Genomic DNA, 72,089 nt, shown 5'->3' with positions numbered 1-72,089 from the left:
AAGACTTTTGGATATCAAATTGCGCACAAAAAATAGATACGTTTGAATCCAAAAAGTTTGCTGTGACCAGAAAGTCTCTGTAAGAATTTTTCTCACATCTTCAGTCTTAGAGCAGAGCTGAGTTTCTTATTACTAATTTGATTGGATGCCAGTTGAGAGTTCTTTCTATTCCCGCTGTTGGAGTAATGCTCATATAGCTGGTTACACATATTCCTGCGATCTTTTGTATGCTCTCTAATCTTTCAACCATCCACCATAATAGTAAACCATAGAGGACTATTGGTCCAATGTGTGAGTAGAGGCATGTGTGCAAGGCATTAGAGGTCTTTTTTGCTATTTTTTCCGTATTTAATTTCCATGACAGGCTGCTATTCACAACAATGCCTACTTTTTGGTGTCAACTTCACTCTTGCCTCGGATGTGAACCATCAAGCACTCACCGTATTCGCCTGATCTGGCTCTCTGTGACTTCTACTTATTCGGAAAATTACATTTGCCCATGAAAGGAAAACGTATTGCGTCCGTAGAGGCCATCCGAAAGGGTTTTACCGACATTCTGAAGGACATTCCGGCCGATGACCTGAAACACTCTTTCGAAAAGTTTGAAGATCACGCAAAACAGTGTATCGCGGCCAGAGGGGGCTATTTTGAATAAATAAAACTTTTAAAGTTTCTATTTTAGTTCAGTCTTGTGTATTTTGGACTTCACTTTGTACTTCCTGTTTTATCTGCATTTACTTCTAGTCCTATCAATTCCGTCCACTTGTAAATCTCTCTAAGCGTCCTTGTGAGTATGCTATTCATCGTTTATGGACACCTATCTGAGATGATAACAGCCAAGTCGTTAGCATATCACTCCCTGTAAAATTCCCTGTCATGTTCTTCTGTTTGCCTTTTTTGAATTTTACTGGACCCTCTTGCGGCCATCACTATCCGACAGTTGAATAGGCTGCGGATCCAGTGCTGAATTAGCATGTTCCTCACTAGCTAAATCCAGGCCCTCTACCAAAGCCTCCGTATATACATTGCTTAAGGCTCCAGATATGTCAAAGAAGACTCCCGTCGCAAATTTTCCTCAGCTTATTCTAAAACATTGTGCAAAAATTCTAAAAAATTAAGCCAATTTTCATCTTTAAATCTTAAGAGATTTGAATTTTTTAACAACATTTGTTGAATTTCCTATAATTTTATACAAAAGTTTGAAACTTTGAATTACAGTAGACTCTCTCCTAACGGACACTTCTCATAAGCAGACACTTTTTTAAGTACAAACTACAAATCCTTAAGAATTTTTAAAAAATTTTAAAAGTTTCTTTTCCTTGAGCGGTCAACCTTTCCATATTGATTATTAATTTTTTTATACTCTTCACATAATTGGGCAAGTGCTTCAGTTCCTTAGGTGTCCGCTTGAGAGAGAGTGCACTTTATATGGTGTTTGTCGTAATTTCAACTATATTTTTATAAAAAATAAAATAAATAAATAGTAAATATATATATAGTATGCACTCTTTTATGTGTCACAGATCAATATGCAGTCCCATAAAAAATGCGAGTCCTCAGCAAACGCTCTAGACACTGATGGAAATTTTAATGCCAGCGTAGCCACGCTCACTTCTTTAAGAGCTGATTTATTTATTTTTATGTTAACGAGAATTTGTAGTTACTTTGTTATTACATTAGTATATGTGAGTGCTGTCCCCAGCAGTTGAGCTAAAAAGCGAGTGGTGCAACTCCTTTCACCTGCATGTGTTTGTGCACGTGTGCATGTGTCTCGTAAATTTACACTCACCAACTCACTGATTCAATGTAACCGACGCTTATATCAACAGCCAACGTCAACGCGCTGGCGACAGCAGAATTGCCAACATTTCATTGAATGTATTTTGTTGTAGCTTGTCATCACCGTTTTACGCACCGATTGACTCCATGCTTTATTGTTGATGTTGTTGCTGTCATTGAGTAAAGGGATTTATGTGCATAATTTATTGGTATCATGGGCCATATTAAATTGTTTCTTTTTTATGTTTTGTTTTTGTAATATACTTTCGCGGCCTCACATTTTTGTATGCACTCAACACACCTTTGAATGTAAATATACGTACGCTCATAAACAAAAAACGCACGCGTATATGTGTGCGTGTGTGTGTTTGCAAAGTATGCTGTACATAAATTCAATTTTATAAACGATTTTTATGTCGTAATGGCTGTGGTCGGGACAATGACTGTTGGACCAGCCAGCCAACCAATTTGCTTTTGAGTGTTTATAAACATATTTTACTACTGCCTTGTTGTTGTTGCTGTCATTGTTGTTATTTGTCCCATTTTGTCAACATCGATTTATTTATATTTGCTAACGCCATTAATGCAGTACAAACATTGAGAAAACAACGGAATAATAAATATGCGTAAAGATTAAACTTGATTGGTTTTGCTGTCAAGGTTGAGGGCCAGTGAAAGCTAACAAATTTTTTGCACAGCTCTGCTTGTATGTATAGGGTGGAAAAATAATTTAACATGTTATATAAATATAGCAAATTGCAAAACACTGTCATACCACTCTTGGTCTAAGCGTACACCACTGCGTATGATGAATGTTGATACAGTTTGCATGTAAATATTTACGTCTAAGCTATATGAATTGCTTTTGTTTGACTTTATCAATCTGTAGGTCATGAGTTCTATGTAACATTTGGTGTGTGGTACAATGAAATTGTCATCGAAATCTACACTGGCGGTTCTAAGATGAACTGTGGTGTGAGAGGTGGCTTCTATTTGGAGCCGCTCAAATTATTCAAATCAATTCGATTTCCTGACTATGCCAGCGTGTTCCAAGCAGAACTATTAGCAATCAGAGGAGCATGCAAATCACTAAAATACTACAAAGAAACTGGTGCAATAGTAGCTATCTTTTCAGACAGTCAAGCAGATATCGAAGCCTAAGATTCCAATTCCATTTCTTCCGTCATCTAGTTTTACAGTATAGAGAGGAACTTGAATTGCTTGGTCATTAGCTTCAAATTACTCTTATATGGATTCCCGGTCATAGAACTATAGAGGATGATGAGATAGCAGATGAGCTAGGAAGAAAAAGTGCGGCACTAAACATAACAGAGGCGGTGGCAGTGGCTACCCCATTCAATACAATTCAAAACATCTATTGCTTCATTTTACCTTCGATAGAAGGTGGAAGCAATTAACTGCATGCACTATAACAAAAAAAATTGGCCATCGCACAACATCCAGAGGATGAATTACTTGTTAGTATGCTTTCGCCCAAGCATATCACGCATCACTGCAACCCTCACAGGGCACTAGAAGATAGGGGATCATGCAGCCAGACTTAACCTTCTTTTCGATCCCATTTTCAGAAGTTGCCAGGCAGAAGGTGGGAAAGAAAACATTTCCCATTATTTATGCGAATGTCCACGCCTTCGCTTTTTCGGTAAGCCTTTCTTCCAGCAGGTTAATGAAATCTCAAACATAGAGATACAAAGTTTGCTACTATACTTGGATCTCACGAATGGATCAAAGACAAACAAACAAAAACAAAGAAGATATCACACGAGAGCAGTGGTAGTAAAACGGCGCTGGTCACCTATTAGAAGTATTTCAACAGAAATACTAAACCCCTTCAAAACCAAAAACAACAACATGGTACAAAATGTGTTATAATGCAGGTAGAGGTTGCTTTAATTGGCGAGTGCTCATCAGCAGACAATGATACACTAGCTAGTATAAATATTTATGTGTTGTTTAATTTCCTAATAAAAGCTACTCTCTTCATGGCTTTCCTGGTCCTAAGAACGTTTTTAAATGAAATCTTGCATGAGTTTATTGCCTTTATTGCCGCTTGAGTGTGAACATTGATATTTATGTTGGAGTTGCTGTTGTTGTTGTTGTTGTTCTTGTAGCTGAAGTGACAGTCCTTGGCCGAATATAAATCCGGGTCGTTCCGGTTAGGTAGAACCGACTCTCGTGGGAACGTGTTGGAGTTGCTCGATGTTCTTTCTAGTGCTATTTATGCAGCCTTTCTTACTGCAAAGACTTCTGCTTGAAAAATACTGCATTAGTCAGGGAGCTTAATTGGCCGCCTGATGTCTAGCTTTACGCAATGAATCCCTGCACCTACTCCGCCATCATTATCGAGCCGTCAGTGAATATATTAAGCGTATTGGGGCTAAGTTTCATAGCTCTTTTCCACACCTCTTCTTCTATTGTTGTTCGGAATCTCTTCACCCAATTGTATTTCGGAGTCATATAGTCCGTTTGGACCCTATAACTAATGCCTATCGAGCTAATATATGTCAGCATATTTTACAGGTAAATTCTCCTGATGCATTAAGTCTTGCGGCAGATCTAGCTGCTAGACCTTCTGTCCCAATGTCAATCGGTGGTAGTAAATAGTAAAGAGCATTGCAACTATTCCTGATAACAGATATAGTTTGTGGCTTTTTAAAGTAGTAGAAAGACATATGGGTATAACGAGTGCACGAAGTTTTTTTTGTGTGAAAAATGGAAAACATCGTGAGCTGAAAATATTATGAAAAATCAATGAAAAATTCGAGCCACATTAAACTCGCCGTTTATTAAAGTAGAAATTAATGGGCTGTAAAACTGCGAACTTGAATTAGAAAAAAATTATGTTTAAATTTCTAAAGTTGTATGATGATTTTTATAAATAGAGTAGAATGGAGTAAGATAGGTATGGGGGCACAATAGGTAGGTGGGGTTTTCGTCGCACTGTTTTTGCAGAGGTCACTCGTCTTATGTGAATTGAATACGTGGTGGGGAACAACGTTCGCGACTGTCATTTCACCAGTCACCATTGATTAGTTATCCTAGTTCTGGCGTCGTTTAGTTTTTTGTGAGCTTTTCTGTATGTAAATATTTGTCAGGTGAGTTTTATTTTACGTAGAAAATAATGCTGAACACGAATAATGTATTAGTTTTTTGATAGTTTTGTTTTTAAAAAAAATATCGACACCAACATAAAACATATGCTTGGGGGCACTATAGGTTAGCCGTCTGGGGGCATTATAGGTCACTACTTTTAATTGAATAAAATAAATTTTAATTGTTTTTGCAGCAAAATGGTGCGTAATTATGTGCGAAAAACGCCGAAACGAAGTGAAGAGGACGTAAAAAACGCAATCGCGGCAGTCTGAAATGGCGCTAGTGATCGATCAGCCTCCAAACAATTTAAAATTCCGTTCGAAACATTACGTGCTCGCGTGATGAATTAAAGAAAAATTCCTAACTTTTATAACATGTGCAGTGTTCATACTCTATAAATAAAAGTTAAAACGTTAATTTCCAAGTCATGTACATTGTTCTTTTCCCCTCACATATAGTGACCTATCGTGCCCCCCGATTTTGAAAATATCGAAAAAAGTACCTTTGTCTTATTGAATGCAGCTTCCAAAATATTTAGCCAAACATAAGTCAGTAGAACCAAAATGTTAGCAGATAAATAACCTTTCAAAATCTTGCTTATTTTTCAAAATCAATGTAAAAACACCGTAGCAAGAACTGCCAAAAAAAAACAAAAATGACCTATCTTACCCCATTCTACTCTATTGTACAAAATTTGACACATAGATTACTGTGGTATCTTATAATGGACTATATTTTTATAAAAAATTGATTGAAATTCAAATATATATAAGTAAGTAGCCAAAATTTGTCAACAAGTTTGGCCCTTATAATAATTTCGGTGGTTTATTATGTATTGGTTGTTCAATAAATTTTGCGGTTCGATACGTGAGGTTACTAGCCAACATTCTTTTGTTACGCTGGTGCGCTGCTCTTCATATGAACGTAAGTGAAGTTTCATTTCAATCTGTTAATTCATTCTTTGCTTACAACGCATTTTATATCGACGTGTCGTAGCATTTTTTATAATAGAAAAAATTAGGTATCCCGCAGTGATTGAATTTTTACTTTTGGAAGGTTCAAAAGCAACTGAAATTTAGGAACGAATGTTGAAAGTGTACTAGGACATTTCACCATCGCTGAGTTTAAACGATGTTCAAAAATAGCAATAACACCAGAAGTCGCAGGAAAAGTACTGGATATCGTATTGGAAAGTCGTCGAGTGACTTAAAGATATTTAGTAAAAGCCTTAGGCACCTCATGTCACAGTGTAAGCAATATTATGGCTAAAGTATTGGGTTTCAGAAAGCTGTGTGCACAAAGGAACAAACAAATGGAACAAAAACACATTCGAATGCGACTTTCTCAGTAAAATTTAGAGCGTCTTCGAAAGGATGAAGTAAATTTTGTACGCCGAATCATCACTATAAATAGGAATTGAATATAGAGTGACGTGAACCTGGTTCTTTGGCTTCAAAACGAGTTCGAGTCCAAAAAATGGCCAAGAGGTTATTAGAATAGGTTTTTGTGATGCGAAAGGAATTTGGTTTGGGCATTACCTGCAAACTGGTAAAAAAATAAATTCGAAATATTATTGTAATAATTTGGATCAGCTGAAGGAAAAATTCGTGAAAAAGGGCACAGTTGGTAGAAAAAAAATCTTTTTCATTAGGACAATGCACCGTATCACAAGACCACTTTGACATTGGCTCAGATCCAAGAATGAAAGTTCGAATTGTTGGAGTATTTACCAGAGTTTCCACCAGATTTGGCTCCTTGCGGCTTCCATCTACTTTCAGACCTAAACAAACTCATGCGTGAAAAGCGTTTGTTATCAAATAATGAAATCATAACAGCTGTGAAAGCGTATTTTGCAGCCCTTCCTGATTCTCACTTCAGGGATGGAGTTTTTAAATTGAAACCTTCTTCGAAGAAAAGAGTTCATGTTCATGGAGACTACACTGACTAATAAAGTGTATTTGAAACCACAGAATTGTGTTTTTCTTATCGAACCACCAAACTTATTGCACAACCTAGTATGTGTGATAAATGGAACGCCGTAAAACATTCGCGGCTACAGTCGTGATGAGGCTCAACCACATTTACTGGGAGAGGAAAGCCCAAACCCAGAGCAGCAGTTGCAATTTCAGCAGTACCAACAACGGCAGCAGCAATAGAATCAGCTTGGCAGTGTAGGTGAACTGTTTTAGACCGACCGACGACAGATACAGAGGCTTGGGTCAATCACTCACTACAGTTTCAAACAGAAGGCAATACAAAACGGTACATTTTAAGTACCGGACAAGGGCAAATTTTTCGTTGCTTCATTTCCTCCAGAACCACTTACGATGCGTACGATGGGAGCAGTGGATGCTATCGATGGCGTACAGTCTCCATATGTCTACTTGAGTGCAACCTGGACGCAGGAGCTTGTTGTGTCAATAGATATAAACTCGGCTCCACCTTGAAGAAATGCTAAAGCAGTTGCAGGGAGGAAATCAGCCAAGTAGCAAGAATGCGATGGTGTTAGTGTGAGACTGCTCTACACATTCCGGTCGTTTGGAAATGTTTGTTATAAAGGGTGGTTAAATTTGAAGGGTCGATGTCGAATGTAAACCACACCTAAACGTCAAGCTTTTTTCTGTATTTCATTTGACATTTTTCAATTTCAGACTAATTCAATCTGAACCATGGAAAGATACACAATCAAGCAATGCATTCAAGTTATTCAGGCTTATTATGAAAACGGGCGTTCAAATCAAAATGCATATCGCGCACTTCGTAAAGAAAATCATCTTCTATGATCAGGCACATTTTCACCTCAGTCGATTCGTCAATAAGCAGAATTTCGGCATTTGGGCGAATGATAATCCAAGAGTGATTGCCAAAAAACCAATGCACCTACAAAGAATGACTGTTTGGTGCGGTTTATGGGCCGTATTTTTTGCAAAATGAGGCCGGTCAGGCAGTTACGGTAATTAGTGTTCACTATCGTGAGATCATAACGAACTTTTTATGGCTCGAATTGGAAGATATGGATATGGACGAGACGTGGTTTCAACAGGATGGTACCACTTGTCACACAGCTAACGAAACAATGGCTCTTTTGCGCGAAAAATTTGATGACCGAATAATCTCACATCACGGCGATGTCAATTGGCCGCCAAGATCATGTGATTTGACACCGTTGGATTTCTTTCTTTGGAGTAATTTGGAAAAAAAGGTGTATGTCGATAAGCCAGCAACCATTCAAGAGCTAAAGGATGAGATAATTCGGTACATTAATGGCATAGAACCTCAATTATGCCTCAGCGTTATCGAAAATTCGGACAATCGGATGGAGATGTGCCGCCGAGGCCGCGGCGGCCATTTGGCCAAAATATTGTTGCATACGTAATTAAGCCATATTAATATTATTATAGTAAGGAGAAATGACAATAATTTTCTAAAAAAGTTGTATTTGTTCAAAATCAACACCGGCCCTTAAAACTTAACCACCCTTTATTTTGATATCAAAGGCTTTACCAAAAAAAGGAAACAAAAAATAAGTAAAATAAAACGCTTTGGTTTTTATAATTTTTGAATTTGAGAAAGTTAGTGGCCAGGTTGAGTAAATATTTTTAATTCGAAGCAATTCCTTAAAGAAATCCCATTGATAATTCTGTATATTCGTAGCGATATCTGCCTCTGAATTGCAGGCGTACTCGAAACTCAAGCGTGCAGCGCAGTTACTTGAAAATTGTTTGAATTCATTAAACTATATTAGTAGACAACGAAGCACTTAAATCATTATTTTTCTTTGTAGAAATTTACAAATTAATTACCTTTGTCTTTCTACTTTCAACTTTATTATTGCAAAATTCATTTAACCCACAACAACAGAGGCAGTTTTCTACGAGGCGGCTCTGCAATCGGTAAGTACTTTGTGTTTTGTGCTTGGTGGAAATTAAATTGAAAGCACAAAGTGTAATCACAAATAATGGCAATTGGAAAATTCATTTAGTAAGATCAATTACAGCTAACTTTATTGAATATTTTGTCATTTGCTCCATTTTCACAGCTGCTGTTGTCAATTTCGCTGCTAATGAAATGAGGAAAAGTGAGGTGAATTATTGACAGCAAAATGGAGCGATATATTGACATGCAATACGGCACATTAGCAAGCGCATTTGAGTTATGAAAGCAAACATACATTTGCGAAAGTGTACGCTAGTGTGTTTGAGTGTGTGTGCGCGCTAGTAAAGTAACTCAATTAAATGTTCAAATTTGCACTTTACCCTAATTTTATTACGGGTAGAAGACGCTCTGCCTTCATTAACTTTTCAAATACATATGAACTCATACGCACACGTGTGCATACATACGCACACATATGCATGAAGAGCACAAATACACGAACTTCTTTTGATGAGCGCGAAAATTTCATTAGGATAATTGAATTGCACTTTTGAGTGATTTTTGATGTAATTTCAATTTGAGCTGCACTTCACTTTTGCTAATCACTACTATTGTTGTAATGTACAGCTACGCACACTATGAACAATCAGTTTGTTAATTATTTAAAAAATGCAGAGAAGCAATCGAAGGATGGCACTAAATTAATTATTAAAAATATTTTTATTACCTGTAATATTTCGGCGGTGGTGTTTTAATAACTAATTAGCAGGTTCCATAAGCATTTTTACCCCATCAAAGAGCATTAACTGAATTTGCGTACATCAGTAAGCTGATGAAGATACTTTTCTTTATATATTTGAATATTATAAGAATGTTGCTCGACAACAATTCTGTTTATTCAACTCAAAATGAAAAAATTCTATGGATTCAAAAGAAGCGTAGAAAGGTCGACAAGAAAATTTTGTTTTTTTTTTTTCAAAAATATTGTCCAGACATATGAAATTCTTTAGTTTGATGGCTGCGCACTGCACTTTTTGGCGCTATTTGGTTCTAATGAAAATATGAAAACTTTTAAAAGCACTGTTGCTATCAAAAAGTGGCTTTGGTCTCGTAATTTATGGACATTGTGCTACAACACACCTCGCGCTACTTCAAGCACCTTACCACACAGCTGCAAGAACATGTATTCGCGCCTTTCCTACATCTCCAATTAAAACAGTGCTTTTTGCCTCACAAACAGGAGAGAACTATATAATATGCAGCGATAGTAAGTCGACAATTGACGAATTATTGAACACAAACAATAATACGGAGTTGACCAATCGTATAAAGGAAATTTTACACATGTCTTAGAAACACAATCAAAACCATGTGGATCCTTGGTCATGCTAGTATAAAAGGCAATGAATTGGCAGATGCACGCGCTAAAGCAGCAGGAACGGAACCAAAACTACTACATCCGCACTTTACTAAAACAGACACACGCAATTTAGTTAAAAAACTGTTAACTCATCGAGTGCTGGAGAGTGGACAAATCACAATCACTACAAAGATCAAAATCCCACTGGTATGAAGCCAAATTACCCACCAGTTTGCTGTAGTCAAAACCTTAACAAGTTCGTGTGCCTTAGAATAGGCCACACCTTAAGAACACACTCCCACCTCCTGAAAAATTCCGACGAACCAAGCTGTGCACATTGTAATTCAGCCAACCTGTCCGTCATTCATATACTGGACGAATGCCCGGTTTTACACCTAAACAGGGAAGTCACATTTGGTAACGTGAAGTCGACCAACCTACTGAAGACACCGAACATTGCTAACATCAGTGCTATTAACAAATTCTTAAAACTGCGTAATATTTTAGACATATAAATACTACTATGCAGATGTAAGATAGTTTGTAATAACACTTTATATATGTATCTTTAAATTTGTAGTAACATGAGCCAAAGGCCCTAGTAGCCAGCGCTTTTCTCTAGTGGATTCATTATTTATAATTAGTTCTCATGTAAATAATAATAATAAATAAAAATGAAAACTTAGCCCTAAAATTGAGTCGCCTATACTTTCTCAGCACTGGAACTATGGTTGCCACACTACAGCAAATCAACTACTATGGCCATCTACCATAATGTGTATATATTATATAAAGGATGGTTAAGTTTTAAGGCCGGTGTTGACTTTAAATAAAACACAATTTCTTTAAGAAATTATTGTCATTTCCCTTCATTATGATAATACTGGTATGGCTCGATTGTGTATGAAACAAAATATTGGCCAAATGGCCGTCGCAGCCTCGGCGGCACACCGCTGAGGCATAATTGAGGTTCTATGCCGTTAGAGTGCCAAATTATCTCATCCTTTAGCTCTTGAATTGTTGCTGGCTTATCGACGGTGTCGTTGACCTTTAGGTGTGGTTCACATTCAACATCGGCCCTTGAAATTTAACCACCCTTTATATATACATCCGTTTTCTAGGTGTTGGTCAAGTTTCTGCTCCTATTTGTGGCGTTCCTGTTGATGTTGTTCTACGAATGGGAAACCTGCATAATACGCACTAAAAATTATTGCAAGTACACCACAGATTGACAAATTTTGACTACTCACTTATAAATAAATTTAATTTTAATTACTTTTTTATAAAAATTTAGTTAATGTTATAAGAAATACTACATATAATATTTCATACTATGCATCAGATTTATGAAAATTCGACATACGTTGTTCAAGAAGTTTTGCAGTTCGATAAGAGAACCACAATTTTATGGTTTATGGTTCACAAATTCCATTCCTGAATTGAGAATCAGAAAGGGCATCAAAAAACGCTTCCACAGCTGTTATGACCTCATCATTTGATGAAGAACGCTTTCCGCGCATGAGTTATTTAAGGTCTAAAAACCGATAGAAGTCGCTAAGAGCCAAATTTGGTGATAACTCTGGTGGATGCTCCAACAATTTGAACATTCATTCATGGCTAATACCATTGTCAAAATGCTTTTGTAACAGGGTGCATTGTCCTGATGAAAAATATTTTTTTCTTTTGCAAACTGGGTCTTTTTTCATGAATTTTTTGCTTCTGTTGCTCTAAAATCTTACAATAGTATCCAGAATTTATTCTTTTACCAGTTTGCAGATAATCCACAAAAAAAATTCCTTTCGCATCGCAAAAAAACTGATGCTAACAACCTCTTGGCTGATTTCTGGACACGAACTCGTTTCGAAGTTGAAGAACCAACCTCCTTAGGCTCTTGTTTTGATTTGAGTACGTGGTAGTAGACCCATTACTCTTTCATAGTGATGATACGACGCACTTAGTCCACTTTATGCTTTCGAAAATGCTCTAAATGTAGGACGAGCACATATTCAAAGTTTTGTTTTATATCCTTGTTAATTCCGCTCGAGAGCATAGGGCCTCGACAAGTCTTTTTCATCGTACACGGTTCTGTGCTCTTGTTTTTGCGTCGTCCCATGTGATGTCGGTAGTTAGATCGCGCAGCATGTCGGTAGTTAGATCGCGCAGCATCGACTTTTGCCAAGTGATCTTTGGCCGACCGTGACCTCTGCCCCCTTAAGCCTTTAGTCCAGTGCCATTCTCTTGAGTATTCCCGTAATGGCAATAGGTCGTACTTATATTGGCCTTTTGATGGTTTAGTGTGAGTTTTCTCAAAAGATTTTACTCTAAATCTTTTCCTGAATTAAACTTGAGGAAAGACTATCTCGGGGCTCATCTCAATGAATCCTTGTATTTGCGGTATTCAGAAAATCTCCAGAATCCTGGTATCATCACATCCATTGCTTGCCATCCCTAGTTTCCAGAGTGTATCCATAGTAGGTAGCGGTTTGCTATACCAATAATCCATATTTTTAGCAACCTGCGCCTACAGCACTGCGGTTTACAGTTATGCCCGGCGGCAGGTTGCATCTCCCCTCGGGTGTACTTCTGAAAAATTTGTTTTTATTTTCAAAAGTTGTTTTTGCCGCTTTTAACATTGGTTTTGTTCTGTTTATGTTTTTACTAATTTTTTGTTATTTAAGTACCCCGCGATCAGCCGATTTTTCACTATTTTTTCCATAATCCTATTTTCCGTGTGTTTGGTTTTTACCAGTCATTGTTTGTGTTGTTAGTGTATTAGGCACTAACATACATATACTGGCTACTTCACCAGCACAACGTAAGCGTGCATATTTGTGTGTCGTCACTGATCTACAGCAGAAGTAGACTTCTGTTTATATTTAAAATTGTCTCTGCGTCTGCTAAAAATTCCATTAACTCCTTCTAACAAAACTAATTAATGCAAAATATTCAATAAAATTTTAACTTCGTATTTACGCCTGAATAAATCAAAGCGAAAGACTAATTTGATTGAGTGCGACAACCTATTCGAAAACAAAAAAACAACAACAATCTAAATAATAGCAATAATAAAATCAATAGTAAGGAACTGAATTCGAATTGCAAATTGATTGTAGGCTACAAAACTGCAATACAACACCAGTACATATACATGGAAATACAAAACACAACATAAGCGCAGACACCAACAATCAAACTCAAATAACTAAGCGTTGACCGATAACGGTAATAAAGCATAACCAAGATTGTAAGTTGATGGCAATAAATATTTTATTGCCGGTTTTATTGTTGGCTCACTTCGAGCTGCAACGCGCACAATCACAACCACATTGACACACATACACGCACACACACACAAGCACGTTGCACTCTTACTATCCACATAGTAAGCAATCTGATTGCAAGTGTATGTGTGCATGTATGCATGTATCCCTCTGCATTGGCAAACATGCAAATAAATACTTGCAACATCAAAATAATATTGTAATAATAGCAAAAACCGGTAATAATGATCGTAATGATTGCCTCAATGGCAATAATAATAATTTTTGCCATGATGATGGTGTTGTTGGGTGTGTAATGAGTGTGTGGGCTTCGGTTGAGTACAAAAGCCAGCTGTTTTCAATGCTCGACCTGATTGGGTTCATTGCTCAGCTCACTCTTTGACAGACGTCGCACAATAATCGTTTTGCTTTTTGGTGCAATTTCACTTTTCATTGCACTGCTCCAATGGGAGTTCCCTCTGTGCGCGCACACACACACACACACAGCCTCAAAGGGTCAGACATTTCTACAAAAGCCGGGAATATATACAGATACATACACGCCATATATACAGTGTGCATTCACTTTATTGCCATTTCATTGAATATTCACAAAAGAAAGCAAAAGGGAATGGTAGAAATGCAATAAAGGATATACTGGCATTCTCGATATTATTCGACTGTATTGCATACTCGCACACACCAGCTACCAGTTAATGCGTAAATATGTACAGTTAAGACAGCAGGGTTTTACTTTATGAGATTGTTTCTGCTGTCCAGTCGATAATCGAGAATTCCGTTTTATACTTCACAGCTTCTGTTCACAACTTTTCTGTGGAGGCCACTTTCCCTGTTGAGATGTCAAGAAATGCCAGAGATTGCTTTATGCAACGAGGGGTGATAAATATTTTCTCTTGCAAGTGCATTGGACAAATACCAACGATTTCATGCAAAGAACAAAAAAAAAAAAATTATAAAAATAAAAATTAAAATATTAGCTCAAGAGCAAGACGATTTATTTTAGTAATTACACAGTACAATAAATTTCGACAAATTTGGACAAATACCAACTATTTCATGCAAAGAACAAAAAAAAATAATAATAAAAATTAAAATGTTAGCTCAAGAGCAAGACGACTTATTTTATTAATTACACAGTTACAATAAATTTCGACTTGTTGATTGGAACAGAAGAGCAACCATAAAAGTCAGACTTCTTACATTTTATTTAATTTTTATTTTTAGCTTCATTTTATTTTATTTTAAGTTCTGTTTTCATTTTGTTTTCAGTTTCCGTTTTATTTTTATTTCAGTTTTTTTTGTCTACTTTTTGTTTTATTTTTATTTTCATTCTTATTTTATTTTAATTTCAATTTTAATTTTATTTTACTTTTAATTTTATGTTTAGTGTGACTTTTATTTGTATTTTTATTTTTATTTTTATTTTTCTTTTAATTTCTTTATTTCTCTTTAACTTTTATTTTATTTTTTATTTTGATTTTTACTTTCAGTTTTATTTTTATTTTATTTTAAGTTTTTTTTTATTTTATTTTAATCTTTATTTTTTTATATTCATTTTACTTCAAATTAAAGTTTTGTTTTTATTTTTTTATTTAAAAAATGTTTTTTGGATTAATTTTAATTTTTATTGTATTTTTAGTTCCTCTTTACTTTTAGTTTCATTTTTAGTTTTATCATTATTTTAATGTGTTCTGTATTTTACTTGTAGTTATTGTAAATTTTTATTTATATTTTTATTTTGTGTTCAGTTTTATTTTTATTTTATTTTTTATTTTTATTTTTATTTTTTTAGTTTTGTTTTCATTTTCATTTTCCTTTTACCTTTACTTTTACTTTTCCTTTTACTTTTACTTTTACTTTTCCTTTTACTTTTACTTTTACTTTTACTTTTACTTTTACTTTTACTTTTACTTTTACTTTTACTTTTACTTTTACTTTTACTTTTACTTTTACTTTTACTTTTACTTTTACTTTTACTTTTACTTTTACTTTTACTTTTACTTTTACTTTTACTTTTACTTTTACTTTTACTTTTACTTTTACTTTTACTTTTACTTTTACTTTTACTTTTACTTTTACTTTTACTTTTACTTTTACTTTTACTTTTACTTTTACTTTTACTTTTACTTTTACTTTTACTTTTACTTTTACTTTTACTTTTACTTTTACTTTTACTTTTACTTTTACTTTTACTTTTACTTTTACTTTTACTTTTACTTTTACTTTTACTTTTACTTTTACTTTTACTTTTACTTTTACTTTTACTTTTACTTTTACTTTTACTTTTACTTTTACTTTTACTTTTACTTTTACTTTTACTTTTACTTTTACTTTTACTTTTACTTTTACTTTTACTTTTACTTTTACTTTTACTTTTACTTTTACTTTTACTTTTACTTTTACTTTTACTTTTACTTTTACTTTTACTTTTACTTTTACTTTTACTTTTACTTTTACTTTTACTTTTACTTTTACTTTTACTTTTACTTTTACTTTTACTTTTACTTTTACTTTTACTTTTACTTTTACTTTTACTTTTACTTTTACTTTTACTTTTACTTTTACTTTTACTTTTACTTTTACTTTTACTTTTACTTTTACTTTTACTTTTACTTTTACTTTTACTTTTACTTTTACTTTTACTTTTACTTTTACTTTTACTTTTACTTTTACTTTTACTTTTACTTTTACTTTTACTTTTACTTTTACTTTTACTTTTACTTTTACTTTTACTTTTACTTTTACTTTTACTTTTACTTTTACTTTTACTTTTACTTTTACTTTTACTTTTACTTTTACTTTTACTTTTACTTTTACTTTTACTTTTACTTTTACTTTTACTTTTACTTTTACTTTTACTTTTACTTTTACTTTTACTTTTACTTTTACTTTTACTTTTACTTTTACTTTTACTTTTACTTTTACTTTTACTTTTACTTTTACTTTTACTTTTACTTTTACTTTTACTTTTACTTTTACTTTTACTTTTACTTTTACTTTTACTTTTACTTTTACTTTTACTTTTACTTTTACTTTTACTTTTACTTTTACTTTTACTTTTACTTTTACTTTTACTTTTACTTTTACTTTTACTTTTACTTTTACTTTTACTTTTACTTTTACTTTTACTTTTACTTTTACTTTTACTTTTACTTTTACTTTTACTTTTACTTTTACTTTTACTTTTACTTTTACTTTTACTTTTACTTTTACTTTTACTTTTACTTTTACTTTTACTTTTACTTTTACTTTTACTTTTACTTTTACTTTTACTTTTACTTTTACTTTTACTTTTACTTTTACTTTTACTTTTACTTTTACTTTTACTTTTACTTTTACTTTTACTTTTACTTTTACTTTTACTTTTACTTTTACTTTTACTTTTACTTTTACTTTTACTTTTACTTTTACTTTTACTTTTACTTTTACTTTTACTTTTACTTTTACTTTTACTTTTACTTTTACTTTTACTTTTACTTTTACTTTTACTTTTACTTTTACTTTTACTTTTACTTTTACTTTTACTTTTACTTTTACTTTTACTTTTACTTTTACTTTTACTTTTACTTTTACTTTTACTTTTACTTTTACTTTTACTTTTACTTTTACTTTTACTTTTACTTTTACTTTTACTTTTACTTTTACTTTTACTTTTACTTTTACTTTTACTTTTACTTTTACTTTTACTTTTACTTTTACTTTTACTTTTACTTTTACTTTTACTTTTACTTTTACTTTTACTTTTACTTTTACTTTTACTTTTACTTTTACTTTTACTTTTACTTTTACTTTTACTTTTACTTTTACTTTTACTTTTACTTTTACTTTTACTTTTACTTTTACTTTTACTTTTACTTTTACTTTTACTTTTACTTTTACTTTTACTTTTACTTTTACTTTTACTTTTACTTTTACTTTTACTTTTACTTTTACTTTTACTTTTACTTTTACTTTTACTTTTACTTTTACTTTTACTTTTACTTTTACTTTTACTTTTACTTTTACTTTTACTTTTACTTTTACTTTTACTTTTACTTTTACTTTTACTTTTACTTTTACTTTTACGTTTACTTTTACTTTTACTTTTACTTTTACTTTTACATTTACTTTTACTTTTACTTTTACTTTTACTTTTACTTTTACTTTTACTTTTACTTTTACTTTTACTTTTACTTTTACTTTTACTTTTACTTTTACTTTTACTTTTACTTTTACTTTTACTTTTACTTTTACTTTTACTTTTACTTTTACTTTTACTTTTACTTTTACTTTTACTTTTACTTTTACTTTTACTTTTACTTTTACTTTTACTTTTACTTTTACTTCTACTTTAACATTTTTTCAAATTCCTTTTGTCATCAAGCATTTTACCAAACGTACCAACGTACATAAATGTTTTCTAACATTTTGCCGGCACCCACCGACTCAATAGCTAATATACTTGTATGTATGTTTACAGTAAAAAAAAAAAATTTGGTCAAAGTGATTTTCGTTAAAAAAGCAAAAAAACACCCCAGCAACCTGCATAACTCATACGCCCCGTGGTTCTGCTAAACCTCCGAAGCGTAACTGTCAGGTAAAAGAGGCATTCGCCAACTGGCAAGAAAAGTTAAACACTTGCCATCGCTTAGTGAACCACTCCTTTTTATGAACTTAAATGTGCGAATTCGAGGGCAAAGGCAGCGCCAGACCGTCTGAAGTGCTGTAAAAGGCAACAAATGAACAACTAAGCATGAACCGGTGTGTAAGCATATCTACAAAAATACAGTTATTAGGCCCACCCACTGGTCTACTAAGTGAACTCATTTTCACATGAGTGAGTGAGTGTGCGTGTATTCATGTAGCAGCTTACACTGCCACGTGTGTATGCATAAACTAGGCTGCCTGAACCTGTATTAGCGCCCAACCGCAACTATTCCCAATAGAAGCAAGAATAAGCGATTTAATTACAAAACTGCTGAGAGCAGGTAGCAAAATAGTCTTCGACACCAACTGCAAAACCACAGCCAGCCAGTGCCACAGTCTCAACTGAACAACTAACTGCTTAGCATGCCCTAGTATTTAGGATCGTATATACATTTATGTGCATGTGGACTTGCACATTCACACAAAGTTCCACAAGTAATCTTCTATCGAGGTAATGCTGTTATTATTATGGCGCATTTCCAGTTCTGCGAATAAATCGAGTGCGCTGTACATTTGTTGTTGTCTTGATTACTAGCCGCAGTGCCACCGCCGAATGGGTATGCAAAGATAATGGTACAACACCAACAAAAACAACTGTATTTGCAAAACCGGCCACAGCAATGGCAAGAGTAACAATAACGGTAACGAAAGTGCTCTTCTCAATGCTTTGCCTGTCAAGTGGCGTTGAAGTAATTATTGCTTCAGTGCTTCGCCGTCTGACATGCCGCCCATACGCCACTATGGAAGGCCTGTTTGTACGAGTACTCATACATACATGCATGCGATTCATACAAGCTGTCTGTGCTTGTACATTTGCTGAAGCTTGCGTTTGAGCTCAAATTTGTGTCTGTGTGCATACTCGACCACTATATCTAATGGCTTGTTGCACGTTGAGCTGCGTTTAATCGCAGTTAGCGCCGATAATAATTGTAATTATAAGATGAAGCCGCAACAATCACTTGTACCGGACGTGCGGCAAGTTGATGGTCAGCTGGCTGTGCAGTATTGTGGCAATGGCCCACTTGTTAATGTGATTGCAGTTTTGTGGTTATGACTTTGGCACTGTAGCAAGCATCCATCTAATGCACGAGTATGTATATACTTTACTTGGAAAAAAAAACTTTTTTATAAAAAAATAACTATGTAGTATACATTTTTGAAGTAATATTTTTAAATAAAAAATAAAAATACAATTGTACATGATTTTTTAAGTTAAGACTTAAGTTCTTAAGATCTACATATTTTTAGAAATAATATTCAGAATAATTATCATAGCCTCTTGAATAGTTTCATCTGCTCCATAATGATCTCCTTTTATCGTCAAATTCAAAATGACGGAACGATTGGAGCAGTGTTACTGCATATAATTTTGCCAGAAACTGGGCGATTGCCAGGTGGAAACCATTCGAAAGCTTCGGACGGTTTTCGGTGACGATACTCGTACTATGGGCATCACACAGATTACGGAGTGGTTCAATCGGTTTAAAAACGGTCGCACATCGGTGGAGAGCGAGCTACGCTCTGGTCGCGGTTCGTTCGAGCTACTGTAGCCAAAACATAAAAAATACTTCTATAAACATGAAAATCACCGAAATTCCAAAAAAAAAAAAAAAAAAAAATACAAATGAGAAACAAAACACCTTATTGTGATCGAAATCTACGCAAACTTTATTAATATATCTTGTAGAACCTCAAAATACCCAAGGCACGGATATTTCAATATTGCACTTTAAAATGTAACGACGCCAATAATGAATCAATTTAGATTTATTCAAATAAACTCTACACATCCGAAATCCCTTAGCCTTTCGGAAATATTTGGAATTTGTGTCGTCCTCTGCGATTGCGACTGAAGGGTTCCACTCTTAGGCCATCCCAGGTATTTCCTGCCCTGGTTTTCTAAGAGTATGTCTGATACAGGCTCACTTCCTCTAACGGATTTCGATTTACAAAAATTTGCAGTTTGGCTGCTATTTCCTGTGATGTTGGCCAGTTTTAATTGATGCAAAAATTAAAATTATACTGCATCGATATTTACGAAACTTAGCTGCTGACGCCGATTAAATGAGAATTGTGAGAGTTATTCGGTAGCCAGATAAATAAGTTTTACAATGAACCCTCTGCAGTTCCACTTTCTGTACAAAGTACATCCATTCTTTAGTAGTAATTTAAGGGGGTATTCCAGTGTAGAGGCATGAATTTCGCCCGGTTTTTGAAGCGCTGTACAAAGGAAGCAAAAAAAAAAAAAATTACCATTCATTTTTTTATCATTTGTTTATTGATTATTAATTATTCCATTAAAAATTAATCCAAAAAAAAATTACAATTGACAAAATTTTGCCCAGTCAAAGTAGGGGTCAAAAAAAAAAAAAAATATGGGGTTCTGGCGTGCAAGATTCCAGCCTCCTGGTGATCTGGAAAATAAATGCCAAACGGATTTCTAATAACTAAATATGCCGCTATTGAATGAGCTTTGGACAAGTTATAAAAGCTTTTTCATAATGCAGCGGCTGCTTCCGATTTTTTTTAAATACTAAATGAAAAATTATAGTTTCGAGCTAGAATTAAAGAGCATCCTCCCCAAATTTGAAGTAAATCGTTCCATTACAACTCGAGATATCCTTATCATCAGATCAAAAAAAGTAGTTTTGAGAAAACTCGCCTTTTGTTGAGTTCAAGCGGTCAGATCGGAACCGATGCCAAATCCCAAAAAAGGCTATAACTCACGAAATAATAGGAATTTTTAAAAATCCTCTTAATGACATATTTTAAAATGTCTAAACTTTGAAAATATGCAAAACAAAATATATCAATTTTTTCAAAATTCTTTACTAGAATACCCCCTTAAGTAGCTTCGTGAGTTTTTTATTGCTTCTTCTTGTTTCCAAAAACTATTTCTTTCTTTTCTATTCGGTATTCTTCTTGCTGGTCAGTTGTGAAGGGAAAGTGAAAAATTTTGAGTGCAGCTCAAGAAATATAAAATAGAATATTTATTAATTTTTGTAACTACTACCCCGTATGCTGCTTCATTTATTTACTGTCTAATGATAAAAATAAAGTAAAAATAATTTTTCAAATTTTTTATTCGAATTACCGGGGTTTTTTATACTTTCTCATACATCCTGCGCACTTGCTCTGCTCATAGTTAGCATACAGCGCTAGGCCACAGCAATGATTACTTGAAAATATGAGCAAATTGCATGCAACCCAAACCGCCAAGCTTGCCTCATTATGCACGCCAGCAGCAACGCTGCCGCAAGCGCCAAAGCCGCCATCAACACCAGCCGAACGTAATTACTTTTATTATTACTTGACCCGTTGAAGGACTTTTGTTGTTTGGAGCACCCGAAAGTGAGTAGCAAAGTTGTCAAATATATTTCGGCAGCGCACCTGCCATGCAATACACACACACGCGCACACATGCTCACACTTATAAGCGATAATCTGTGTCAGAAAGCATTAATCAAACTTATTAAGGGCAGAGAAAAAAAGAATTGTTAGATGTAAGCTGCCTGTTGGTGAGTTTTAAGTGGCTGTATGCAGGATACACACATGTTTGTGTGTGTGTATGTGTGTATGTATGAATCCATGTACAAGTAGTGTGTGGGGATGAGAGTGCGCGACCACATACCGCGCCGTCAGACCGCATAATGTTTGCAGCATTGTTGCAAATAGTCGACTTTACTGTTGCCGACCGCTTGTGGGTTGTGGTTTTGTAGCTCTGAAATTAGAGGAGCTTGGAATTTGTGTTTTTTGTTTGCGGATTCAGCAAAATGTTCACCATGCACGCAACTCGCTGGCACTTACACACATCCACTCAATTAAAAGCCGCGCATTTTTAGCCAGCTACCTCACACACACAATTAAAAGCTACTTATGTAGTCACATGTATGTATGCTTGGGGACGTGTACTCACCACCTGTTGATGCGCGACGCGCACTTTGCTGACGCCCGACAATGAAAAAAGCTGCCAAATCTTATCTGCGCAAAACCCCGCAAAAGCTCCGCTATTACGCGACGTAATCCCTTTGACAAATGAAATTTTTAATAGTCACAAACCCAGTGTGGCTCTACACTTACATAGAAACACCTTCGTAGCCATGTATGTATGTATTTTTGTGTCATACAAAAGCATATGCCAAGTTGGGTATTAGCGAAAATAAAATACAGACACATATGCATATTTTATATTTAAACTTTTATGCAGTTGTTTGTTGGCGAAAGGGAGCAGCAAAGAAGTTGACATTAAATTTGCGGATTTCGTTATTCTCCTGTCTCATACTCTTGCATGCACAACCGCATGAAGTAAGTGAGACCGGCGTAGGTGTCTGCCAACAAATATGCGGACAAATGTACGGAAAGAAAAGCAGACAAGCAGACATTCAGTCATATTTCCTATGCAAATCCTTTGACACGCGTAATCCCTTTTTCACACCGATTTTGAACTTTTAGTCTCTCCTCTGCTTTTTCGTTCTTCTTCCTTATTGTTACTTTTTATTTATGTTTTTTTTCACATGCATTTTCTAGTGCTGTAAAAAAAGAACATAACAACAGGTGAACAAATTGGTTTATTTGGATGTGCACTCGTCCACTAGACGTTTAGTTCAACGATCCGGTTCAATATAATTTTCAACCCCCGAAATAGTGACATTATTTGATATATTTTGTATTTTGATCTTCAATTCACCAAAAAAAAAAAAAATGATATCAATAATTAAACAAATTTTAGAAAAACAAAATTTTTTTCTCAACAAATTTGTTTTTTTTTTATTTTTTCCACATTTTAAGGAGGCAAGCAAATATAAAAACCTTAACAAAAATTTATAAAAAATTTTAGAATGGCAAAATTTTTTCTCAACAATTCCGTTTTTCATCCTTTTCCATTTTTAAGGGGGCAAACAATTATATAAACCTTAAAGAAATTAACAAAAAAAATTTAGAATATCGAGTTTTTTTCCTCAACAATTTCGTTTTGGTTATTTTAAGGAGACAGACAAATATAATATATAAACTTTAAAAAAAAGTTTTTAAATTTTAGAGTATCAAACTTTTTTCTCACCAATTTTTTTTTTCATCTTTTTTCCTTGATCAAGCTCATAAATATGATGACTAGGGCAAGGTGAAATAGCGCAGCAAATAAAAATCTAGCGGCTACGTTGTATGTCGACCGACTGGATGCAATATTTCCAGCTCTGAAAGTACTCGATGCGGTACCAGCTAGTGGTTGCAGAGGAAGAGAAAGGCTTCCTCTGCTTTGGAACGATCAGGTGGAGAAGGATGTGGCTTCACTTGGTGTGCCCAAGAGAAAGGAACGACTGGCGCTCTTTGTTAAACTCCAACTGCCAAAATCGCGTAAACGGTTATCGCGCCGAAATCCAATTTATTCGTGGCGGCGGTACGTAAAGAGCGCGATATATTCTGCTCCCTTGGTGCTGCATGCCGAATTGGTGGGTAGTACTGTCAGAGAGTAGCAGTGAGAGTCGAGTGGCGAACCTTTTGGCTGTTTGTTGTGATTGCAGCTTTCCCATGCGTAGGTAGGTGTATGTTTTTTTACTGCACAGAGGCGTGTACGTAATTCGGCTGCAACAAGGAAATGGTCCGAGTCGACGTTGGGCCCTCCGATCGTACGTACATCTAAAACACTAGAAGCGTATCGTCCATCTATCACAACAGGATCGATCTGCTTTCACGTTTTTTGGTCAGGAAACACCGACTTAGCTCGGTGTATCTTCTTATGCTGGAGTCTGGTGCTGCAGACTACCATGTTTCGGGCCCCGGCGAAGTCGATCAGCCTCTGTCCGTTATCGGATTTTTCGATGTGCAGGTTGAATTTTCTGACTGTGGGACCACAAATTCCTTCTTTGTCCACCCTGGCGTTGAAGTTGCTAAGCACGATTTTAATGTCGTGGTGGTTGCATCGTCCTTCTCTTTCATGGAAGCGTGGGCACAAATTAGCGAGGTGTTGAAAAAGCTAGCTTTGATGCGGACGCACGCCCACTGGCAGTACTTGGTAACGAAGTCTCTCTCCCGCTATAAATCCAACACCGAATTTGCGCTCCTTTACATTGCAGCTATAGTAGACGTCGCCAGTTCCTATGCTCTTCTTGCCTTGCCCGTCTATCGCATCTCTTGAATGCCAGTGATGTCAGCCTTTACTCTCACGAGGACATCAACCAGCCGGGCAGAGGCACCTTTCCCTTTAAGGGACCGGACATTCCAAGTGCATGCTCTCAAATTATAGTTCTTAGTGTTAATGTTTTCATTGGCGATGGTCCCAAATGCAGCGTCCAACCATATATTCTGGGATGCTTCTCCTTCTCCCTTTGGCTCACTCTTGAACGAGTGTTCGGGAGCTAGCCAAAGGATATTTGGGCTAACTCCGGAAGTTGTGCGCCGCTTGGACCGTGTAATAAATAAAAGCCGATTTTCTATTTGATAACCAATGCTGGATAACCGGCAGGTTGTATTGTCAAATATTTATTATTGATCGTTAAGATATGGTCGAGCTTTTATACTTATTTTACTTATTTCTACATATTCTATAACACATGTTTACTTAACGTTTATTTAACAAATTTTAGCAACAAAGGGAAAAGTAATTTGATTCCACTGAGTGTGCGGACAAACAATTTAGGCACATGCCGAAAAATGCTTGTGTCAGCTTGTGCAGCTCATGCAACGAACCTTTGAAATATGAAGCAAGCGTTAATTAAATTAAAAACAACTGAGTAGGCATGTTCAACTTATAATCATACTACACCTCCCTACTTTAGAAGAATGCTCATACAACTGTATTGTATGAACATTCGTTTATAAAAATGATTAATATTATGTACGGATTTAAGTTTAAGTGTTTTTATGAAAGTTTTATAGTTATATTAAAATTAACATTATATTATATTATATTATTTATTTGTTGAGGACCGCGCGGTACTATGTGTATATATAATTATTGTTGATGCTTTCCATTTCAATTCAACCGGGCTATTCGGGTCATGTTCTTCGATTTCGATGTAACTGAAATATGTTGCTCTCTGGTCAAAATAATGAGACACGTATTTTTTTGTTCGCCCGAAAAAATTTTTTTTCAAGAGTTATCGGCAATTTTGTTTTTCGGCTCAAACTCGATTTTTTTTTAATTATATAAGAAACATTTTTTTTAAATGCCCATAACTTAGTCAAAAATGAATCGATTTTAATAATTCTGGGTTCAAAATGATCGTAATTACTTACACGAGCGACTTCACGTAGAAACAATTGCAAAAAAGTAGTTAAAATTTTTTTATTTAGCAAAAAAGAAAAAAAAAATTGAAATTTTTTCGAAATTCAATATTTCAAAAAGTGTATTTTAGTTTTTTTTATAACTTTTTCCAAATCAAAAGGACATCTCAAACTTTAATTGAGCTGCATGCCTAGTAGCTAAAATGAGTTGTTTTTGAGTAATGAATTTTTGAGTAAACACCCTGTTTCGCAGTTTTTGTTTTTTGCAAAAGAAAAAATTTTCAACTACTTTTTGCAACTATTTCTCCATGAAATCGCTTATGTAAGTAATTACGATTATTTTGAACCCAGAATCATTCAAATCGGTTAATTTTTGACTAAGTCATGAGCATTTAAAAACAAAATTTTCTTATATTATTAAAGAAAATCGATTTTGAGCCGAAAAACAAAATTGCCGATAAAGCTTGCAAAATAATTTTTTCGGGCGAAAAAAAAATCTCATTATTTTGACCAGAGAGCAACATATTTGAGTTTCATCGAAATCGAAGAGCATGTCCCGAATAGGCCTTTTGAATTGAAATGGAAAGAATCTATATAAGAAATTTTTTTTAATTACTCATAACTTAGTCAAAAAAAAGCCGATTTGAATGATTCTGGGTTCAAAATAATCGTAATTACTTACACGAGCGACTTCGCGCAGAAACAATTGCAAAAAAGTAGTTGAAAATGTTTTATTTTGCAAAAAACAAAAAGTGCGAAACAGGGTTTTTACTCAAAAATTCATTACTCAAAAATAACTCATTTTAGCTACTGGGCATTCAGCTTAATTGAAGTTTGAGGTGTCCTCTTGATTTGGAAAAAGTTACAAAAAAAACAAAAATACACTTTTTGAAATATTGAATTTCGAAAAAATTTCAATTTTTTTTCTTTTTTGCTAAATACAAAATTTTTAACTACTTTTTTGCAATTGTTTCTACATGAAGTCACTCGTGTAAGTAATTACGATCATTTTGAATCCAGAATTATTAAAATCGGTTCATTTTTGACTAAGTTATGGGCATTTAAAAAAAAATTTTTCTTATATAATTAAAAAAAATCGAGTTTGAGCCGAAAAACAAAATTGCCGATAACTCTTGAAAAAAAATTTTTTCGGGCGAACAAAAAAATACGTGTCTCATTATTTTGACCAGAGAGCAACATATTTCAGTTACATCGAAATCGAAGAACATGACCCGAATAGCCCGGTTGAATTGAAATGGAAAGCATCTGTTGGTATATCTTAAGTCTATTTTTGTGAACTTTTTGTTCTTTTAGGGATTTCTTATCAACTATTATTACATTATGAATATTATTATCTATTGTTTTCATTTTATAAGGCCCACCATATTGGGGTTCTAGTTTATGGGCCGCTTCATTTCTAAGTAAAACTAGGTATCCTATACTAAAGTTGTAATCTAATATATTCCTATCATAATTAGTTTTTTGCTTAAGTTTAGATTGTTCTAACATAAGTTTAGCTCTCCTATGTGCTATTTCTAATTTAAATTTAACTTCCTTAGCGTAATTGTCTATGTTATAGAGTGGTGTTATTTTGTCTATATCTTTGAATTGACGAAATTCATTGGGTAATTTTCCGAAAACTAATGGACAATAATTGTGTACTGTCGAAGATGTTGTGTTGAAACAGTATGTGAAATATTGTAACCATTCATTCCAATCGTCTTTGTAAATTAATACGTAGGATCTTACGTATGAATTGAACACTTTATGGACACGCTCGACAACGCCTATTGACTGATGTCTGTATGCGGTTGAGGTTAATTTGTCAATTCTTAGCAATTCGCTTAGTTGCGTTAGGATTGAATTTTTATATTCTGTACCCATGTCTGAAATGAACGTCTTCATTGTACCGTAGGTAAGAATAAAATGTTCAAAGATTGCTTTTGCAACCGTTTTTGCGTTTTTGTTTTGTATTGGTATTGTGACCAAATACTTTGTCAAGTCGCATACTATCGTGACTGCATAAACATTTCCATTTATTGAGGTAGGTAAGGGACCAATTGTGTCAACAAAAACTGAGTCAAATGCACTTAACGGTGTTGGTTTTAGAGTCTTTGGACTTTTTTGGTGCTTTGTTATTTTTGTTTTCCGTCATTTGTCACAAGTCTTTACGTATTTAGTAATATCTTTTGCCATACCCTTCCAAAAGTAGTGTCTTCTTATTTTCATGAGCGTTCTTAAGATTCCGCAGTGCCCTCCAAGAATTGGATCGTCGTGATATTGTCTTAGAATATCATTTACAGCTTTAGTGTCTTTAATGTGGTTCACCTCGTTTAGTAGCGCTACTTTTACTTTATTTAAGGGGTTACATGGGTTTCGTTGGTTCAAAAAATCGATTTATTTTTTTTTGGCTTATTAATTTCTACAACATCTCAGGAATATTATCCTAAATTTTCAAGTCGATCCGAATAATAAATTCGGAGATACAGCCTTTGGTGTGCGCTCCAAGCCATTTTTATTGTTACTCAAAACTTTAAACGCGGTATTCTCGGAACTCTGTTTTCAAAGTCGGTTGTCAAATGTTCTCGAAAATTACTCAACCGATCTTGATGAAATTTTACACAGGTGTTCGAAATACAATTTACTCGTGCTTGAATGAAGAATTTTTTTTTTTTTCAATTACGACTATTTAAAAAAAACAAAATGCCAGGCAAATTTGACCGAAATTTTCAATTTTTTGGAAAAATGTCTGCCAAAATTCCAAGTTTTACTTTTTTTCTTTCCTTCGTTTATTTTTGTTCTTTCATTTTTGATGAGCCTGTCAGGAGTTATGCTGACATCGCGGACGCACCTTTTTTTAGAAGGGTCACCGGAAATGAAGGCACAATGGAGGAGTTTTAATTTTTTTTTGTGAAAATTTCTGAAATTATTCTTTAAGTATGTATCTATAAGACAGAAAAAAGTTTGAATTAAATAAATAATTTTTTACGTAGAAAAAAAAAATTGAAAATAGGCCTCTTTTTTACCCGACGAAACCCATGTAACCCCTTAATATTTCATTGCCCTTCTTTTTAAAATTATTTACCGAGATAAATTCGAAAATTTTCTCGTTTAGTGCCACTTGCGAATTTTTAATTCCATGTATGTCGGCCACTTTATCGAGTCTAGAAAAAAGTGTCTCTAAAGACATTTTTCCGTTAACAAACAAGCCATTAAGTTGTATATATGCTTTTATAGATTTTCACCGTTTGATGTAGCATTTCGTGGGAGTGATCTTGAATTTAAAAAATTTCCTGACGTCAGTGTTGTTTATAGGAACATATATACTGGGGTTATCATTATTATGATTGTTATGCTGCTGTATTTGGACTAGCGTTTTTATTAAATATTGATCTTGTCACTATTTTATATATTTTCTTATTGTTCTCATTTATTTGTTTCAAATCTGTTATTCTTATGCGCGATAGAGCGTCCGCAATGTGATTGTCTTTTCCTCTAAGATACTCATCTATAATATCGTACTCTTCTAAGTCTAGTCTCATTCGTGTTAATTTAGAACTTGGATAGGCAAGTCAGTGGTCTATGATCAGACCTTAAGAGAAATTTTGTACCGCAGATATAGGGTCTGAAATATGTTATTGCCCAAGGTATGGCGGCTAATTTTTGTTCTATAGTCGATTTGTTGCTTTCTCCTTTTGTGAAACTTCTGGAGGCATATGCTATTGGTAAATGTTTTCCTTCATACTCCTTAGTTAGTACTGCACCACAAGCGTTTTTGCTTGCGACTGTTCTTAAGCAGCTCATGCAATGAACCTTTGAAATATGAAGCATGCATTAATTAAATTAAAAACAACTGAGCATACTACGTTAGGCACGTTCAACTTATAATCATACTAACGGGTGATCAATCATGAGGTGCTTTTTTCAATAGTTAAAAAAAAACAAAAATGTAAATTATGTTCAAAACCTTTATTTATCATTTGAAAGGACATTCTTTGACATTTACTTTTTGAATATGACTTCATTCAAATGTTGGCCGCAACTACGCTTAAGGTGGTCCATTCTGAAGGTCCAATTTTCAATCACTCGTTCGAGCATTTCGACTGGTATGTCGTGAATAACACGCGTAATGTTGGCTTCCAGAGCTTCAATCGTAGCTGGTTTATCAGCATAGACCTTGGACTTCACGAATCCCCAAAGAAAAAGTCCAAAGGTGTGATATTACAAGATCTTGGTGGCCAACTCACAGGTCCTAAACGTGAAATCAGCTGCTCTCCGAAATGACTTCTCAATAAAGTCATTGTTTCACGAGCTGTATGGCAAGTGGCTCCGTCTTGTTGAAACCAAATGTCGTAGAGATCATTAGATTCAATTTCAGGTAACAAAAAGTCCGATATCATGGTACGGTAGCGAGCACCATTCACAGTTACGTTGCGGCCATCATCATTTTTGAAAAAATATGGACCGATGATTCCACCAGCCCATAAACCACACCAGACCGTTGTTTTCTCTGGGTGTAAAGGTAGCTCTTGTACCTGTTCTGGTTGCTCTTCATCCCAAATACGTCAATTTTGCTTATTGACGTAACCATTGAGCCAGAAATGCGCCTCATCGCTGAACAAAATTTTGCTCGAAAACAGCGGATCTTCTTCAATCTTTTCAAGAGCCCAATCAGCAAAACGGTGACGTGCAGGAAGGTCATTTGGCTTTAGTTCTTGTACGAGCTGTATTTTGTATGCTTTTAAATGAAGATCCTTCCGTAAAATTGACCAAGTTGTTCTATACGACAGTCCAAGTTGCTGAGAACGGTGCCGAATCGATTCATCGCGGTTTTCACGTACACTCTCTGCTACTGCCGCTATATTCTCAATGTTTCTTGCTGGACGCGGTCTATTCGGTCGATAATTATCCACCAATGAATATTCGGATTCAAATTTGTTGATGGTATGTCGAATAGTGTTTAAGGCAGGCCGATTATGTTGACCATAATGCGGTCTAAGCGCACGAAAAACATTTGTCACAGAACGCTGATTTTTATATTACAGTTGAACAATTTGTAGACGTTGTTGCGGTGTGAGTCTTTCCATGATGAAATGCCAAACGCTGTTCAACAAATCCACGATGACAGTTTGCCACAACTCGCGCGCGATCTGTAAAAAAAACGCAAATGAAAAAAACTCCTCTTAATTGATCACCCGTTACAACCGTATGCAGAAGTAGCGTTCTGGCCACTCCCGGATGAAAAGCAATCAGGAACATTGCCCACTTGCGTGGACTTCTACACATGGAACCATCCTGCCGTCCATTTCAAAAATTGGAGTGCACTGTTTCTATTATATTTTCCAACAGTTTGTCATCATATCTCGGAAAATATGTACTTAAAAAAAGAGGTTGTCTGTAAAGTCGGTTTACTGACGATAGTTTAACGTGATAACGTCATAAGAAAATACTGATTGAATGGTTGCATTTTTCAAAAGAAAATTTTAATTTTATTTGTTTGATAGATATTTTGTATGGATATAGAGAATGAGTTAACATTAACATAACATAATATACTTTAACATAACATAACATAACATAACATAACATAACATAACATAACATAACATAACATAACATAACATAACATAACATAACACAACATAACACAACACAACATAACATAACATAACATAACATAAGATAACATAACATAACATAACATAACATAACAAATTACCCCGTATTAAAGCACTTATCAACAGCTTTCATTTGATACCCATATTGTACATACACAACCAAAGGTTACCCGGGTCCACGTTTTGACCTATATCTCGAGACCCCAGTCACGGAGCGGCATGAAAAATACTCTGTACTAAAGCATTCACCAACAGCTTCAATTTGATATCCATATTGTAGAAACACATTCTAGGGTCCACGTTTTGGTCTCTATCTCGAGACCCTAGTCACGGAGCGGCATGAAAAATACTCTGGACTAAAGCATTCACCAACAGCTTCCATTTGATACCTATATTGTACATACACATCCGAAGGTTACCCGGGTCCACGTTTTGACCTATATCTCGAGCCCTATTTCCAAAATAAAATATAATCCATGTTACTCGTGGATGATGTAGCTTTCGAATGGGGAAAGAATTTTTAAAATCGGTCTAGTAGTTTGGAGCCTATTCATTACAAACAAACAAAGTTTTCCTCTTTATAATATTAGTATAGACAACATATCTTATAAGGTATATGGTAACTATTATATTAAAATACATTTTTTCCTTCATATATAATAAAAAAATTAATAATTATAACATTAAAACAACAGGTATTATTAACAAACTTGGTTTTATTTTAAATTCTTCAAGTGAATCAAATTAATAATAATCAATAAGAAAGCATATGCAAATACAAATACGTGAATTTATATATGTACATGGCATGTGGCAGTTATTTGACCTGTTTTTTTATATACAATATTTTTTCGCGGGCTACCCTCCAGTTTGGTTTCATTCTATATAAAAATGACCTCTGTGAAATTTGGTGCCAATCGGATAGGGGAAAGGTGTGCCCCCGACCCTTTCAATATGCAAAATTTACCCCAAAATAACAAAAAATTTTAATTTCATTGAAAGTGTGTTTTTTATTTTACATGAGTATATATACAGCGTAAATAAGTAGTAAAAGAATTTAATTGGTAAAGTATATTAAATTATACATATATAAATTGAAGAAGGAAATTATTATCCATACAGTATTTAGCATATATAGTTCCATATGACGCTTACTTCATTGCAATTTAGTTTAATAACAACATATAAAAAAAACTAAAAAAAAGAAATAACTCATTGAAGAAAATAAAATAAAAATGAATTAAAAATCTTTATTTTTAGATATAGTTTGTTTATTGCAGTCTGTCGATAGTCACTTACAACTTGGAGCACGTACTGCATTTGTCGCTCGTTTTTTGTATATAACTTATTAAAATCCTCTACGAGTACTAGTTTAACACCTCTCTCCGCCGTATCATTTGTTACTTTAAGTTTATTAACTACTTTTAAAGCTTGGACGAAATCTTTATGTTTGTGCCACCGGGCAGGATCTGTGCATAGGAATTCGTCATTTATATTAAATCTTGCAAAGAATCGTTTTGTTTTGTTGGAGACAAATTGTTCAAGTCCTTGGTTTAATAATTCAGGAACTTGGCTTGTTTTCACGGTTATCCTTTTAATACTTTTTTCACATTTAGTATCAGTTTCACGATTCAACGCCTTTACCATTTTAATTTTTGATTCTGCAGTCACATTTGGGTCAAAGAAGGCCAAGGCGATGGATTCAGGTGATAAATACCACAAATGATTTTTGATTTTTTGTAAAGCCACACGAGAGATGTCTTCGTCAACTGTCTGGTATTTATAAATTTTGGAAAGAACACTGAAATCCAAAAATGGTGCTTTGGCTGCAGAAGGTGCACAAAACCACGCTTCGATATATATACTGTAAAGGAAAATGCAAATATCACAAATTGCATTTTCCTCACGCGGTGATAATTTAAATTCATCGCGAAACATGAATATCTTAAAGCAATAAATAGCCTTAGCCATCCACCTTGCACGATGGATAGCTCCTGGAGCACGGAAGGATACTCCACGAGATGGTATTTCGCCAAGAAAAATAGCAGCCAATTTTAAAAATTCTCGATAATCCCCTCTCGGTTGTTGTTCTTGCAACGTGCTTCGTATAAAATCAAGATCTCGGGAAACATCGTCCGGATCCAAATGTTTTCGGATCTTCTTATTCACGATTCCGGTTTTAAAATTATTAACATTTATTTTAGGCCAAGCAGTTTGGAACTTTTTTAAGATTGGTATGGTTGGGTCGGTAGTTTTATCCATCTTTTCCTCGAAAACGGCTTTTAAAATGATTTCGTATATGTGATGGTGGCAAGGCAAATATTATATAATAGATCTTTTTCTAGAAAGCTTTCAATCAAAACACACGCACCATTAAAAGCGCCCGTATTAGAGGCAGTAGTGTCAAAAACCAATGCTTTTACGTAGTCCTGAAGGCCCCACTCCGCAAGGGTTTCGCAAACAGCTGTTGTCTGTTCTTTTCCACTCCCTGATTGCAATGCAGGTACACCAAGAAGTTGATCAGCACTGCAATTTGAAAGAATAACAGGAAGTCGGTCTACTGTTTCTTTACCTTTTAGTGATGGCAGTAATTTACTATCCCAATGTATCGTAGCGGCAGGCAATTCATTATCCTTAAAGATATTTTTGATTTCGGTAACTTTCTTTTCGCGGAGTTTCTCACGAGAATTGTTAATAGACCACCTGTTGATCGCAAAAGTCTCCACATCTTGACCAAGGGCTTCAAGTGTAGCTATAAGAATATGAACTGCATTCCTGTCACTGATCTTGCACTTATCCAAAGCAGCAGCAAGCTTAGGAGTTATTATTTGTCGTCCTCTTTTTTGTTTTGCTGGTACAGACAAATGTCTTGAGCATTCCGGAATTTCCTCTTCTCCGCTGCTTGAACTCGACGTCATCAGTATATCAGATTGAGCTAGAAATAGTATTCACAATATAAGTACGATTTGGTTCAATATACATAAATATTCATGTTAAATAGGTAGCTAGAGAAGATGAAGATAAATACTTACTCAATTGAAGAACTTCATTATTGCTTCGTTCTTTTCTCTTCTCCTCTCATAATTTTCGCTCAGAAACTCGAGTCTCTTGCGCACTTAGCTGGTAATCAATTCCATACATAAACCCCGGGCGTCCTTTCATCCGCTGATTGTTTAAGAACTGCTTATCTTCTTCAATGGATATGATATTCAATGCATTGGCGTGTGCAATATCGAAGAGATCCTCGAGTTTTTCAACGAAATCTTTTTCTTTTTTCTTATGATCCATCGACGTTCTTGCAGCATGGAGTCGGAATTCGGGCTTTCTCACAATATATCATCACTTCCCGGACAGCTAGTGAAGCACTGCCTCGTATTGTTAACTTACACACCCATAAAATAAAAAAAAAAATGTTACGTTTGTTTTACAGATAGAAGTTTGTTTCCAAAAATTTCATTTGAATAATACCCGAGCAGATAAACTTTTCTCGTAATAGAGGTCGCGACATTGTACTACCGAATGCCTTCACGTCAAATGTTGTACGCAACTAATGATTTTTTTAAAAAACTTTAATACAAAACTTTTTTAGCCATAAAAATTTGAATTACCTTTGTTATTTCAGAAACGAAATGCTCGCCCACTTTATTGGATACTAGTACTAGTTTTTGATATTGATATTATCCAAGACACGATGTGTACGTTAGTCAAAACGCGAACCCAATTTTTTATCTGTTTAAGAAATCTATTTTCATTTCGAATTTCAAAATGTGATCAGTTGATAAGTTATCTCACATATTTTAACTTCCGTTTTGTTTTTGTAGTTCAGAAATTGAAGAAAAATGGAAAATTTTTGACAGAGTTGTCAAAAAGCAAGGGTCGAACAACTTGGTACATTCTGCATTGAATATATTTTTTAAGCGTAATAATTTGAATTATCATTGTAATGTGATAAACTAAGTGCTCGGCTACTTTACTTACTACTAGTACTTATACTACGAATTTTCGGATTTTTTGAAACTTTGAAGGCCCGGGGGCACAGTTTCCACTTAACAGATTTACTTCAAATTTTTTTTCCACCATTTTTATACACAAAGGAACCATTCTGGGGCGTAGCACCAATAAAAAAATAATCTTGCAAAATAACTGCCACCCTAATGTACATATACTTTCATGTATATCGCATAACTCCCACACACACACACGAGTACTTACGTCTCTTCGCCAATTTAAGAAAAACACTTGTTAATTTAAGAAAACTTTTGTTTAAATTTGTTCATTTATAACTTTGTTCGATATAATCGATCCGCACAGTTCAAGAATAAAACAGTAATTGAATTTATGCTTAGTTGGTAATTAGTGTAAGAGTATGAAGAGCGGATAACGGTTATATTAGAAGAAATAAATGAGCAATATTTATATTGAGAAATATAGGATAGTAACATAAATATATACAGGGTTGTTGGTGTGGGTACATTTATGTAACTCCCCCATCTTAGATTAACATTACTCCTGAAATGTTTAGTTTCATTTTTTTTCGAATACTTAGTAAGTGATTTCTAATATTCTATGAATACGTATTTCTAATAAGTTCTTATACATATTTTGTATGAGAGAAAAAAAATTACAAGTAGTACGCTTGATACAACTTACATACATAATTGAAAGTTTGGTCTTCTAATTATATTAAATATACTTCTTTATACATTCCATGATTTAATTTCGTTTTGTTCTATTCCTTCCAGTAATTTTTCTATCAAAATTTACATCTTCAATTTCTTTTTGGTGCTTATACTTTCTTTTAACAATTTGCCTGTCTCGTTTTAGGCCTTTTTCGTCAAGAAAATTAGTGACTCCTTTTTCCTTTACGGTTTTGATTATGTACTTTGGTTTTTGTTTCAAACTTTGAAATCCCAAATTTTTTACGAGCTCACGATCTCCAAATTCTTGTGAGCTGGCTCTATTTTTATTAATTTTATTAATATATTTTTCTTTTTTATTATGTACAATATCTTGTAAATCTTTCCAAGCAGATTTGTCTACGTGATTATGTAAAAGATCGCAAGGTTTCTGTTTGGTAGCCGAATGGATAGTGTTATTGTATATTTGTACAGCTTTAAACACTAGGGTTTTGTCATCTACATCCGCGTACATTTTGCTTAGTCTGAAAATACGTATGTGCTCATTTAGGGTAAGAGGAAACCTTTCAATATCTGAATTTCCTGTATGAGTATTAGGTGATGTAAAGTGAAATTCTACGTTTTCAGAGCTAAGAAAACTTTTAATAAGAGCTGTGTTAAATTCGTTGTCTGCAACAATTTTTACCGGCTTACCTAATAGAGCAAATCTTTCATTAAGAGAATCTACAATCGTAATTGAATTTCGGTCAGGAAGCGAGTAAATGGACACGTGTTTTGTAAGCTTGTCAATGCACGTTAAAAACATTTTTACTTTATTTAAATACCATATATCTATATGAACTACTTCATTAGATTTTGATGGAGTTTCTGTAAGACACAACTTTAACTTGGTTGGATTTCTATCGAATTTGCACACATTAAAAATTATACAATTGTTAATAAATTTATGTATTTCTAATTTTTTTTGGGTAGTATATTGTATTTTTCATTTCTTCATAGGTTTCACCGATTCCTCTATGATTTTTTTCTAAATGGTATTTTTCAATTGCTTCAAGAAGACGGTCTTTCTCGAAAATATCCGTTAAATATTTGCAACATTTTAAAATACGCATTCCTGCAATATTTGAGAAGTACTTAACCAAAGTCTCTTGGAGGGATTTAAATATCTCAAAATTGTCACAAAATACCCCAACAGTTCCTTTTATCGGAAATATATCCCTTAAAACTTTTAACACGTAGCACTCTTCGTAATTTTTGAGTTTAATTATATGCCTAATTTTTCTTCGAAAAATAATCTTTTTTAAACAGGTATTAGAATTTCCGTTTTCTATTATAATTTGATGTTTGTAGATATTTACCGGTGATTCTGTAATATAAACGTGGTCATCGAGATTTTCCTGTCCACTATGGATAGTTGCTAAATCACTTCGTACATCATCATCATTATCACAAGCGTTTACTTCGATCCTGCTCAAATAGTCTGCAACACAATTAGATTTTCCTTTGATATACTGTATGTCGAAATCGTATTCATTCAAACTAATCTTCCATCGCTGCATCTTCATGTTTGGTTCTTTCAGAGAACTTAGCCAAATAAGCGGACGGTGATCGGTTTGGATTTCAAATTTCCTGCCAAATAGATACGGGCGAAAATATTTTGTTGACCATACGATGCTTAAAAGTTCCTTTTCAATCGTGCTGTAATTGCATTCATGATTATTTAAAGTACGCGAAGCATAAGCTATTGGACGACCGTTTTGCGATAAAACAGCACCCAAAGCTGCATTACTTGCGTCAGTTGTTAAGGTGAACATCTTTTTAAAGTCAGGATAAGCCAAAACAGGACTTGAACTGATGAGCTTTTTCAGCTTATAAAAAGATTCCAAAAAGTTCGGGTCATTACTATTGATTTTAGATTTTTTCTTTAAACAGGAAGTAAGTGGAAGTGCAACTCTACTGTAGTCTTTTATAAATTTCCTATAAAATCCAGTGAGCCCTAGAAATGAACGAATTTGCTTTATTGTTGTTGGCACAGGTATTTTCTGTATGGCATCGATTTTATTAGGATTTGGTTTAATGCCGTCAATGGAGATAATATGACCCAAATATTCAGATTGTCGTTTGAAAAAATTGCACTTATCTATCTGAACTTTCATATTGAACTCAGACAATCTAGTGAATATTTTGGTTAATGAGTCGACATGTTCCTCTAGTGACGTCGAAAATATTAGTATGTCATCTAGATATACTACGCAAATCGCATTAATATAATCATGCAAAATTTCGTTCATCATACGTTGAAATGATGCAGGGGCCTTTTTTAAGTCGAAAGGCATTCTTGTAAACTCAAAGTGACCCGTTGAGGTAGAAAAGGCAGTTTTATGCCTGTCTTCAAAAGCAATTGGAATTTGGTGGAAACCTTTGGCCAAATCCAACGTTGTAAAATATTGCGAGTTTCCTAATTTTGAAAACATGTCCTCCATATTTGGCATAGGAAATTTATCCTCGATTGTTACGGCATTGAGATTTCGATAATCAATAACCAAGCGCCACTTTTCGATTTTAGAGTTATCTAACTTTTTGGGTACAACCCAAATAGGAGCATTATAAGGACTGGAAGATTTAATAATAATTCCAGAACCCAACATCTCATTTATCTGGGTATCTACTTCATTTTTATGAATTTCCGCTATTCTATTGGGAGGTTGAATTAGTTTTAAAAGTTTTTTTCGAAGATTTGGGGCTTTATTGTGAAAAAACGGTACAAAATATTTTATTCGAAGTATTGGCCATCGCTAGCTACAACTTTCGCCCATCTTTCGGGCAATTTCCGGATGCCGTTTCTCCAAAATTCTGGCCGCTGCTTGGCTATCCATGACTCAACCCATATTTTGGTAGCCTCGTACGAGGAGAACCGCTGGTCCGCCAAATCGAGACTCATGTGCCGGAACAAATGATAATCGGAGGGAGCTATGTCTGGACCATACGGCGGGTGGGGTAACACTTCCCAGCCAAGCGTTCCAAGGTATTTTTTGACAGGTTGAGCAACATGCGGCCGAGCGTTGTCATGTTGCAAAATAACCTTGTCGTGCCTTTTTACCGTTTCCGGCCGTTTTTCTTTCAATGCCCGGCTTAAACGCATCAATTGCAGTCGGTAACGATACCCCGTGATTGTTTCGCCCGGTTGGAGCAGCTCAAAATATACGACGCCGACCTGATCCCACCAAATGCAGAGCATGATTTCCTTGCCGTGAATATTCTGCTTGGCCGTCGACGTTGATGCGTGGCCGGGCAAACCCCATGATTTTTTGCGTTTTGGGTTATCGTAGTGGATCCATTTTTCGTCGCCAGTCACCACCCGATGCAAAAAACCCTTTCGATTTTGTCGCTCGATCAGCAATTCGCACGTAAAAAATCGCCGTTCGACGTCGCGCAGCTTCAACTCGTACGGGACCCAATGTCCTTGCTTTTGGATCATTCCCATCGCTTTTAGACGCTTGCAAACGATTGATTTATCAACGCCCAATGATTCAGCAAGCTCTTCTTGGGCTTGGCACGAGTCCTCGTTTACCAATTCCCCCAATTCCGCGTCCTCGAACTTTTTGGGCTGGCCAAGACGCTCCTTGTCTTCGGTGTGAAAATCACCACTTTTGAATCGTCGAAACCAGTACTCACATGTTGAAATCGACGGAGTATGGTCTGGGTAGGCCTCCTGCAGCAATTCACGGGCTTGGGCTGTATTTTTTTTCAAATTGAAGCAGAAACGCAAAGCTTCCCGCAAATTGCGTTTCGACGGCACGAAAGTTGACATACTCGGAGCACGAAAACACTGCGTTGTTTATACTTCAGCGAAATGGCAGATACTGATAAACAAAGCCTAGGGATGAGGCTTTGTCATGAATATATATTCAGTATTTCCAACGCGATAAAGTGATAAATAGCGCCATCTGTGTGTCACCTTTAAAACTAATTCAACCTCCCAATATAAATTTTTGAATAAACCGGCGTGCTATTACAAGTCGGGATTTTATGTTGATATTTGCTAATAGCGGTTAATTTTTCACCTTCGTGATAAAATACCGAGCTAAATTTTTTTAATAAAGTTGAAAGTTTTTCTATTTCTTCTTTATTTAAGTCATCTGTTATTAATTTATCTCGTATATTTTGTAGGTCTGGCTTAATGAATTTAATATCTATAATACTAGAACTGAAACTGATAACTTCGTCATTGGAAAAAGGTTTTACTTCATTACTACAGTTGGAAAAATTTAACTTCACGGTAGCTTTATTTGTAATTAATTCTTGCCTATCGAAATCTATTTTGGCTTTTAAAGGGCCTAAAACATTACAGCCAATAATTCCGTCAAAGTCAGTATTTAAATCTGCTTCTAGCATTTCAATTTTAACATTATGATTATTAAACTCTTTAAATAACGGTATGGTAACTTTACTATCCAGAACTGATTTCGAATTAATTGTTCGTATTGTTATTGGGTTCTCTATTTTTGAGCTGAAAGAAGAATGAAATAAATTTTTTTTTATTAATGATGTACCTGCCCCGGAGTCTATTAAAAGTTTAAGTGGTATTGACCCAGTTCTGACCACTATATGGGGAAGATATCTGTGGATGATAACTGAAAATTCGGCTGTTCAGTTTCAATAGCATCTATATCCATTGAGGCGGTGTTTTTTGAATTATTAGACTGCCTCGTCATATTAGATGGAACGCGATTCCTACTGGTGGTGCTTGCTACTTGAGAGCTTCTGGGGTTATTAAAATATCTAGTCGAAAGTTGTGAATTTTGATCAATATTTCTAGCATCATTGTTACTACTTACAGCGTTACTATTCCTATTATTTTGTAAATTATCTCTATTGTAAGCTAAAGGAGGTTGAAAAGTACCAGGATTTCGTCTATTTCGCGGATTTAAATTTTTATAAAAATATTCGGTTTCAATTAACATCTCTTTAGCCTTCTGTAAATTATTGGGATTTCTAGCTTGAAGCACCAACTTAGCATCACTTGGTAACTTACTAATAAATATTTTTAAAACCATTTTTTCATTTGTTTCGCATCTATACCAATTATTTTCTTCAACTTGCGACTTTAAATTTAGTTTTTTTAAAAGCTCTGTAACATAGTCAAAAAAGTCACTAATACTTGACCTTATTTCAGCAATTTTAATTTTGTTAACAATTGCTTCGAGACTTTCATTTACATTGAAATTAGTTTGCAATAGGTTTTTAATATTCGGCCAATCTACAGGATTACCGTGATTAATAAGAGCAATGTTTGCCTTATCTTTAACTTTAGACCTTACTCTCAAATCAAATAACCTAACGAATTCGGGCATAGATGTACTGCATATTTCGCGCAGCTCGTCGATGTTCTTGGTGAATAAGAAAAGCTCCTCTGGTTTTCCTCCAAATTCTTCAACATCAGCCAATATATCGAATACTGTGGTTCCAGCCATGTTGAATTTTCTAGTTTGCTACCACAGTTTTGTAAATTATGCTTTAAATGTTTGTTTTTTTTGTATATTTGTATTGTAATATACCTATTTTTGTTTTTACTATTATTTGTAGTATGTATATTAAACGTATGTATTTTAGTATACAAGTAAACTGTCTCTTCTCTCGTATAACGTATGTATTTTATTTTATTTTTTTCTTATTGCTCTTCGTGGGAGGGCATCGGTAATTGTACGTATGCTCAATTGCTTCTTGTTTTTTTTTTCAATAGAGCAATGAGAGATTAATACTCACTCTTCAACTTTCTTTTTTTTTTTTTTTTTTTTTTTTTTTTTATTTATTAGCGTATGCGTGTATGCGTAGCCAAGTTCCACTTTGTCGCTTAGTTAATGTCGTTAGCGAGTTGTGTTGAACGATTCAATGCAGTATTGAGAGTATAAAAGTACTCAATGCAAGTAATTGAGAGAAGATAATTATTTAAATGTCACTCAATGCATTTCGCTTTTTTTTGAATGGTCTCTTAAAATTTCTTGTGTGCGGAGCAAATGCAATTTGTAACTGTATATAGAAAAAATTTTCCCGTTGTTTTTTTTTCGCATATTTTTTCAAGAAAAGTTACTATTTCGTATATTTGCAACAGTTTTTGAACTAATTGTTATGTTCAATTGTTTTTATTAATTTAGCTACACATCAATGTGTGCATTTATAGCATCTTTTTAGAATTGTTTATTACTCAGGTTCGACCATAGACTGCGCCACTTTCATGTATATCGCATAACTCCCACACACACACACGAGTACTTACGTCTCTTCGCCAATTTAAGAAAAACACTTGTTAATTTAAGAAAACTTTTGTTTAAATTTGTTCATTTATAACTTTGTTCGATATAATCGATCCGCACAGTTCAAGAATAAAACTGTAATTGAATTTATGCTTAGTTGGTAATTAGTGTAAGAGTATGAAGAGCGGATAACGGTTATATTAGAAGAAATAAATGAGCAATATTTATATTGAGAAATATAGGATAGTAACATAAATATATACAAGGTTGTTGGTGTGGGTACATTTATGTAACTATATGCGCATATACATACATATATACGCTCACTTAAGTAGGAGAGAGCAAGATGTCGAACGTTGCCGTTCGTTTGCTTTGTTTGCTTTGTCGTTCGTTCCGCGCTTTCGCTTGCAGTTCATGCAATGAAATGAGCAAGGTAACGACAGATGAGCAAGGTAACACTAATGAGCAAGGTAACACTAAAGAGCAAGGTAACACTAATGAGCAAGGTAACACTAAAGAACAAGGTAACACTAAAGAGCAAGGTAACACTAATGAGCAAGGTAACTACATATGAGCAAGGTAACACTAAAGAGCAAGGTAACACTAATGAGCAAGGTAACTACATATGAGCAAGGTAACACTAAAGAGCAAGGTAACACTAATCAGCAAGGTAACGACACATTTTTTCGTGCGTGCAGCCTGTTAAATCGAATTATAAGACGTTATCACGTCAAAATATATTTACGCTTCTACGTAAAATTCTTTAAATAAGTTAATTTCTTCAAAATAAAAAAATAAAAATTCTGTTTATTCATAAAATTATGTAGGCTTTAAACTTAAGGTGTCTTTACCTAATTTATTTTTTCCATATTTAAGTAAATTTGTCACATAAATTCAGAACTCGCAGCAACCGATTCACTGAAATGTATTAAATTGCCAACGACCTTGAATTTCAGTGCCTTCATATTTATCAAATTAAGGGCCCACATAAGAGCTGCATACATTCATACACTTATTCATTTGCTTCCCGTATGTTACATGCAAGTATATAAGTATGTAAACATAGATACCAATCAGCACATTATGCATAATTCCTAGAAGGAATACTCTCGCACGCTATGTAGAAGCCACTGTAATGCCACGACTTGTTAGCGAATTTGTTGACAGGCAGCCATAATAATATTGATAAGCGAACAAATTCGATAATCTAAATCAGAAGTTCGACAAATCAAATCAAACTCACTGTGAGGCCAGCAAATCTTCTGTATATACACGTATGCATAAGAAAGCATCCCTGTAGGGAAATTCACTAGCGCCCAACTGAGGGGATTCCACTTATAGTGTATTTGGAATAAGTAATAGTTTGCGTTATTTCTTTTTTTCGTATAAGCGCCTAAATACGTTTACACGGAGATATTCCAGGAAAGGACACTTATATCCCTCTGCCATTCTTTTTCATTAGTTTGGTGCTAGTACTACGATAAACTGACAATCCTATTTGCATTTCGTTTTCGATAGTTTGAAACAAATTGTAAGACCTCCGTAGCTCTAAATAGCAGAAATGAAGGGCTTTGCGTGGTATTCGGGTGGAATTGCTTCGTTTCTTGCGACAAGTGGAGGAGGCAGCGCTGTAGCTATCAGTTGGGAATTTTTCGAGAATTTTGAAATATTTCTGACCAAATTCATTATACAGTTATACCTAACTCTATCAAGTATTTAACTCTTAAGCTGAAAACTCCGGGGCCAAACAAAAGCACTCGTTATTTTTGCTCAAGAGTAGCTCTATTCATCAACGTAATTTCCATCACGAACAGCGTCATTACTCCCGCGTCGCTGGACCATTTCAATACCACTTTTGTAGAGGATTTATCCTTTGGCTCTTCAAAATAGGCCTCAGCTTCGGCGATTACCTATTCATTCTAGCAAAATTTCTTACAGTCGAGCATTTTTGTTAGGTTTGCGAACAGCTAGTGGTTGCTGGGAGCCAAATCTGGTGAATACGGTGGATGTGGGAGCAGTTCAAAGTTCCATTCCTAAAGTTTTGCCATTACTCAGAATCATCAACATAGGCAAAAAGTAAGGTGAATTTGGTTGTAAAATGAAAAATCTTTATTTATTCTTGTAAATCAATTTCATCCCCTTCAAAATAATCCTCTCTCGATGAAATACACTTATGCCAACGATTTTTCCAATCCGCGAAACATGCCAAATAGTCCATTTCCGGTATAGCCATCAGCACCTTCTTCGCTTTTATCTCCTCAATCGACTCGAAACGCGATCCCCGGAGTGGTCTCTTGAGTTTTGGGAATAGCCAGAAGTCACACGGAGCAAAATCAGGCGAATAGGGTGGTTGCGGAACGACATGCGTGGAATTTTTGGCGAAATGGTCACGAAGAACGAGTGCAGTGTGAGACGGTGCATTATCGTGATGCAAAAACCAAGAGTTGTTGGCCCATAATTCTGGTCTTTTTAGACGAATTGCTTCACGCAAACGACGCATAACGCTCAAATAATATTCCTTATTCACAGTTTGGCCAGGTGGAAGGAATTCATAGTGCACCACACCACGAAAATCGAAAAAAACTGTCATCATGACCTTTATTTTTGAACGACTTTGACGAGCTCTTTTCGGTCTGGCCTCGCCTTTAGCACGATATTCGCTTGATTAGTCGGTTGTTTCAGGGTCGTAAGCATAAATCCAAGTCTCATCTCCCGTAATGATGCATTTGAGCTTGTCTTGATAGTCTGAAAGCATTGTTTCACACACATCACCGCGATGACTTTTTTCCAAGAAATTGAGAGTTTTCGGTACCAAACGAGATTTGACTTTTCGTAGGCCCAAATGGTCTTTCAAAATGGTTTTCACAGATTCTTCTGATATTCCGATCATATCAGTAGGGTCTTTAACAGTCAACCGACGATTTTTGAGCACTAACTCCTTCACTTTATTGACGTGTTGGCCATCTGTTGACGTCGATGGTCGTCCGGAGCGCTCCAAGTCATCAACACGTTCTCGACCCTCTTTGAAGTCTTTGTACCACTTATAAACACTTTTCTGCGACATGGTCGAATCACCAAATGCCTTCTGCAACATGCTAAACGTTTCGGCAGCCGAAATTTCATTCCGCAAACAAAATTTGATGGCACTTCTCTGCTCAATCAAATCAGACATTGTAAAAATCGAAAAATGCACTCTTGGTCGTTTGGTAAACAAATGCGTAAATATATTACTGATAATGACATTCACATGAAAGTTGTCCCAGATGTTATTAACAGTGCTGCTAACTCATGAAAAAAATAACTAGAGCGAAATTTTAATTCCGCGAAGTTTAACAAATAAATTCACGTTATTTTTTGCCCACAGTAGTATTCTTGTTTTGCCCACCAGTGAGCAAACGCAGCACCCACTTTGAACAGAGCTTTCTCAATATAAAACCAACGTTCTTTTGATATCTTGACGATGCCAGTTAACTCACGCAACTTCACTTTTCGATCTTTCGAAACGATCTTTTGGATTTTTTTTAATGTTTTCTTGTGTTACCGCCTAATGTGGACGTCCACTGTTTGAAGTCCGCAAACCATCGTTTTATTGTTGTTTCTGATAGAGCGGAGTTCCCATAACACTTTTCAAGGCATTGCTTCGCTTGAACGATATTATTTCCAGCAAGAAGCTGTGTTAAATTAAAACACGAAATTTTTTTGGATCCATTGTTTTGAAAATAACAAAAGTAGCCTCACTCTTAGCACAATAACTCACGAACTAATTAATAGAATATCACGAAACAGCTGCCTTTTTAAGGGTAGTACTAACTGAAAAGTGCGTGAGTGAGTGCAACAAAACTACTGCCATATCAATGCTAGGCCCGAAAATGTTCAGCCCATGTGCTATTAGATAAGTTTAAAGACTTTGCAGAATAAAGAAGAACGCTTATGAAATTGAACATGAAACTCTACTTTCTTTTCAGTATATTCCATTTTAAATCTAAGTCATTTCTGAAAGTGTATTTCTACCATCAAAAAAAGTTTTTCTTGGTCATGATTCAATGATAAACGGTTTGCTCAGTAAGCAGCTTTCCGTTCTCTCTTAACAAATCGGCTCCCTAAGCAAGACACTGGGTTGCTAGCTCTAGAAATTTTGAGTAAAAGTGGAGGAAAAATAAAATTTGTAGAAAAAACATTTCATTTTCAATATGGTATACTTACGAACAACAACTCGATAAAGAGTTTTCATCGGTATTTTCGAGACTATGGTGGTATAATATGGAGTACATACCGCTTAAGTCAGGACATGATTGAGTAATTGAGGCAATCTGAGATCGATGAGTAGAGAATTTACAAAGCTTTTTTTCTTATGATGTGGTGATTTAGACGGATTTCATGTTTTGCAAACAGCATTTCCCAAAGTGTTGCATGGAAAATAATTGGATAATCTCGACGCGATCGATAACATTTTAGACCTCATTATAAAAAAGTTGGGATTGACGGAACTTGTTTCCAATGAGCTCACCTTCCCATGGATGGATGAAGTGTCCAGAAGAGGCTTAGCAAAGCACAGTACCAGCATGAAAAATTTCCACATAAAACTGTGGGCCCTTCCATTTATGGAATAACATCAAGACGCGCGCTACAAATAGGATTAAGATCTCGGCCAAACACCTAAAAGGATTGTACGTGAAAATTATTTTTTGATTTTCAACAAAAAAGTTTCATGTTGGCGAAACTTCGCAACTTCGCGATCGGTTTTAAACATAAAAATTAATTCACAAAATAAAATCTTGGATTAAGTGAAATAATTTCTTGTTTTAATATAAGACTTGCCAATTTCCGCTGACAACTTCTATTTGTACAATTTTTTACTTTCAAATATTTTTCAAAATTTATTTTTTAAACCGTTCTCAGTTTCTTTCCCTTTAAGTAAGAAAATACTCTTTTGCTACCATTTTTACCAAAAAGGATTTGATATTGTCCAGTTTACTCACCTTCTTAAGTACAACCTTTTGTAAGGAAGTGTCAAAAATCGAATTTCGCTTGAGCAAACCTTTAATAATTGAATTGAATCAATATAAGTAGCAATAACCAGTTGTGAAATCTAATCTAATCAATAGTCATAGTTTGGACCATAGGGAGAGTAGTTAATTGTTTGGAGGCCACACTTGTGTATGACAGCCACTGTGAAGCATACCCGGATCCCATTTGCCCCCATTTGCCAATACTAAGTTGAGTGACTCTCACTTATCAAGCTCATGAAACACATAGATTTAGGCTGCTTTGAGGATTTGCTAAAACGAGTCCCTGGTACTATGAAGCTCTACTATTCACTTATCATCTAGTTTGTATTGGAATTTTTGATTATTCGCAAAGTTACCTACAGGGCATTCATATAAGCACATGGCCCCATCAAAATGTCATGGCAATATGTCGGTAAGCTCTAATGAATATACCTTTGTACAGTAAAGGGTAGTTAAGTTTCAGGGGCCGGTGTTGATTTTGAATAAAATACGTTTTTGTTAGGAAATTATTGTCATTTCTCTTTATTATGATAATACTAGTATAGTTGAACCTCGTATGGAACAAAATATCGGCCAAAGGGCAGCACACCTCCATCCGATGGTCCAAATTTTCGATGACGCTGAGGCATAATTGAGGTTCTATGCCGTTAATCTGCAGAATTATCTCATCCTTTAGGTCTTGAATTGTTGCCGGCTTATCGATGTAGACCTTTTCTTTCAAATCACCCCAATGAAAGAAGTCCAGCGGTGTCGTTGACGTTTAGGTGTTGTTCACATTCAGCATCGGGCCTTGAAATTTAACCACCCTTTATATAATTGTTTGGGCGTATATAAAAAAAAATTGTGTGTTTACATTTCGGTAACTTTGCTCACTGCCGTCTTCTACTGTCTTCTGCTATTCCTGCTTCCTACTCCTATTTTTTTACTTTTACTTTTACTTTTATTCTTTATGACTTACTATTTTTACTTTTCATTTTTGTACATCAATTTGAACATCTGCTTTTCCATCTTTTTGGCTAAAATTTAAATAATTGATTGACATTCTTTGTTGTAATTCCGTTTTACTCATAGGCTGTATGACTTTCATGGGCCATGCATTGTTGTTACTATATTAAGTAAGATTGTTTTTTCACTTTTAGTCTCTTTTGCTTTTGTCTTCCGTGATGCTTCTGGTATCAAAATTTCACTTAATAATCCCGTTATATATTTATAGATATATAAATTGACAGAATTGTTGAGGCATTACGATTGTTTTACGCACGTGCCGCTTATTGGAATGTGTATCGGAAGAACGTGGCTGAAATGTGTTGGCTTAAAGTCAAATATTTACATGCACACAAACTTTCATTAGACGTGCAAGCAAATTGTGGATCCCCCCACAGTTTTCGAATTCCCTTGCTTCGTTGAATTTATAAATGTATAGAGAGCTTAAAATTTAATTACCTCCAGCCCTGCATTGCACATATCGACGTTGTAATTCGGGGCTCCTCACTTTGATTGAGACTTCATAAGCGAATTTTAATTACCGCAAACAAGTATAACAACTTCCAGCTAATTAATGAAAACCACAAAATTTATTTATATTCAATTCACAAGCACAATGGAGAAGAGGTTCAAAAATAATCTTTTTTCACATTTAAATAAATCGATGAAGCCAATAACAACTAAGCACTACAAAAATTACGAGCACTACTTGTGGCTGAGTGTCATTTTTAGGTGAAACAAATCGGTAGTACAAGTAAGCCTACCCCACTATTTAATACTCCACCGCTCATTAGTGTTAAATTTTTCTGTAAACTAACAGCGCTCATATAAAGAGGTGGACGAGTGCTTGGCAGGGGTATTTTTACTTAAAACTAGAGCGTGGGGTATTTATGCTTTGATTCCACACATATGATATTTTACGAAAGCGAAATTTAAAATATTATGCGGTTTTAGTCAATGGATGGAGATGATAACACCACAACGGCATAAAAACCTTTGAGTTTTATTACGATATTGTTTTTTTAGCGATATGCGCATTAAATCAGGAGGAAATGTGAAAATTTGCTTATGAAATTTATTGCCAGTGGGCAAATGAGTGATTGACAAAGCGAGGAGAAGTGGCAAAAGCATAATGGGTTGCACGTGTGCGACGATTAATTTCTGGATAAGTGAACCTAAATACCTCGTATATACCTATATTATAAAATGAGACTTTCGGCTATTAGTCCATAGATGTCGCTAGGTGTATTTTTAAACCTTCCCAAATGTCTTGTTTTTTTTCGTCTGCCATCTGCCATTAATATTCAGTTCATTGTTTGTTACGTTTCATACAACAATGCATTTTTGTCGCTTTTCAAAATGTCGAATTTCGTGCCTTCAAACTACGATTTGCGGATATCGTTGATTTTCTGTTATCAATTGAAGAAAAACGCTTCTCAAGCTCATCAAATGCTTTTATGGTGGACATGTTCTAAGTAGAACCGAAAAAGTTTGAGTACGCCGAATTGCCAGCATTGTGGGACGAAGATGATGGTCAAACGCAAGAAATGATGGCAGAGCAGTTAGGAGTGACCCAAAAACCATTTAGAAACGTTTGAAAGACATGGGCATGATTTTAAAGGTCGGAAGATGGGTGCCGCATGAACTGACGTGATGACAATGCGCCGCCACATCGAACAAGAGCGACCCGGGAATAGGTGGAGACGTACGATTAGGAACCGCTGGTGCATGCGGCTTACTCACTAGAATTGGCGCCTACCGATTATCATTTGTTTGTATCGATGGGCCACGCACTTTCCGAGCAGCGCTTTAATTCTCACGAAGAAGCCAAAAAATGGCTCGATGATTGGTTTGTGACCAAAGACGGCCTATTTTTTTGGCACGGCGTCCACAAATTGCCTGAGAGATGGGGAAAATGTGTCGCTAGCGATGGTTATTATTTTGAAGATAAAATTTGTAACCATTTTTTGTTAATAAGCGTTTGAAATTGAAAAGAAGTCTCATTTCTTACTTATCTAGCATTTTTATAGAGATGCTGTTAACATACATGGCTGTTATTCAAAAGTCTGCAGTCTTCTCATGAATTCTATTAGATCATAATGCAGTAAAACTACTGTAAATGTCTTCGATTAGCCAACGGATTTACCAGATCTGCCCATGTTTGATATTTCTTTCTAAGATTGAAATCAGTGCCGTGGCTTACTTTTATTGAATTCATTAAAGTCTTACAAAATTTTGAGTAAAAAAATTGAAGGCAATGCTGGAAGTGCGTATAAAATATGTTTCAATGAAGACCGAAATTTTAGAAATTATATATTACAACTGGAGGATACTTTGAAGGTGGCAAAATATATTTTATTAAATCAAAATTTTCAGCTTTTTTTGAAAATAATCAGGTAGCCTAACATAGAATATGGACTAAATTTAGGATACTAACTAAATCACACTGTTTAATCCTCATTGAACTTGCACCCTACCCGCCTTTCTATTAAAAAGCACTCCACTGCCCACTTCACTCCACTTCTGCCAATCAAACACTGGGAATTTTAGCTGTTGCAGTTGTGGCAGCTAAGTCGTGAGAGCAAATGCCGGTATAGTAGAAAAAACGATTTGGCTTTGAAAACATAGTTAACAGCAGTACAGATTTGTAGTTCAAAAGCAACACCAATAATAACAAGCATGTACAATAACAAAGTATTGACGGTGGCAGCATTAAATATTCGATCACTTAAAAACAAAACACCAACCAATCAATCAAAATCTGTCGAAATTGCCACACAGTTGTCTCTGTTGATTTTGGGCCCACGCAGTTACACACACACACACACACACACACACATATATATATATATATACATACATATAGGTATATAATATATAAAGTATAAATACGTCATAGCACGTATCAATTTTGACAGTCGAAAATCGATATGCTGAGTTATTTATATGAAAATTTAAGCGGCTGCCGGATCGAAAATTATGGGTAAAAAAATTTCGGCCAAGCAAAATCGCGTTGATACCGATTATCAGCGGAGAGGAGGGGTTGTATGTATTACATGCTCCATTGAAAAAATAATAGTTTATAAATAAAAATAGTCATTGACATCATAGAAACTACGGTGACAATTTGACCAAAAAGACCTACTTAAAAAAAAACATAGGCAGCCTGTTTGACAGTAACCAAATGCTGTTCACTATACAGGGCTCTTCACGAAACCCCTGGCCCCAGCCCCACATCAGCACGGCTTCCGATGAGTGCATATCACCACCACAGCACTCATCGCCATACACGCCTAGATAAACCGCGGGCTTAAGCAAAACCGCCCCTGCGAGAGGACTGTTCTAGTAGCGTTGGACCTGAAGAAGGCTTTCGACACAGTCAGCCATTCCACGGTACTAGATGATATTTATCAGTCGATACTCCCGCCAGGGCTGAAGAGGTGGTCCGCAAACTACCTGAGCGGTCGTCACTCATCAGTGATTTTTCGAGATCAAACATCAAAGCAGAGGAAGATAAAGCAAGGTGTACCGCAGGGTGGTGTCCTTTCTCCCTTGCTGTTCAACTTCTACATCTCGAAGCTCCCCCAACCGCCAGCGGGAGTCTCCCTGGTCCCACACGCTGACGACTGTACGATAATGGCGTCGGGCAATGACGTCGATGGCCTGTGTTCCGAAGTGAAAGCTACCTCACCGACCTTTCTCGCTTTTTCACTGCGAGGAATCTTTAACTTTCCCCCACTAAGTCCACGGCGACCCTCTTTACCACCTGGACAAAGCAGGTCAAGCTGCCCCTTAAAGTAAAAGTCGACGACACACCAATTCCGACGGTAAACAACCCCAAAATTTTGGGTGTAACCTTCGACATTTTGCTCTCCTTCTCAGCGCACACAACCGCGATTGCCACTAAAGTCCAAAATCGCAAGAAGGTCCTCAAATCGCTTGCTGCCAGCACTTGGGGCAAAGACAAAGAACTCTTGCTATCGACATTTAAGGCAATTGGTCGGCCGGTTCTGAACTATGCTGCGCCTGTCTGGTCGCCTGGAACTAGTAACACGCAGTGGATAAAGCTACAGACATGCCAGTAATGGAGCATACCAAATATATGTCCGGCATGTGAAGGCACCCCGCATGACACTAACAATCTTTTCACATGCCCCATCAAACCCACTCATCTAACACCCCTCTCCCTCTGGACCCAACCCCTCGAAACAGCATGTTTCCTGGGCCTACATTTAGATGAGCTAGACGAAGACGACCGGTGATATGCCCTACACTGGCGGGGCTTCTATTACTGTTAACAAACAAACAGTAACCAAAAAGGAGGCGAATGTTTTGATTAATAAAAGCTTCTTTTTTTAAAAATACGAATATTTTTGAAATAGTGAAATAATGAGCAACGTAAATCTGTTTGGTGAATATTTGCAGTGATTCCGATGTCTCTATTTATGTGTGTGGATGTGTCTCCGTCCAGGTAATATAATGTAAGTATCATACTTATACGAGGTGTGTTCAAAAAGTATCGCGAATTTTGTGTGTATTCAAAAATTATTTATTTATTTATTTATATCTACATAGTTTGCCCCCTTTAAAGTAGTCCGCATGAGATATTATGCACTTCTGCCAACGTTTTCTCCAATCTTCGAAGCACTTCCAAAAATCATTTTTTTATCTTGTTTAGCTCCTCCTTCGTTGCCGTCGGCATCATTAGTTGTTGTTGTTGTTTTTGGCAAAAAGTCACGCACAAGCAACGATGTGTGAGCAGGGGCGTTCTCGTGATGCAAGAGTCAATTTTTGTTCTTCCACAAATCCGGACGTTTTTGGTGGATTACTTTGCGCAAATTGCGTATAACTTGCAGGTAATATTCCTTATTGACCGTTTTACCCTGTGGCAAGAACTTATGATGCACAACGGCCCTGAAATCGAAGAAAACGGTAAGCAAAACTTCTACATTCGACCGAACTTAGCGCGCTTTTTTCGCTCTTGGTTCGTGCGGCAGTTTCCATTGAGATGATTGAGCTTTGGTTTCTACGTCATAATCATAAACCCACGATACGTCACCAGTTATGACCCTCTGGAGCAAATTTGGGTCGTTGCAGACAGAGTCCAACATCTCATTAGCAATGTTCATGCGATGCTGCTTTTGGTCGAAATTGAGCAGTTTCGGTACGAATTTTGCGGCGACCCGTCTCATGCCCAAATCATTGAAAGAAACCGAAATCGAATGGCACGAGCCAATCGATTTGTCCAGATCCTCAGCAACTTCTCTAACGGTGATTCGACGAATGGCCAGTACTATTTTCTTAACTTTCGTCGCAAAAATTCAAAGTTCGTGATACTTTTTGAACACACCTCGTATATACAGTTACTTACTTATACAACTATACCCTTTCTATGTGTTTGTGTATATGTGAGCGCGCGCTGATCAATATTCCACTCAATCTGCCTAACAAATCCTGCAAAATCGATTGGTATTTTTGACATTAACGAGCAAAATATGCAGGTATGAGGGCAGAGTGAAAGCTTATTGATTGACATGCTTTCATAATTCTCGCTTATTAAAATGAAAAGTCAACAGAATGAAGTGCATTGCAACTTTGTGTAACCAAAAATTAAGTGTTGTTTTGCTAAAGCAGTGTACTGGGTATTTATGCCGCATAAGGACACACACATAAATAAAGGATGGTTAAGTTTCAAGGGCCGGTGTTGATTTTGAATATAATAACATTTTTTTAAGAAATTATTGTCATTTCTCTTTATTATGATAATATTGGTATGGCTCAATTACGTATGGAACAAAATATCGGCACACAAATATCCGCTCGTCCAAATATTCGATGACGCTGGGGCATAAGTGAGGTTCTATGCCGTTAATGTGCCGAATTATCTCATCCTTTAGCTCTTGAATTGTTGCTAGCTTATCGACGTACACCTTTTCTTTCAAATAACTCCGAAGAAAGAAGTCCAACGGTGTCGTTGACGTTCAACATCGGCCCTTGAAATTTAGCCACCCTTCATATGTATGTACACATATATGATATAATAATCATTTACTGTTTCTTTGATGGCGAAGCTAATGACATGGACAGCGTAGGCTTTGCATAATTTCGCATCGATTTTTATTTGAATTTGTTTTTTTTTCTTTATTGCATCTATTTTGCTATGAGTGCAAGATATGTCATTAATCGTGGACTTAAGACAAACATGGGTTGTACTCTATTTGCTGTAAATAGATTAAGTCGTACCTTTTCAATCATGAATGTGCAGTCGTTGTCTTCTTATCTTTTTATTGCTGATACCGTTGCCCCTTAGGGCAGCAATTTTGGGTCCTTTGTCTTTTATAATTTTTGTTAATTGTATATTTGAATGTTTCAATTTCTCTCAGTTTTTTATATGCAAACGACTTAAAACATGTTGAAACTGTATTAAGCCTGTCTGATTCATATAATCTTCACTCAGACCTCAACAACGTCGTGGCAAGGTGTGATAGGAATATATATTACTTCAACTAAATATTAAGGAATGCTCTCATGGGACATTTTCTACGTCTAAGCATTTAATCTCTACCTCATATTTTATAAAGAACTCGCGTCTAAATACTCTTAATGAAATTACTGTTTTGGGAGTAACGATTGACACCACTTCTTCGTTTCTTAGTCAACTGAATTTTGTTATTTCAAAATCGTATTCTAAACTTGCCTTGATTCGGCGTTTTGCTTTCGATTTCATACGGCTTAAAGCCACTATTTAGTTCACTCATACGTTCTACGAGCTGGAGTATGTCGTCTTTATTTAGAAGCCATATCGTCAGTGCCACATCAGTAGACCTGAACGCCGTCGAAAGAAATTTCTTCGTTTTGCACTGAGATCTTTAAACGTCACTGATTTGACTCCTTCATACAATGCAAAGGATGCGTTACTAAATTTAAACACACTAAAGTAGAGTGGCGAAACATTCTCTCTTAATAACTCATAAATCAGCGGCTGTGGTTGATCGAGTCAAAAAAAGAAGGCATAGCAAATAAAAACGAAACATGATGAGATGATGATTGCGGAGAGTGGAAATAGGAATAGGCATAAGATAAGAAAGCGATTGAGGAATCGGACAATTTTATTGCAAAAATTAAAAAAAAAAATCTTAATGCTAGCTCGCCTACAGTTCAACGCGATGGGGTTTTTTTTTGTTTTTTTTTTGGTGGGTGAGGTAGGGTTCAAACTCTGCACACTTACAACGACTTACAACGACGGTCGCCTACTGCATGCTGTGGTGTGTCCACTAAAACTATCCCTTCCCTCCTTCTGGGAAGACACCTTTCCCGGAACTGCTTTCTATATGACTTCGGGAGGGCCCAGAATGGCATCCATAAAGGACCAATTCTATTCACCCACGTCTAGGTCCACTATATTTGTAGCCAGCTTTTATGCTATAGGCTCGTCTTCTTGTGCCTCTATCTGTGCGGCTTCGCTTTGTTGCACTGTGTCGAGGTCGATCTTTTTTTCCGTAGTACGCTCTCGATATACTTCTTTACCGCGTTCCAGCTGTTCTCGCGTTCGAGCATTTTGCTGATTATGTTGCTCGGTGCGATGTTGCCAATCTGCTCCCTCAGAGCATTTTTTTCTACTAAAAAACCTGTGTTCAGGGCCATCGCTCCGTGCTTCGCAGTTTATGCACTTGGAATCGGTTACCTTGTCCATACGGTATAGGTATCTCCGGAAGTATCCGTGGCCTGAGAGGAACTGAGTTAATTGATAGAATAAGTTCAGCGCGATAGGTGATGCAGTGCATACTTATGAAATCGGAATTTTCTATTTAAAACGCCATGAGCGTTATTGGAACTTTTCAATTACTATGCCGAAAAATATTTTTTTGAAAGTAAATAATAATGCAAGATACAGCTAGTAAATGTCTGTGGGAAACGAAATGCTGTCCTGTAAGTTTATGTGCCTCCTATGAAAACAGACGGCAATCAGTTTTTTCAGCCCTTAACGGCTTGACAAAATTCTGACCTTTCCTTTTGTGATATTCTGAGTGTTTTCAGAGAAAATAATAGCTTTTATCTGTTAACAAAATTACAAAACTTAATGCTGCCTGCCTGTGAAGGCACAAAGCCCTACAATAGCAAGCGCTGACAAATATTTTCATAATTTTTATTTTGCTGAATCCAATTAAATGTAAAGTCTATCGGTGGACCAGGAAATGGTTAATATACATTGAATGCCATGCCGATCCCCAAAGAGAAAATTAGTAATTTAAGTGGTTGTCTACTGTTGGACACACTCGGGCTCATAGCCCATTGCGATGCCACGTGGGGAACTTGTTCTTATATAGGGTGGGCCATGTTAAATTTGCTTTTTGAATCGGCTGTAAAAAAAAAACCAATCAATATTTTTTCAAACTTTTTTTTATTTTGAAGATTGAGCTTTGCCATTTATGAACGAAAAATAATATCGTTCAAATGACTGCCACGACTGCCTTTACAGTAGGCCATTCGATCAACCCAATTTTTAAGCACATTTTCGATTGTTTGGGCTCCAATTTCATGAATGGCAACTTCGATTTCGTGTTTTAAAGCATCAATCGTCTCTGGATGGTTCGCATAGCATTTGTCCTTAACGGCTCCCCACAAAAAATAGTCCAACGGGCTTAAATCACAGCTCCGAGGCGGCCAACTGATATCGGAATTTCGGCTGATTATTCGGTTTTCAAAAACGGTAGCCAAAAGTTCGAGTGTAAATTTGGCAGTGTGACAAGTTGCACCGTCCTGTTGAAACCAAATGTCGTCCTGTCATCCTCTTCAATTTTTGCAAACAAAAGCTCGTTGAGCATGTCACGGTAACGCTCGCCATTTACTGTAACCGCGGAAGAAGAAGAAGACTCACCACTTTGGAAATAAGTTTTTAATAGTTCCCAATTTTGTTCAAGCGTATAGCGTCCCATTTCGTAAATGTCAAGCCTTTATGTAAATTGTGAATACATTTGATATGTCATTTGTGTTACCATTCTCATAAAAATAGGTGGTTCAAAAAGCAAACGCTATATGGCCCATCCTGTACCATTCAAAAAAAAAAATACCAGTCTAACGGTTAGACGGGATAGAAGTGAAACCTTCCGTAAGACAAACTGAGAGAGAATGAGACGAAAGCAGCATTAGGGGCGGGATAATTATAGGTTCATTATAATATTGCTATAAAGTTCATATTTTATTTTCTTCATTTTATTATTATTCATCCTCAATGTTTTCAATTTCAACAAATGATACGAGTGGCTTATGATAGCTAAAATATGATACAAATGCTTTGGTTTCGATGTTGTCAACATATCTTTGAAATACCGCGTCAATTGTTGTTTTTGATCGTGTTGTCGGTTCAGTGCGATTGTTACACATTTTTAAATTGAATGTTGTATTGAGAAAGTCAATTGAAGGAACCGCTGTGTCTAATGCAAAATTTACGTTAAAATCGCCACTTAAAATCATTGGAACTTTATCGTAATCTTTTCTAAGTATCCGCGATACTTCTGGTGTATACTTTATTAAATTTTCGTGAATGAATTCCGTGATGCTATTTATTGATTTTTTTTCTGTCGATATTCACGACACTTTTCTGCATTGTTTTTCGGCATAATTGCGGTAAATATTTAAAAATGAAAATATTTACGAATATAAAAATACACACGCGGTTGCTATTATGAGCGTCCCCAGCAAAACCTGCGTGACCGAAACTCTAACACAATTACATTTTTTTGAATGTTACAAACACATATGCACGCAGGTTTTGCTGGGGCGTGACCGAAACTCTAACACAATTACACATATCCACTCGTATTTGTTTGAAAATCGATTTTTTTTTTGGTTCTCCGTCACCTTTGGAAAATGTGTAAACAGTAAGCAAACTTTATTCAAATATTTTCCCTCATTTTTGCATCAGTAAAATTAAGGGGTAACACCACTGTACACGCGTAAAATAAACACGATTTTTAAAGAATTTTTTTGTATAGAAGGAAAGGGGAAACAATCACTCTGATTTGGGAAGTTATTACTTATATACTAAAATACAAAACTACAAAGTTTGATCGAAAAATTTTACAAAATGGCGGCATTGGAGACATTTTTGTAATGTGGTTTCTCTTGAAGGAGCTCCGCGGCACGCAGCACAGAGGGTGCAAATTTTAATCTGGAACAAAGAAACATTTTTTTTCTTAATCTAGATAAGAATAGCTAGAGAAACACGTAGGGGATTTAAAAAATATTTATTTTTGTGGAATTAGCAAGCATTTGAAGGAAAAACCTCTATTTTGGACTAAAAAAACGGCACTTAAATAATTATAACAATCGTTTAAATTAATCTATCGAAAATCCCCTACGCTCTTCTCTTAAGAAGGTTATTATACAGACGTAGTGAAAAACCTGATTAAAAATATTTAAAATTGTTTGAGTTATGCTGCGTGCCAATTTCAGAAAACGTGTTTTGAGAAAAACGCGTTTAAAGTTTGGAAATTTGGAGAAGTCGTTAGGTAGCAGTCACTAACGCTTGGTTAAAAGCTTAAAATATTTATGAAATAGACTTCGGTAACGTATAAAACTTTTTGTTCTGTATTTTAAAAGGTTCAAAGAATTTTTTAAGCTTATAAAAAAAAAATCAATTTTTTGAAATTTCTACAGTGGTGTTACCCCTTAAACAAACGCCGTAGCCGAATGGGTTGGTGCTTGACTACTATTCAGAATTCACAGAGAGAACGTCAGTTCGAATCTCGGTGAAAACACCAAAATTAAGGAAAACTATTTTTCTAATAGCGCTCACCCCTCAGCAGGCAATGGCAAAACACCGAGTGTATTTCTGCCATGAAAAAAAGCTCCTCATAAACATATCATAAAATAAAATAAAATATCTGTTTAAAAAAATTTTTTTTCTTGTGATTCGAACCAAGGATTTTGGATCGGAAGCTTACATTGCTAGTCGCTCGGCTACCGCGCCATGCTGTCGGCGCTGGCCTAAAAGTTATTTAGTTCGTCGCTACGTTTATATCAACATATAATATAACGCTTCGTAACTAAATAACTTTTAGGCCAGCACCTACAGCATGACGCGGTAGCCGAGCGACTAGCAATGTGAGCTTCCGATCCAAAATCCTTGGTTCGAATCACAAGAAAAAATAAAAGTTATTTTTATTTAGTTCGTCGCTACGTTTATATCAACATATCGCACCCTAAATACAAAAGGGGTACAACTCAAAATTTTCCACACTCGAGCTTGACTTGTTTACAGTAGCACATAAAACAAACTATGTGACATATCACGCTGAAATTTGCCATGTAAGCTTATAACAGTCCTACCAAAAAACAAAAAAATTATTTTTGCCATATGTCATCCGCGGACCGTTTTATTGATAACGTCTCGTTCATATTTGAGCTTCTGCTCATTTTGAGTTGTGACCCTTTTGTATTTAGGGTGCGATATAATATAACGCTTCGTAGCCAAGTTGGTCGCTTTTTTCGTTTCACTTTTTCCCAAATCACTCTCAACGATTCTAAAGAAGTTTTCACTTCAAAAAAACAACTTAGGAATTTATATTATATTTATATAATTATAAATTTATATTTATTTTACTTCGGAAATATATTTATATATTTTAACTTAAAAAAGTGGTTTAATTGTTTAATTGGATTTGAAGATCGAAATAAAGGGTGGTTAGGTTTTGAGGGCCGGTGTTGATTTTGAAAACAGTACAAGTTTTTTAAGAAATTGTTGCCATTTCTCTTAATTATGATAATATTGGTAAGCCAAGTAACCGCCGCGGCCTTGGCGGCACACCTCCATCCGATGATCCAAAATTTCGATGACGTTGAGACATAATTCAGGTTCTATGCCGTTAATGTGGCGAACTATCTTATCCTTTAGCTATTAAATTGTTAGTGGCTTATCGAAGTACACCTTTTCTTTCAAATAACCCCAAAGAAGGAAGTCCAACGGTGTCAAATCACATGATCTTGGCGGCCAATTGATATCGTCGCTACGTGAGATTATTCGGCCATCAAATTTTTCGCGCAAAATAGCCATTGTTTCGTTAGTTGTGTGACAAGTGGCACCGTTCTGCTGAAACCACATATCGTCCACATCCATATCTTCCAATTCGGGCCATAAAAAGTTCGTTATCATCTCACGATAGCGATCACTATTCCCATTATCCTCATTTTGGAAAAACTACGGCCCAAAGATGCCGCCGGTCCATAACGTAAATTGGTCATTCACTGTTGCTATTTCCTGCCATCATTCTGACCATTGACGACGCTTGAAATGGTCAAGAGACTTTAGTTCTCGAGTCAATTGTTTTTATGCATAATGTTCATCAACGACGAGCGTGAGAGGTGCAATTGTTGGGCACGACGACGAATTGAGGTGGACGGCTCTTTAGCCACACTATCGCGAACAGCAGCAATATTTTCTGCAGTACGAGCTGTACGAGCATGCACTGGTGTTTTCATATCTGCTGCAGACCCGGTTTGCTCAAACTTTTGCCCATTTTTCCGATTGTACGGACATTTGGACGATTAAATTGACCAAAAAAATTATGAGGTGCGCGATATGCATTTTGATTTGAACGCCCGTTCTCATAATAAGCCTGAATAACTTTAACCCGTTGCTCGATTGTGTATCTTTCCATGGTTGAAATTGAATTAGTCTAAAATTAAAAAATGAAATGCAGAAAAAAATTGTCGTTTAGGTATAGTCTACATTTAATATCGGCCCTTAACATTTAACCGCCCTTTATATAAAAAACCGGGAATTATTAAACTAACTTTTAAAAAATATGTATAATATATTACAAGTATCACATTTTAATTGGAAGAGTCTAGAAAAATGTCAGAAAGAAAAAATAAAACTCCGAAGGTAAAGTAATCTATCGTAACATCAGGGTTCTTGAAAATTTGGTTGATTTGGTTTCTTTAATGTAAATTCAAAAGTTATGGCAGTTAGTTTATGAATTCCGGTTTCATAGTTAAAAGGTTGGAATACGTTTTCGATATATCTACTATATTTTTTGAGAAATTCGATATTGCTTTCTGATATAGAAATCCTACTGAAGCCCAATTTTAAGAAATAAATAGCAATTATTTTGCGTTAATGGCAGTTTAGTTGTTTTAAAAAGTAATATTGCGATTTTCGTACGTCTGCTATTTTATGGGTTTCTCTGCATACTTACAAATATGTAAAAAGTTGAAGCTGCTGGAGATTTATTGCTCCCACTGGAGAGCGCAAAAAATGTAACAAACGGGCCAAGTAAGCCAGGCGTGCAATTTGTACTTTTTTCCAACAAGATTCGTGAGCGTGAAACCAATGCGATATGCGTGAGAAAAAATATTGCTTGTCGCAGATTATTACAACTAATTTAAAGTTTTTCAGTTTAGCACGCAAATAATTTTTCACGAGCTGCTGCACTGCAAGGCAACTATGAAAAGCATTTTCTTAAGTTTTATTAAATAAAAAATATCATGCTTTTTATGCATTGTTTTTTATTTTTGTAAATAAGTGAGTTTTTAATTTGTAATAATTTTAATGTAGGTAGATAGCTTTTTATGAAAATTTTATTTGCAAACATGAATCATATTATGTCATGGGCGGTCATGGCGTATACGTAACTTTAATTAAATTGTATGCAAGTATATTTTCTCTTTATTTTATCATAATTGTTTTTCTCCTCTATTAGTGCGAGTTAATATTTTTAATCCACTTACCTCATAAAATACTTAAATTATTGGAAGGAAGTCTGCTTTCAGTAGGGAATATTAAGAAAGTGAGTAGATTTCTATCAGGCCCATTAAAATCTATTGCGACTCGGATACTGTAGAAAGAGTTTGTACTCTACATTCGTAGAAAAATCTTAAAATACATGGTGAGAATTAAAGACGAGGCTGCGTTTAAATATTCTATCATTCTATATTTAATTTCATTATCACGATGTAAAAATTCAGCTCTTAGCGATTTTGAAGGAATCAACTGATTTGCTGACGCAGCCGGTGTTATGACAGCAGTTTGTTTACGAGAAAAGTGAGATTTTATTGCTGATACGCAAAAACAGCAACACAACCTCCGCTCGTGTTTCTTTCTCGCCAACTAAACAACGACTGTCTGGTTCTGAGTCTGAGTAACTGTGAAATGAGAGGCGGAATTCTGCCTCGGTTGACTTGAGTAATCGAAAGAACAAATACTAAAAACATTGATGGTAATAGCAAAACCCAGTCTTTTCTAACGCTGGTCTTTTAAGGGGTAACACCACTGTACACGCGTAAAATAAACACGATTTTTAAAGAATTTTTTTTGTATAGAAGGAAAGGGGAAACAATCACTCTGATTTGGGAAGTTATTACTTATATACTAAAGTACAAAACTACAAAGTTTGATCGAAAAATTGTACAAAATGGCGGCATTGGAGACATTTTTGTAATGTGGTTTCTCTTGAAGGAGCTCCGCGGCACGCGGCACAGAGGGTGCAAATTTTAATCTGGAACAAAGAAACATTTTTTTTCTTAATCTAGATAAGAATAGCTAGAGAAACACGTAGGGGATTTAAAAAATATTTTTTTTTGTGGAATTGGCAAGCATTTGAAGGAAAAAACTCTATTTTGGACTAAAAACACGGCACTTAAATAATTATAACAATCGTTTAAATTAATCTATCGAAAATCCCCTACGCTCTTCTCTTAAGAAGGTTATTATACAGACGAAGTGAAAAACCTGATTAAAAATATTTAAAATTGTTTGAGTTATTCTGCGTGCCAATTTCAGAAAACGTGTTTTGAGAAAAACGCGTTTAAAGTTTGGAAATTTGGAGAAGTCGTTAGGTAGCAGTCACTAACGCTTGGTTAAAAGCTTAAAATATTTATGAAATAAACTTCGGTAACGTATAAAACTTTTTGTTCTGTATTTTAAAAGGTTCAAAGAATTTTTTAAGCTTATAAAAAAAAAATCAATTTTTTGAAATTTCTACAGTGGTGTTACCCCTTAAGACATATTGAATTTTTGATAGAAATACCTGGGAAATCAGCTGCCAAGTCGATATCTCTTTTTGACATCTCCGTTCAGTAATCTGTGTAATCTAGCAGGTCTGGGCTCGAATTTGAAGTACAATGTGAACATGAAAGTATAAAAAATAGGTATTCCCTATAGTGATAGCTTATGAGAAATCTCCGAGTGCACTTTTGCATTGAAAGACCTCACATAAAAACCATCTATGGTAGGAAAACATCGAAAGACAGACCGCATAAAAAAGTTCGAACACTTAATAAAGGATATACGTCTTGTGCATGAATGCATGAATGTATATACATCCGGGTGCTTCACCAGAAACAGATGAAGCTTTTCCCCCGTAATTATAAAATTTATGATGTTCTAAAACTGGACAGGAATTATTTCGTGGACTCTATTAATTTGTAAGGTCCTCCAGAAATAAAATTAGTTTTAGTTTTGCGTTTAATTTTTAGTTTTTTCTAGTTTTGATTTTTTGTTAAATCGTCTCAGATAATGGAAAAATGCAAAATTAAAAGGTCTGCTTGAAAACGTTTTAAATTTGATTAAAGCTGACATTTGCGAAAGAAATTTGGGACGCAAGTGGGCGCCTAAAATATCGAAGTCGGTCGATCTTCGGCTGATTTATTCAAGTTTTTTTTTAAGTCAATCTTCAAAAAAGGTCCAAGCTAGCATACAATTTCATAATTTTTTTATTCTGTATGTAGACCTTTTAATCTTAAACTCGTTTGTAATCCAAGGCTACTTTTTGGAAAAAATATTTTTCGAAAAAAATTAGAAGTATTTTCAAATCCATCCAGTTCGGGTAAGTTTTAATATTTATTTCAACTATTTTAACAAAAGTATTAGAGTACAATAAAAATTATAATTTCGTTTGAAAAAAAAATCGCCCTTTTTCATTCTATTTTATGCATGTAAACTCTACAAAATTACTGGGAACTTATAAATATATGTAGAGGGTGATCAGATTGGAGGTTTTTTTTCGAATAGGGGTTTTTTGACACATCACACTTGACCACTGCTAAACTAAATACATCAATTTTTTCAGTATTCATTGACATTTCAACATGAAAAGACTTACGCCTCACTAACGTCTGCAATTTGTAAAATTGTATTACAAAAATCTACGCACTGTAAAAAATATTCTTCACGCGCTCAGGCCTCAGGCTCATTTATGGTGTTGAGACCTATTTTTGGCTTAATGGCTATGTCAATAATAGGCAGTACATCCATTGAAAACAACCGTTTAATGCGACCTATTGATTGCAGCAATCATCGGCCCATATTTCTTCAAAGGCGAGGCTGGCGCCAATGTAACAGTGTATGGTGAATGCTATCGCGCCATGATAAATGATTATTTGATGTTGGAAATTGAAGCCCGTGGTGTTCACAACATTTGGTTTCAAAGAGACGGGTCTAATTGTCATACAGCCCGTGAAACAATGGATTTGCTGCGTTGTCGATTATTTGTCAATAAAATCTGATATCTTTTGCTAAAACTATTTGAGGTTCAAGAATTTTTCATTACCAGTTTTCAGTAGATTGTTGCATGGCTGATAGTGGGGTATGAGTACCATTCGGTAAAGCTCGGATTTATACCTGTCCATTCTTTAGTATAGGGTGATCAATTAAGAGGAGTTTTTTCCATTTGCGTTTTTTTTACAGATCGCGCGCGAGTTGTGGCAAACTGTCATCGTGGATTTGTTGAACAGCGTTTGGCATTTCATCATGGAAAGACTCGCACCGCAACAACGTCTACAAATTGTTCAACTGCATTATAAAAATCAGCGTTCTGTGCCATACAGCTCGTGAAACAATGACTTTATTGAGAAGTCATTTCGGAGAGCAGCTGATTTCACGTTTAGGACCTGTGAGTTGGCCACCAAGATCTTGTGATCTTGATCACACCTTTGGACTTTTTTCTTTGGGGATTCGTGAAGTCCAAGGTCTATGCTGATAAACCAGCTACGATTGAAGCTCTGGAAGCCAACATTACGCGTGTTATTCACGACATACCAGTCGAAATGCTCGAACGAGTGATTGAAAATTGGACCTTCAGAATGGACCACCTTAAGCGTAGTTGCGGCCAACATTTGAATGAAGTCATATTCAAAAAGTAAATGTCAAAGAATGTCCTTTCAAATGATAAATAAAGGTTTTGAACATAATTTACATTTTTGTTTTTTTTTAACTATTGAAAAAAGCACCTCATGATTGATCACCCTATATTTATATTCTTAGTATCCACAAGTATCCTATCATTAAGCAGAAGGGACCAGCTGCCTGTGGTTGGACTGATGACGAGCCACTTTCTATGAGCGAAACACAAGGAAAAGACAGGTATCTTAGACAGTGCATTCTGCCCAGCATGTGGAGAGGAGGATGACCCAGCGGACCACGTTTTGTGCGTCTGCCCGACCTTCGCTCGAATCAGGCTTGAGGTCTTTGGCACTGATGTGTTAAGAATCAACCACTTTGACTCCTTGGCTCCACAAGATCTACTCTGATTTCTTCGGATGCTGGGTAGATTTAAGACAAATTAAAAAGGGAACCGAAGTGGAGTATAATGGACTAAATGATGAGTGGGTGCTGTACTTGCTAGTTGCCGCGGCAAAAAAAAAAAATCACCAGAACTGTGATAATTCAAGTGAGTGTTTTGTTAATGCGAATTTGCCTTCTGCTATAAACAGAGGATCATCTGGCGCTACAACTCAGCTGTTTCTTCCTCTACTACCATTCGGAAAGCTATAGTTTGCAATGCTTAATCATTTTGCTGATCCTTTCCCACTTTTTTATTAACTTTGTATAAAATAACCTAAAATTTTTCACAACCCACACACTTGGAATTCTCAAAAATGCAGAATTGAGCTGGTGCGAAATTCGAATTTGCTACTGCTAATTATTTTATTAGGCGGCCGCCGTAGCCGAATGGGTTGGTGCGTGATTACCATTCGGAATTCACAGAGAGGTCGTTGGTTCGAATCTCGGTGAAAGCAAAATTAATAAAAACAATTTTCTAATAGCGGTCGCCCCTCGGCAGGCAATGGCAAACCTCCGAGTGTATTTCTGCCATGAAAAAGCTCCTCATAAAAATATCTGCCGTTCGGAGTCGGCTTGAAACTGTAGGTCCCTCCATTTGTGGAACAACATCAAGACGCACACCACAAATAGGAGGAGGAGCTCGGCTAAACACCTAACAGAAGTGTACGCGCCAATTATTATTATTATTATTATTAATTATTTTACTATAAATACCTTCATGGAATTACAGGTTTTTATTCTTGAGTAAGTATAAGTCTGCAAGAATACAACTCTCCAGGAGATTTATTTGTAATGGGCTGTTTATACTTCTTGCAGCCTAAAATAATTCACCTTAAGAACAACCGGCATTCATTTACGCAATTCTGGGTATCATTGAGATTCTTCGCTTACTGTACAAACAGCTTTTCTCTTTTCTCTTTAGGCTCAAAAGTCTTCCGTTGCGTGCATACCTGCCTGAATATGTGCGAATCTATGTGCACAATAAGCTTTAATATCCTCAGCGTACAACAGCCCCAGCCATTATTTGTTCATTTGTCATTCTCCGATATCCTTCGGTTGAATCTGTGCTTGAGCTCAGCAGGAAATGAAAAAACTTAAGTGTGAACTGCCGGTAAATTCCAAAAACAAATGACGATTGTTTTGTAACAAAAGCAAAAATCCCGAAACTACTTGGAAATAAAACTTTGAATAGAAATGGCCAGCAGCATAGAAATCAGGTGACGGTGTGTAGGGAATTTCACAAGTTGCATTCAAAGTTTTTACTTTGAAGTGAAAGAAAGTGAGGAGAAGAGATAAATAAGCGCCCAACCATACGCTCCCCTCGACCTAAGGTGATGGCCCTTATGTAATGTGTTTGCTGTTGCACGTGCACCTTGCCACATACATTTTCACCCGTATAACCGACTTTGATAAGTAGCTCTGTGCAGGGTGGTAGTAAAATATGAAGCAAAAAATAAATAAAAATGCGAAAAAAGTAGTCCGGTTGTTAGCACAGGAAGGGGCTGAATAAAGAAATGTGTGCGATATGGAAGTTGGTGGAAGCTTTTTAAGAAACTGGATAAAAATTGTTGAGTTATTTCAGCCACTTGCAAGATTTACACGAACGCAACCTGGCTGCGTAAAGCACAGGAATCCAAAAAAAAGAGACGAAGAACACCATACAAAAATCAGAAGGAAGATGTAGCCGATGCAATTCTCTGTGTGCTTCCGTTCGGGATAAAGAAATGCATTCTGGCAATGCTGTTTATTGCGCAGGAAATTAAAGTCAAGGCAAACAAGTCAAGACTTCAAGAGAATACCTTAGCAACCAAGCGGAGGAGAGACACAGACTGCGCCGCGAATTGCGTGTAAAGTGCGCTGCAACAGGTAAGATGGGTTTTCGGGCAAGATTGGCACAGGTAAAACACCGTTGTTGCATTTCAATTGAGCTCAGCATAACTGAGCTGTTCCTCAGCAGCGGTAACAACAAGATTTGTTGCAGCTTCGTGGATCGGTTGGCGCTTTTGCCTAAGGTGAAATTGCTAAAACGATATGATGGCGTTCCATATTCTTCTATGCGGCCTGCTAGCACTACCTGGACTTTCTTCAATAAATTATTTTCATTTTCTTCAATTTCTTTTTCTTCAATTTACATGCAGATTTTGACTCCTGTGCGGATATTTGTGCTGAAATTAAAGGGTGCAAGTTTGAAGACAATTTAGCGCTAATTAGATATTTTGGGTTCAACGACATACAAAGCATGGTTGAATTGATGGACCCGTGATTTGCGAATAGGCGCAGAATAATTCAAGTCAAAAGTATGCGCTGTACGAAATTTGACGAACCAATTTGGTACCATTGGTTGTGCATTGGCATAGAGAAAAGTCCACTATTAATTCTGTATAAGAACTCATACTGTTAACGGTGCTTTTTTCAAACCAGTGCATTTATAGAAAAAGGGAAATACTTTTACAGGGTTGTAAAAACTGAAGAAAAAAATTTAAAAATATTATAATAAAGGGGTTTTCAATAAGGGCGGGTAGACGTTGAAATGGAATAAAATGACGTTTGCTGTGTGGCACGTAGCGCCGTCCTGCTGGAACCACATGTCGTCTAGGTCCATATGGTTTAATATGAGCCATAAGAAATTGGAAGGGCCAGCACGTCTACCGAAAAATGGGCGCAATGCGCGCAACATTTGCGTTAATGAATTTTGATAATAAAGTTTTATCATTTGAACGTGCTGCTCAATCGTGTAACTTGCCATGATGATTTGGCATAAACAACTGAATAATAAACAAAAGATTTGACAGATCTCACCAAAACAAAATGGCTGCCACAGGGCACCAAAATCGACCCGCGCCAATTGAAAAACCCTTTATATATTAAAATACAAATATTATTCAAAAAATACTATTAAAAAATATTCAATAATATTGACAATTTTTCCGTCACTTCATTCGTAAAAATAAAACTTAGCAAATTATTTTATAAATTAAATTATATTAATTTTATTTGATTCAACTATGCGATTCAACTAATACGAGTCAAAGCATGTAACTATGACTGTGCGTTTTTAAGCTTCTCGCTTTGCAGCTATGCTTGGAGTGACGATGACCAAACCAAAGTAAGTGGTGTTGGTAGTGAAGAGAGCTTTGCTATTGTGAGCATAAAAGGTGCGCCAAGAGTGCAATGCTTATAAAATCGACAGAAGAATTGGATGCATCAGCTGTAAACCTGACTGACTCCATCATATCTTCATATCATGAAAGTAGCCCACTCAAGACAAGAACCTTAACCCTGGTGGAGTAAAGAACTTGCAGATTTGCGTCAACTAGCAAGATCAAAATTCAACGATGCAAGGAATCATCAAACATGGAATGAATATAGCAAAGCCCTAACATTGTACAACAAGGAACTAAGGAAATCAAAAAGGAACTCATGGAAAAAGTTCTGTGAAGAACTAGAATACAAAAATCATCGACCAAAGTAGTGGCAAATGCAATTGGCACACTAAAGGCACCGGATGGAACTTTTACAAGCAGTTTCGACGAAACACTAGAGCTTCTTCTCAGAACTCACATTCCTCAGTGTAGGCTTAACGCAACCTGTGACAACGATCAAGGGGCGCCAGCATACACTCGGCGCAGGTCAGGAAATTCCGCTGCCTATAGAATAGTAAACTTCGAAAAGATAGAATGGGCAATCAACTCGTTCAAACCCCACAAATCATCCGGGCTAATTAAATTAAATAAATTCTGGAACAAATATTGAGATCAAGTCTTAGTTTAGGTTATGCCCCTAAGATTTGGCGGGAGATCAAGGCATCATTTCTACCAAAGGGCGGCAATCAGCTTCTTGAATCTCCCAAATTCCATAGGCCAATCCGACGTTTTTCATGTTGAGAACCATCGAAAAGGTACTGGACTGTTACCTAAAAGAGGAGGTTATCTTGACTTTGTTTTTAGTTCGGTGATGAGATGATTAACAGCGAAGAAAACGGTTAAGGGAAGCGATGTTGTTGAGAGATGAGTTGGTTTACAGTTGGTTTTCGAAAATGTAAATATGAGCAGCTACGAACACATGAGCGTCGCTGTATATTTACATAGGTAGGTACATAGGTAGCCGTTGCCGATCTAATGGGATACTACATTAGTAGTTTATCTGTTGCCTCTTGTTAAACCATTTTTACCATTACTTAATAAAAAATGGAAACAAAATACGATTCGTCTGGATACCAAGTCGCAAAGGTATTCTGAGAAATGAATGGGCAGATCTAGCGGCCAAATACATGCACCAATCCCCAGTCTTTCTATTTACTCCACCTGTCTCTAAATACCTTCAAGCTTACATAAACAGCTATCTCCTTCGACAAAAATATGCATCGTGGGCGCAATTCAGGCACCCGTATAAAGCTTTTAACCTAGAGTGTGAAAAAGTAATATATGCATCCTCATTATCAAGGAATCGAATTTCCGCATTCGTCTGTTTAAGGATGGGCCACTCCAGGCTAACCCATGAACACCTTCTTCTCTCCACGTCTCCTCCCACATGCCCTTTCTGTAACGATCAACTTAACCTTATACACATAATAGGCATCTGTGCAAATCTAAATACTAAACGTATACCTGTCTTTGGTTCCAAAAACCCCGCGGAACTTTTAAAAAATACCACAACAGAGAATGTCATTAAAGTATATAATTTTATTAAGGCAATCGGCCGAATTGAAAGCTTATAAAATTGTCATCTGTCCTATACCTTAAAACGTAAACATAATCTCATATTTACCAAGCACCGAAGGCCCAAGTAGTTAGTGTGCTCTTTTTCAAGTTACTGTAATATTTTATACTATTCTAATAAATAATAATAATTTTTATTATTTTAAGTGTTGGCTATTGGCCTGGTTGACACTTACACATATCCCTAAGTTTATCGGTATCAATAAAGAAGCATGAGCCAAAGTATCTAAACACAGGCTCTTGCCCTTCCTCATTCTTGCAGCCTCTGTAATGGGCGAAATAAGGCACACCTAATTCCCTCATTACAAACAATATTAAAAAAATCATTTAGCGCTTACACGTTTTAATGCATCGGCAAATCTCACTCTATTTGCTCTACTAGATTCATGAAAAATTCATAAAATATGGAAAATCGTGTTAAAATTCGTGTAAAAAAGAGTTTTTTCTTTTTGATTTTTGTTACATCAAATTCGTATTATAAGACAATTAGGTGTACATTCAATCTTTGAGCAGGTAGACCTAAGAGGCAGTGGCCTATAATCAAAGCAACTAGCATGGTGACGTTTTTCCTTGACCGATTGATGGAATTTGTAACAACAACAAATGAAATATTATTAATTTTATCTGACACTTGCGAGTTAGGTGGATGCAGTTTACAAACAGGCAAGTAATGAAGTACGTAAAAGTAAAAAGAAACATTTCCGCACTCAAAATCCTTCCTTTTATTTAGTGAAAAAAGTTATTTAAAAAGTGAATTGGATGGCCAATTTTGCGCCACTTGCAGAAGCCACATAAAGTAGAGTTTTAAACTTTGCGTAAAATTTGTAAAGATTATTCAAAACTTTAAAAGTTTGATTTAAATTTTTGTCCTAGGAATTTTGCTGGGTGTGCAGCGCAAGTTTCAAGTGGTTACAAAATATTGTTGATTTTTGACAATTCTTTGTCGCTAAGATGTCACGCCTTTTCTTCCATACAAAGCTCCTGCTCGAATATTTTTTATGTGGAAGAAAAAACCTAGCAAAACCCCAAAAAACAAAATTTCCAGAAAGTAATGCCATTTTCTAGTCCCTTGAAACTTTCACTTTATACCCAAGAAAATTTCGGTTAAAACGTTTAAAATTTTGATGAAGTTCAAAAATTTTTTTAAAAATCGTTTTAAAATTTCTTAAAAATCTTTAAAAATTGTTTAAAAAAATCGTTTTAAAATTTGTAAAGAATCCTTAAAAATTGGGGGCAAATTTTGAAACTTTACTTCATATGATTTCTGTTATAAAAGGTCGTACAAAATTAATCATCATAACTCTTTTACTACACAAAAAAATATTTTGAGGGGTGGACATCTTTATTTTGAACTTTACGCGATTTATTACTTGATGAGATTTTAAAAACTATATTTTTATAAAAATATTAGTGCCGTGCTTGTAATTCTGCCACGGGGTGTAGATGAAAAGAAATCTTTGGAGTGTGAACCAGCAGTGGTTAGCGCAATTATTCTTTGTTTTGAGAAAAAAAATTTTGCTCCGCTTCTACTCCAACCACCAGCCTTCTTATTCAAATATTTTGTAGCATTTATAAGGGCAAATATGTCTTGAGTAAACTTCGCCGCAACTTATAATTACCTCGATTGATTTTCTGTTGGGCCAGACCTCTCCCACAATCAATATATTTTATCCGCCGCAATCACAAAAAGACCAAGCAACTTTTTATTATATTAACGTGCGTGCTTCCTTGCGTGAAGTCTCCCCACACCCGCGTTACTTATGCATGCGTTAGCGCGTCTATTTCCATAGCTAATTAAATATTTTCGGAAATATGCGCGCATAAAAATTGCCAACCAAACATTTTCTCAAGTATTTCATAGTGAGCGTTAAACAAATCCCAAATGACGCATTCGTCTAACGGAAACGGAAACCGGAATTGTGGCAAGCAAAAGTACATAAGCAAACAGGCAAGGCGGAGCAGTAGAAGAGACGGCCGCAGCGCAGAAGA

Source organism: Anastrepha obliqua, chromosome 5, assembly GCF_027943255.1.
Source record: "Anastrepha obliqua isolate idAnaObli1 chromosome 5, idAnaObli1_1.0, whole genome shotgun sequence".
Classification (NCBI taxonomy): domain Eukaryota; kingdom Metazoa; phylum Arthropoda; class Insecta; order Diptera; family Tephritidae; genus Anastrepha; species Anastrepha obliqua.
The sequence above is the reverse complement of the archived record's forward strand: the minus strand, read 5'-3'. Positions refer to the sequence as shown.